The following is a 72,089-nucleotide window of genomic DNA, read 5'->3' as shown; positions in this document are numbered from 1 at the left end:
TGACTGTGAGGAGAATCAACCAAACTGTACGAGAAACATTTTGAAGAACCAAAGATTTAAGCCTAGAAGAAGAAAGACGTATTGGAACATGTTATGGCTACTTTGCCATATTTAAAGACTCTTGTGCAGAAGAAGGCATGGATTTTATTCTGGATTGCTTTTGAGACTGGAACTGACACAAAGATAGAAGTTATAGGAAGCACTTGTCAGAGTAATTTCTAATAAGTAGTAAATGGTAAAATTCCATGTCTCACAAATTACTTACTGACCTTTCACTGGAATTGTTTAAAGAGCAACCAGCTGATCATTGATTAAGCACTTCGAGAGAAGAGTCCCACAATGAAATCGAGGTTGGAACGATTGCGACTTAAAGTCTGATCTAGGTTTAATATTCTAAGTCCTTAGTTATGCCAATCTTGGTATTCAGTCTTCAACCACTGGATTTTTCAATAAATAAATATTGGTCATCTCCTCTGTATTAGGGAACAAAATAGGCATCGTCCGGTCTCCTGGAATGTTAAATTCAGAGGAGAGGCTAATAATTTAGCAGATCATTTCACACATAATTAACTTTAAATGTAATGAATGTTGTAAAGCATATTATGGCAACCTGTAACACAGGATCTAATCTAGTTTGAAGGAAGAGGGAAAACTTCCTTGAAGAAGTGGTGTTTAAACTGAGACCCAAAACCTAAATTAGCTATCTAGGAAAATACTCCAAATTTAGGGTCAAGATTCCAAAACATTTCTTGTATTAGAAAACTACACACAGTGAAATGAAAAATTCTACCTTCACACTCAACCAAACTTATAAATGTCCCTTAACACCTCCCTTATTTATTGGTATGCTACTGGATGAGTGTTGCTTTTCTGCTTTATGGGACATCCTTTTTGCTCACAGCCTTCCTGTTTTGCTTTGGGTTCATACTTTGGACGCTTTTAGTTTGATTTTTTTTTTTTTTTTTGTCGTTGGCTCTGACTGACACCAGGACCCACTTTTCTATGTTTGTAGGCACTCGAATGAGTAAGATTTTGAATTATAGCCACAGAGGCAAGCGGAATTTCTTTCCTGCCCTGGACTTTAGAGCTCAAACTACTGCTGTTAAAATGCCACCTACAACACAAAGAAGTGCGTAAAGAATGGCTCTAGAGTAAATGAAACCATCCTTTTCCTGAGTGTATTTCAGAGACCTACGGAGTTAAATCTTTTATCTAAATTTAAGATGGGCCCTCACAAAACTTCAAAGTCTGATGATATGAAAGGAGTAGCCAGGGCCTATGGAATGCTGGTGAATAATTACAATCCAAGATTTATTGGTGACCACTCTTGTGTTAGTAAAAGGTTGGCTGACCAGATAAAACCAGGCATTGGCTAGAGGGAGGACTCTTGACCCACTCAATCTTTTGAAATTTCTAAGGAGTTTTCCAAGAGGAAAATTAGCATTCACATGCTATATAAGAACATCTTTACATAGACCTAATGGGTTCAGCTGGCTTCATTTGACAATGACTGATTCAGTGCCTGAGAAATGTCATCATGCTTTAGATCTTCGGCATATCCATCATGCCTGCTAGGAGCTAACCGGAACCTTCCTATGTCTGTGAGGTATTTTATTGAAACTGCATTGTCACCTTCGGATCAATTCAGTAATGAATGTTGTAGAATAGCATTTGATATGAACCTCACCGAGGATTGTGTAATCAAAAAGTCACCTAAAAAATGATTATAAAGACACTCATGAGTGAGTTTTCATAGCATTCAGTAGTTTTCATAGGGTAATGCAAGGTAAGACACTCAGATAGTGGCATTTGTTTAATATCTGGCATGGTGAGGCCTCTAAGGGCTATGAGAGTACAGTAATAGACTGGATCCTTTTAATAACAGAGCTCACAAATGTGATTTCTAGGTAATTTATATGATAGTTTATAAATGAAACAAACTGGCCACTCCAGTTTTTCTTGAAGAAAATTGATAAATAAGGTAAACAGGAGATGTGAAGTAAAAAGTTTGAAGACTCTTTTATCTCAGTCATTCGAAGGTTCTAGATTTGTCTTTGAGCAATTCAAACATAATCTATAGTGTCACAAGACATCCACAATAACAGGTCGCAAGAGTGCAGAATAAAAAACCTTCAAAGTAATAGAAATAAAATTTGATTAAAACAATAAGTTCATTAAAGAATTTATTATATAAATATAACTTATAGACATAGGTATATATATATAAACTGTATAAAGATATTCCTACATTCTGTCATTTTTCTTATATTCTAGACATGTATTTTTCAGTATATATTAAATATATTCTCAATATATTATTGAAAAATAACAATAGCTCACATTTATTGAGAGTTTAGTATGTTCTTGGAAGAGCTAAACTCTTTACATATATCATCTCATTTATATTCACAACAACACTATGAAGTATTATTGCGATTTTCATTACAAACAAAGAAACTGCTTCTTAGAGAGGTCTAAGATAGGGGGCCCCAACCCCCGGAATAGGACCAGTACTTGTCTGTGTCTTGCTAGGAACTGGGCTGCACAGCAGGAGGTGAGCTCCGGTGAGCCAGCGAAGCTTCATCTGTATTTGTAGCCACTCCTCAGTGCTAGCATCTCCAGCTCGGCTCCACCTCAGATCATCAGGCATTAGGAACACCAATTCCTTGTGCCAAAAAGATTGGGGAGCATTGGTCTAAGGTTATACAGCTAGTGAGAGTTAAAGACAGAATTTATAGTAACACATTCTGAGCTGAGAGCCTGGCTCTTAATCACAACCCATGCTGCTGTCTACATCACATCACAACTGATCTGAACACTTGTCTTCTCTGCACACTCTCAAACATTATGCAGAGTCTTATATGTCTCAAAATTGTGTGGAGTCAGATGTGTTAGTATTGCGCCAGGAGGTCACTAGGTACTAAACTTATGGACCTTGGTCTCAGAAAGGATTTTATGAATGAGATCCCAAAAGGAATGGAAGTTAAAGCAAAAATAAATGAACGAGACTATAATCAAACTGAATAGCTTCTGCACAGCAAAAGAAATCGTCAACAAGGTAGATGGTGACTTGTTACTTTCAAATGGCAAATTTAGGAGAAGACAATTATGAACAGACTTTTTTTTAGAAACAATTAGGTAATCAAGGGTAGGGATTTTAGGATGGAGACTTTCTTTTCAATAGTCTCTGCCCTGACACAGGATATTCCTAAGTTCTTACAGCTTCCAAAAATGTGATATAACTTATTTTCAAAGATCTGCTTGTTATTTTTGATGAGTTCAAGAGGCGTAAGGGTGAAGATAATAGCCATGTAGAACCAGACAAGAGAAGATGGCAGGAGAAATTAGTCCCAGCAAAACAAGGTCAAAATTGGGGCAATAATGTAATGTTTGGCCAAATTACATAAATTATTCAAGTTCTTCATTTTTCTGGTTGGCTTCTTTTCATTCCATGCAATGATTTTGCAGTTTTAACTTTTTAATATATTTTTATTCAGGTGGTTTTGATTGGAAGTTTACCTATATAAGTCTAATGTTGTTGAGTATTTGCATTCTTCTGCAGTTTTGAAGTTTGTTCATCTGTTGATTTGATCTTGAGACTTAAATGAACGATTGAAAGAATGAGGCAAAGTTGTTGTTTCTCCTTGACACTCTTTTCATTGTGGTAATACGAAGTATGATGTCCTTGGGCAAGAAAACAATTTGCCTTGATATTTCACCAGAGCAAAATCATTTTTGATTAGATATTACTTTTTTCTCAGTTTCTACAAGGAATTTAAACCTCACTCTTGAGAGAAGTGTTGAATGACAAAAATATTTTAACACTCTTATATGAATGAGCCTCTTGATTCAAAGACTAGGTGCAGGCAAGGGTCATTATTTTATTAATTTTTTTATTAAGATGTCCAAATTGATGGGTGTGTTTCAATATAACGGCATAGGATTCAAAGGCAAAAATAAGAGTTTATAAGCTCAATTCTAGCTACAGCACATGTCACTAGTGCTGTGTCTGCAGTGCAGAAAGACTGAGCAAGTTTCTTAATCAAAATTTCTACAGATCTTTGATGTCTGCTTATTTATTTTCTGCAGAACAGCAGTCTATTCCTGTTTGATCTCCCAGAAGCAAGAGCTTATTTTTGTGAAGTCTGATTATAGAAAGAGAGGTGTCCTCACAGGGAGCCCAGCTGGATGTAGCCTTCTTGCTGCCTTAGCTTCTTTCATGGTAAGAGAGAAAAGAGGCAGAAGAGCACAGTATAGAATTGGTAATTGTTTGTACTACTGGCAGAGTCTCAAATGATATTTATTCTATTACACTCACTTCCAACCAGAAATTCTTTTTTTTTTTTTTGGAGCAGATAGAAGATGGGCAGCATGTAAATGCTTGGATTAAACACATTCTAATGTTTTAAAACCCTGTCCATGGGTCTCTGTTGTATAACAATGTTTGTAGACATATTTTTGCTGCTCGTATATTAGTGCTTATTAGAACAATTAGTAAGAAAAACTAAATGATTTGTTTGGTTGTAGTTCCTTACCAAATATTTAAATAGGAGTCAGGTGACTACTAGGATGGGAAAAGTGCAAAAGTTTAGGATTGGCCTTGTGTCAAGAACTGTTAAGTTTTAACAACTCTGGTAATGTGTTCAGTCTTTTAAAGGTTATGGGACTGATATTTCTCCATTTTTTATGGGAAAAGAATTAGATTAATTGTTAGGATGTCACTGGGGAACTTTTGCTGAAGGGATACTTTTGAGTTTATTCCTGGAAAAGAATGGAACTGGCAGGAGCGAGGTCAGTTTTCTATTATGTCTGATGACTGTTTCCAGGAAAGTTTGGTTAGCCAAACCACATGAATTCTTGGTCTTTATTGTAAATTGCCAAAAGGGATGTCCCCCCATGGAAATTGTTACAACTATTTTTATAATATTGGCATCTGTAAGCTCTTCAGGGTCCAAGGCATAAAATCATGAGAAGGAGGCTGAAAAGATATAAATTCTGAAGTCCAGAAAATGGAAAACGCTTCTTCCACAGTGGAAATGTCTAACTATTCCCATTATATACACTGCATGGTGGGAAAAATCATTACAGAAATGAAAGGAGTTTTGTGTGTTCAAACTTCTCAATGGCCTCTGATAAGAATGGGCTTAATTTTTATTCATATACATTAATTTAAAATATTTTTAATCAATTAGCAATTTCTCATAATCAAACACCTAAGACATTCAAATTAGAATAAGAATGGTATTATTCATTCATTTATTTATTCGTTCAACAAATATTTATTGAGCACCTTGTAAAATATTTGTGAGACATAAGAGATATTTATGAGACAAAGTGAGCAAGAGAACACATTCCTACTTTAATGGAACTTTTACCTTAATGAGGTAATATAAAACAATGAGAAATTTTAACTTTAATGCTATACTTTATATTATAAAAGGGAAAATTTTAGATAATTCTCAGAAGGTCATGCAATCAAGATATTTTTTCCTAGTGGTTGGGATGTGCTCATGTTGATCCATGCACATGCTCTGTTTCTGATTTACTTGTGATAAAATTAAACATTTTTTTAGGCAAGTGACAGCCTTTGTTTAATGTTAGGCCCTACGATAGTGTTAACTTACTTATGAAAGATTTAACTTACAGCAGTGACTTTGTTTTAATAACTAAGCTAACCAGTTGCAATATTAATTTATTTCCTTTCTCGACTTGGTAGAATTTAGAATTCCCTGAATATTCATGATCATACAAAGGAATATCAGTCTGTTTTTATAATTTATTTGGTCCCTTTTCAGGAAATACAATCAGTAATTTTACATTCATTGATTATAGATATTCTTACTAATCAATCTATAACTTATTAGTCATATAGTTAATATAATTAATTTGTTTTAAGTCATAGCTTGTAGAGAATGACAGCCTTATTGCTCATTCCATTTCCAGATGTTAGTACTGTTAAGAGTACATGTGATCATGACCATTGGTATATAACATATTGTCCATTCCAATTTACTTTTATAATGTTTAAAAAACATACAGAGTATGCCTATGTATTCAAAGTGAGGTAAGAACTTTGACAATTATATGGTGCCTGAAATTAATATACATCAGAAATTTTCCATATGTAATATTATGATAGTGAGTCATTGATTAGTTGTTAGTTCTGTTGCAACTAATCATTTTATTAAAATAAAGTATCAAAGGTTGTGAATGATTTAATTTTTAAGATAAATTAGGAAGCATTCAAGGTTATAATAATTCCATTAATTATTATGCATTACATATTATGATATATTTCTTGAGAGGAAGGACAAGAAATGGAATTGCTTATAAACCTGAGTGTGCCTATAGGAAGGGGTTGCATATGTGACTTGCCCTGTGCATATGGTGGAAGTGTGTGTGATAGACTTGGTCCAGGCAGGGCTAGGACACCAGTATAAGGAGATCTGCTTCTCTGACTGTCCTGTAGCCCTTATTATCTCCACCAATATGCTCTCATTTCATATTGTTCTGACAAATTTATTTAAATAGATTTCATAAAATATTCACTATTCAGACTTAGAGGGGAAAATGACTGAGAGAAAAATTTCTATTGCAAACCAAAATTAATTTATAAATTTCTAAACTTCTCTCTTCTACCTCCTGATTTAGATAGATTTCATTTTTCATTTGTTTGTTTGTTTGTTTTTGGATCTGATGGTTCTGTGCCTTTATTGTAAGATGCCTGAAGTCATTTTTAGGAATCAGTTACTTTTTGTTTGTAAGTCAGGGTCTAGTCAGGAAAACAGAAATTACTCTAAGTATTTCAAATAGAGGGCATTTGCTACAGATAATTAATAACATAGGTGACACAAGAGCTAAAAAGCCAAACAGGGAAAAGGGAAAACCCTCAAATTAATAGCAGCATGAAACAGCTAACATGAATACATTTAAAGGACAAGATGAATAGAGGAGGTGGTCTACCAAGGTCATCTGGTATACCTGTCTGACAGGAGCTGCAGCAGTGCACGTCACCAGAATTACTACTTAGGAAGAGAGGAGTGGAAAGGTCCTATTTCTCTTTTTTCTTGAGCATCCTTTCTGTCCTAGTCTGCTATCAGTACCTCTTTTTGAATAAACCCTGCCAGAAGTCAACATACACAATCTTGGGAAACACAGTCTTTACGGGTGAGTCTCCCTGTAACACAGAACAGAAGAAGGGTAAAGAATGGATTTGTAAGCAAACAGACCAAAGAAGATTATATGGATCAATGCAAATAATCTTTTAATCGTATTCACATTTTTCTCCAGAGAAAACAAATTGACAACTGCTAATAAAAAAAAAAATTAGCACTGTATCTCTTGATTAGTTTGTAACAATTTTTAAGTCTCAAATTACTAGGAGGTAAACTTAGAAAGCTTTATTCATAGACTCTTTAACATAGTGTTTTGTTAGCTGAAAGTAAAACCCAGAGAATAAATTACTGGAAGAACCCATGTAAACTTTTTTTCCCCCTGAAAATGTTTAAAGAAAAGTTAGAAAGATATCTGGTTAAGTTAGTCTAAATTTTTTTAGAATCTGGTAGTTCTGTACAGATAGTTATTTCAGCACTATAAAATTATATATATATTTTTTTACTAAATTCATAATTCTGTGATTACTAGATACTTATTTTCAGATAGAAATTAATTAGTTATACTTAAAAAACTTAGAAGTTACTCTGGAAAATAGAAAAGTATGTATAAAATCTGTTTGGATTTGCAAGATTTTTAATATGATATAACAGAGCAATAAGTAGGTATACATGTATAGAGATTTCCAGAATTAAAAGCAAGAGGTTAAAATAATTTTCAGAGCTTATTTATGGGGAGAAAAAACTTCTTATTACACAAACACAAAAAGACACATCCTACAATATACTCAAGATATGCAGACTTTTGGTAAAATTTGAATGATTACCCTGTGTGTATGTTATGAAATTCAATGCAAAGCTTTGGAAACCCATACAACAGTTCTCTCTTTAGATGATTATCTTGCTTAGAATTTGGTCCTATATAGACAGAATCCCCAGAACTTTTTTACTTACTGCCTTTAAAAATGGAATAGAGTGTGAATACGTTCTCTGAGAAGAGGGATCTTGTTTGTTAGAATTAAGCCATTTTACTGGAATTATATTAAAGCAAAATTCAACTATAGTCAATATATAATTTTACTTTTTCCTTCTTACCTCTTTTTTATTTTCCTTTGTGCAACCTATATACACTTGAGAAAAAAATCATTATTATGTCTAATTTCAAGGTAGTGAACAGCAACTTTGTTATTTCTCTATAGGTTTTTTTTTTTTGCAAAAAAAATTATTCTGGGCATTTATAATTTTCTATCAAATACTAATCCCATGGAAGAGCATTCACTAGAATATAGGAATGCTTCCACGTTAGTCAGCTTATATTTTGAAGTAGAATGATATTAGTGAGTATCTCATAGTGTTGCCATGACAGTTAATATTTGTAAAGAACTTAGACTAACGCTTGGCACATGGGAAATGTCAAAGAAGTTCTTGGTAGATAAATAAGTGCACAAATAAATAATTCTCTGTTCTATCTATGCCATATTAATTCCCATCTCAATTCCAGAACTTATGATGTTCTTTCTGCTTGTATGCCCACTTCCTCTATATTTATCCAAATCCTGTGATTCTTAAGAACTTGTTCAGACTTCAACTCTTAAGACTTTGACAACCTGAGCCCCTACTGATCTCATCTTTCTCCTACCCTGTATTACACTTATACACAGACACAATGTGTGTTTTATTGTCCTTACTATTGGTTTTTAACAAGGAGAGGGCATTGGAATTCCCTGAAGAGCTTTTCTAAAATATATATTTCTAGTGGGCCCAACCACTAGAGGTTTTAGATTCAGTGAGTCTTGACTGGCACCAAAATCAGTAGCGTTTCAATTAAAGCTGATGTAAGATCCTAGCTAAGATGCACTGAAAAATTATCTCTTGTGGGTATGTGAATTTTCTTTCATGATGAGATTATAAATTTCTTGAAGACATGGACCATGCTTTGTTTTTTTGTGTGTATCTCCCCATAGTGCTGGAAACATGGCTACTGTTGAATAACACTTTTCTTTCTTGTTTTACTGCAAATAGTGGAGCAGGATATTCATTGTGAAGGAATCTAGAAGGTCAAAGAAATCCACATGTGGATCATTCGACTATTGCCACAATTATGCAATGTAATGAACGTACATAAAACTTTAGTAACAAACAATAAGAATTTGTTGTTTATGTTTCTGGAGTCAGCAGGAATAAGCTAAGCATCTCTGTTGTCTTGCTCATGTATTTGGAGGGTCGGCTGGCAACTAGCTGGGTCCACTTAATTGCCTGTAGTTCAATAACTCACTCCTACATCTGTGAACTGGCTCTATTCCACATGACTTTGATGCTTCTTCTGGGATGATCAGGCCAGTCAATGTAAGTTTCTTATGGAAATAACAGAGGACAAGAGAACAAGCTCAGATTCACAAGCCTGTTTATGATACATTGGCTAAAGCAAGCTAAGTGGTAAAATCCATTCATAGAAGGAGTGTATTGCACAATTAGTTGGATAAAACTGTAGATATAGGAGGTGAGAACCGGTGTCATTTTTCCAAGCTATCACAATGGGACTTTTATTAATGTCTCTTCTGCATATAGCCTACTCTAGCCTTACCGGAGGTCAGTTTTTATTGTATACAATCCTGATCGGGATGTTTTTAAAACAACCTTATGACCCCTGAATAAGTAAGCAAGTAATCTTATTCAGAGAAAAAATGTTGCAAATACATAGTCCCATTAATGCCTCTTCATTTGCCATTAAATACAAAAATATCACCTGTATTTCACAGACTTGATATTACCCAGATAGGGTAATGTTTTAGTTTAAACTAAAACTTCAAATGCAGAAAACAAAATATCTATTATTCAATAAAATAATCTACTTCTTAAACAAGATTTGGGGAATTGTCAACATGATGTATATGAATCCAAAATATTAAACCAAGAACTGTGACTAGAAAAATGTTAAAAACACCACAGATTTGCTTTGAAATGATATAGTATTGTGTTGTCACTTGTGATTTGACCACTGGTTTCATCTTTATTACATGGGGTGCTGCTTAATGAACTTCTGCAAAGCATTCCATTCAATTATAGAAGTTCACTTTAATGTTACCAGAGAATCGTCTTGGGGCTGAAAGAGACTTTGTACTAAGTTCTAAGACTTCTAGCAAGGCTATGCCGTCTCTTTATCTAAGGGAACTTATCTCTTCAAGACCAGAAAATTATAACATTGCATAAACAATTGTATGTTATGCTTTTATACATATATGTAGTCTTCATCATCAAAATAATAGCTAAATTACTATGACCACATTTCTAAATTAATGTGCTAATTTTCTGTATTTATTTCTTTACTCGCTCCCAAGGTAGATACTTCATTAACTCCCAGTAAGCAAATTTGATCAACAAAACAAATATTACATATATTGTAGTATGGGAAATTGCTTTCCAGTCTTGCTTTCTCCTTATTTTGTCATGGGATTTTAGGCAAACCACTTAACTAATCAATATACTTATCTATAAAAGCAGACAGTTTGGATAAATGAATAGCAAGGGTATTTGCCTATCTAGCCAAATAATAGATAATGAGTATGAAGTAAACCCTGAGAAAGTCAGATTCATATCTTCGATCATATAGAAGTCTGTGTAGAATCACCCTGTATAGGTAGGATTAACTTTTATTAAAGATGTTATACTAAGTTTTGCTTGGTTTTCCTTTTTAAGAGGAAGGACATTAATTTATAGGATAAAGAAAATAAAAGGCAGTACAGAAAAATAGACTAAGATGTAAGCTTATGCAATATACTTAGCATAGTTCAATTTTGTGACCTTGCATCTATGCAGAGATTTTCAAGTCACAACAGAAATAAATGAGGCAAATGGGACTTTTATATAACCTGAAAGTTCATTGTGAGACTTTCTCATTGTCAGAAGAGAGCAAAACTGAGGGAAGCAAAAAAACTCTTTGACGAGTGGAGACATTTCAGAATTTTATATGGCTGTGATTACAACGGAGCCAGAGAACAGGACCATTTTCCTGAAAAGTCAAGACAGCGTTCCACAGCATTAAGAACCTTCTCCCTCTTGCTCACATACAAACATATATGCCCAATTCGACTCTAGGCAACACAGCACCAAAGAGAGCAGGCAGGTCACAAAGTTAGGTTCTCAGGAGAGTGGAGGTTAAAGGTTCAATTTCACTTCCTCATGTGAAAAATTCTGTGGGACTAACATTGTAGTTTCTCCTTTAGTCAAAGAAGGGATAATTGTTTTGGAATTTGGGGAAAAGCTTTAGTTTCCCTCTGTACTTTTTGATAGAGCTTTGTACCTTGTGCCCCTTGTGGCAAAAAAAATATTTAGCAAGCACTTGGGCAAGCTAAACTCGGCCTAGGACATCATATAATTAAGAGAAGTTGGCAGGCTGGTCCTACAGGAGGATGAGAGGAACATCAGCTTGCCCTGCACTTGGGACCAGCCCATATTAACCTTGGGGAAAGTGAAGGTTATAATAAGAATAAAGCCAGTGGCAGAAAATTAATTATTTCAAAATCTTTATTTTCAACAGAGTTTGAATCTCAGTGCCTTGTATGCAGATAAATAGTCGATGCTCAGAAAAGCAGTTCTGTGAATGTTTAATAGCCAAATGATATCTTGATATCAAAGCCCCTCACATGTACATGCAGTTTTAACTTGATTTGGCTGTTGCAGTGGGACAAGCTGAAATTGAAGCACAGTTATTTTCATGACTTAGAAGGTGAAAAATTACAGTTGCATGGTATTAATTTAGGATGAATAAATGAAAACAAAGTCATTCCTGTAATGGAAAAAAAGGAGAAAGCATAGAAAAATAGATAATGCCTATATTGATAATTTAGTGCTTTCATATTGCAAAGATCATCAAGTTATTCAACAAGAAAAGAGAATAACATTTTTTTTAGGAGGCACCCTTATGTGAGGAAAAATATTCTATTTAATTTGCATATAGAAAAATTTGGGTCCTTGTTTCCATCCAAATAAAAATTGTGACTGCATATAGGAGAAATGGTGATGCTAGGGAGAACATTCAATTGTGTGACTCATGCTTTGAAACACCATTCCCTATCACAAAACAGTCTGAGACCTTCCTATTGCTGAGAATGTGTTGAATTAGATGACAGCTTTTAATTAGAAAGGACGATTCAGCCTGCTTATTATCCATCTTTATCTCTTTATGAGCCAGTTATCCATCAGAAGAATGCGATAGACATAATTATTTTATTTATTCTAAAGAGAATGTTTTAAAGTACAATAGTTAGCTGTCAAAAAGAGAAGGTTAATGTCCAGTTATGAGAGCATTTCCAAGTGGAAATCTTCCTTTCATTCTAGGTAGACATATTTGTATCTTCTTCTAGCTTTATTGGGCTCATTTTTCTCCTTGGAGAGCTAAGTTCTTTCCTAACTTTTCAGATTAAAAAATTTCTCAATTCTAGAAATTTTTCTAGCTGTTTTAGCTAGTCTAAGTGTACATTATCTAAATAAGTACCTAAAAACGTGGCACTTATAGTAAAAATGCCCAGCAGAAGTATAATGGAACCAAATACATTGGAAAAATTGTCTCTAATTGAGGATTTTTATAGATGTAAAGTACAAAAAAATTCAATGGTCAAATATTTGGTCAATTATGGGCTCAATGAACAGACTTTTTATACTTTAAGATTTATCACATTGTTTACTCTTCTGACAAGCATAAGACCATTGCTTTCAGACTTCCAGATCCGTCTACTTTCATGGTGTCTTCCTGGGAAGAGGAAGCATCGGGGAGAGAGTTTTTGCATTTGGGTAACTAATATCACATTTTTATTTTGTTTTCCTTGAAACCAGCACATGACAATATCCTTCCTCTGTTAAAAAGTTTTAAAATGCCACTGTGGCTCCCACTGTAAAAGAGAAAGAAGACCTAATTAAATATGACACACAGCATACAGTGGGCCTCAGTTACTTGTCAAAATAAGCTGGGTACATGGGGATGCGCAATCTCTATGTTTTGGCCCCTCAGCCTTTATCTTTAGATAGGGTAGCCATACATCAATGGGCTAAGAGATTTCATTGGCCAAAGTCAGTCATATTATCACACCCAACTTTTAAAATGTGAAGAAATGTAACCCTCTAGTGTTCCTGAAAGAAGAGGAGAACCAGAAGTATGGAGAGCATTGTCAAGAGTGACCAAAGCTCTCTGAATAAGACCCCTTGTCACATCATATTTTCTCCCTAGCACTCCATAATACCACGTTATATTATACGTTTTGTATTATAAAGAAATCTCATATGCTAGATGCTCTGTTTATTATTTGTCTCTCTACTCCTACTGCCACCAAACTGAATATCATGGGAACGGAGACTTTATCTATTTTACTCACTTTTTATTCTCAGAATACAGACTATATCAATGCTCAATACATATTTGGTGAATGAATTAGTGAATGTATTTGTTGGGAACTCAGAAAAATGAGCTCTTGTTTGAACCGCTTATGTCAGCCAAATGTGGCTCAAAAATTGCCTTTTCGATAGGGATGAGGCTGCATTAGCCTTGTGCAGAGTCTTTGTCAGACTAATGTGGTGCATAATTTGCTATCAGACAGCAGAGATTATGAAAAAGCCTCAAAAGTTCCCAGGAATGTGGTGATATTTTAAGGCAAGGGTATACACAGCCTGAGGGAAAATGAGTCCGAAAATGAGCTTAAGTTTTTAAACAATGCAGGTGAAAGGTGTCAATAACATGAAAAATAGGTACATTCTCAATGTAAGAACCTTCCCATCTCAAGTTTATGTTTATAATCAAGGACATACAGCTCTCATTTCTCACAGAAAAGCAAAACATGAAATGTAGATGCAGTGCTTGGAACATTCTCCTTCTCCAGAAACAGACCTACCAGATCCTGGAGTGGTTGAAATGTGTGTTTCCTACTGGTTCAGGCACACCTCTTCGTGCTTTTTTAGGCTCATTTTGCTTAATTAATGCATTCAGGCATGTAATGAAGAACATCACCATTATACAAACAGTTTGTTGAATTCCAAAGATATGGTGATTTTTTTCAAATATATTATTTAGTAGAGTAAATTCGGAATTTGTTGAAAAATACATAGTTTGAGTGGCATCCGGAACACTGTTATCTTGACACTCATAATATTAGCAGCCATGCTAGAAAACAAAATCTTAAATTAATGACATTTGTTACAGTAGATGTAAGCTTTTGTCTCTCTACTTGCCATGGGAAATAGATGAGAGTAATGCTGTTGTGGTTTGCAGGTCCCTCTGGTGTGAAACTCATCCTAAGTAAGCTTAAAAGGTTTGATGACCAAAAACTTGGGTTCTCATAGCAAATGATTTTCATTTTCACCTTCACTAGTTTTGACTAATGGGATGAACACAGGACTGGAAGGCAGGTGAACCCCACCAGTTATCCAAGAGTTATTGATCTAAGCAAATCACTTTCCTTTTTGCGTTTTCTTCTTTTTATAAAATATGTTATAGAGTTTTTAGAGCATGTTTATATATATATCTCATTTGATTTTACAAGAAACATCCCAGTGAAATTAGCTGGTTAAGGGTTCTCACTTCTATTTCAAGATAAGGGACACTGTTGCTTGGAGAGCCGAGTAAGAGGAAGGTTGGGGATTTTGACTCTAAGCTTAATGCTTTTTTTTTATTATTATACAACAGTGATGCTCTGGGCCTCAGTTTACTCAGTTTACTAAGGATAAATATACTTAGTTTGCCTACTTAAGTTGTTGGGATGATGAGAAATAGTTGAATTTTAAATATTGTGATTAGTCGTCTTATACGATTATAAAATAATCCTCTTGCTTTTGAAATGTACAAAGGCTCTGTTCTTAGGCCATAAAGCCTTCTTTTACAGAAAATGTTCAACACTGATGCATGTGAAGAGCCCTGAAATTCTCCATATGAAACATTTAGGAATGAGCTTTCTTAAAGAAAAGTGGAGAGTTATTAAAAAGCAACCAGTGGTAACTTTGAGTTGGCCCTCTCTAAAGATAGATCAAATTTAAAAAAATAATGATGACGTCTTGGTTTGTTTCAGTGTTCTGTTTTTTAACTCATTGATAAAGGTGGTCCTCTTAATGTTGACCAGGCTCTGCCACATGTTCTTCAAAGACAGAAGTACAAAAATAAATAACTTTTTATATTCTGAAATATGTATGGCTGATCTTTTTTTCAAGTACATGGAATAGGATTTGGTAAACTTTTTCTGTAAAGGACAAGCATTTGCAGGACATATGGTCTCTGTCGCAAATACTCAACTGTACTGTTGTAAAGTGCAAAAATAGCCATAGACAATATGTAAGTGGATAAGCATGTTCCAATTAAACTTTTATGAACACTGAAATGTTATTTTCTCATAATTTTTTCATATCATGAAATATTCTTCTTCTGATTTTTTTCTAACCATTTAGAAATTTTTTTAAAAAGCAGTTTTAGCCCATTGTCATACAAAAACAGATAATGGGCAGGATTTGGTCTGTGAGCCATTCCAAACACTAACTTAGAGCACAGAAGAAATGTTCATTGCTACTTTCCACTCTACTTCATTCAAATGGTTCTTTGAATTGGAAAAATCTTTCTAGGAAGTCTATTCTCATGACATAAACTTTCAACACTGTCAGCAAAGGCAATATCTAATAGCAGGGGTATAGAAGGTGTAGAAGATAGATGGTCATCCTTGCATAGGAAAAGTAAAAGTACTTCCACATTAGGAAATGTGAGACTTCTGTTTTATATTCAAAGGAGGGAAATTAAGTAGCAGAAATCTAAATAAATCAATGTGTCTAAGGAGGGCATGGCGCTTGCAAGATCTTGGGGCAAATTATACTCTCATAGGGCTAAGTAAGTACCTTACCATTCTCAATTTGGGTGCTCAATAAGTCTCTGTGGAATTAATTAAAATTCTCACAAAGTTCCTAAGTTCTTGCTTATTATGTAGAATGAAGTGAACATGGACTATAATTGTCTACTTAGAAGACAAGGGGTTAATGAAATGAATCTTTTAGCAGCACTCTTTACTGCTATTTGGAGATTAAGAAAGACTTAAATGGCAGTAAGATTTTACAAAAGGCCTCTGCAGTAGGGCAAGGTGTGCACAATATCTAAATGATTAGCTATTATGAGCTTGATAATACCCATGACTAAGCTAATCTATGGCTATAAATTGGATATGTATGGAACCTGCTAAATTCTTTCAGCTCTCAAGTGTGTCATTTAATCATAATGAAGCAGCTAATTACTTCTGTGTCCTATTATCTTGGAAGTTCACACATATTCTAAACTCCTTTGCCTCATATTTGCCAAGATGTTTGTCCCTAACCTTTAGTTTTTCATGTGTGCTACTTGTACTTGTTCAACTAAATTGTAAGTTTCTTTGGGGTAAAATTGTATAACATAAGTAAGAGTAGCATAAAAGTTAAGAATGAAACTGTGGATTTGAACTGCTGGGGTTCAATTCTGCTTTGACATTTGCTGACAATGCAACTTGGGACACATTACATAGTCTCTGCTTTCAGTTTATTCATTTGTAAATTATAATAATCAAAGTGTTTTCCTGATTGGATTGGATTGCTGTGAGAGCTAAATAAATCGCTGTCTAAGGAAGGCCCTGAGAATAGTTGCTGGCACACAGTAAGCCTTTAATAAATGCCAGCTAGAAATACACCTTTGGGTACTAGTCTGCTGCTATAAAGTACTATTTATAAACTAATGACCTCTCCAGTCTTGATCTCTCCATTGAACCCTAAATAAGTTATTCACTTAGACTACTTAACATATTTCTACTTTGAAATAGGACATTTGTTTCAAAATTATCAGCCCACAAAAATGCTTGACTTCTTTCCCACCTCAAATTTATTCTCCCTTTGCCTTACCCATCCAATATAAAGGAAAATTTTATTATTGCAGTTTTTCAGGCTGAAAAAAACAAATACAATCTGCAAGTCACCTTTGACTTCTTTTTCATTCCAGATTCTATCCATTAGCATATTCTGTGAGTTCTAATAAACCATATCTAAGTCCAACTAACCTAATACCTTACCTATCACCCTAGTTCATGTCACAATTACCTTTTGCTTAGGTTATTATTGCAAGAACTTCCTAACTGATTTTTCTTTTGTCCATGGTCCCCTACCATTTAGTCTCCATGTACCAGCCAGGGTGCTGTAGTCATAGCACCTACACAGTTTCAGTCATATGGTCAATATTCAATAAATAAACTAAATAAATGAATGTTTGAAATATTTAAAAGCTAATTGACTCATAACTTTATGATAGGCACTGAAATAATTTTATTCAAAGTAATGTAAAATTCTAAATGGTCTTGCCTTTAAAATTGTCACAATAAATAATTCCTTTAGAAGTGAGCATAGAATGAGAAAGTAGGACTGCATAATTTTGAAGTGTCCATCAGAGTAAAATTCTATGAAGCTATAACTTGGTAAAAGGCATAAGGCCAAGAATAAGACAGGCACATCAATCTAGATGAACCCTTTAGAATATTCTTGAAAAGTATAACCAGATTTAGAAGGTTTAGTTTTGTGAGCCCTGAATTTGTACCAGAAAGGTTGACTTTTGAGTCATACATTTGTACCAGATATGTATATTTTATATTTGCACTCAGTCAGGACCTACTATTATATGAAGAAAATAAATCACCCCCTTAATTAGATTTTTAGAAAGTTAGTTAGAGTAGAAAAAACTTTTGTCAGGTTATAAATCTCTAAATATTTTTGCTTCTTTGGAAGTACTTACTAGTCTATGAATTTTTTATTTAGGGATCTTGAACCAAGTTAATGTGTCCAGTGTAATTTCTTCAAACTGCAAAGTTGTTATTTAAGGTTATATTTAACTGTTGGGAGACTTAGGCCCAGGGTGCTTTTAACATTAAGCCCTGGTTCCTCTCACTTATGTGTAATGGTTATGCCCATACCAAGGGATGCTGCAAAGGACAATTGCCAGGAACGATATTCTTCATTCTTTTGGTAGAGAACAAGGGGTTTGGTGGGCTACGGTATGCTGCTGAAATCTGGCAGGTCTGTAACTCTTTCAGGCATATTTTCAATCTGTAGAACCTTTCTTATCTGTCACCATTTTTTCTTGAATAAATGAGAGATGTACATTATTTTTGTGTCCAGAAAATTCAGACTCTTTTTTCTTGACAATAAGCAAGAAGACTGTGAATAAACATGTGGAGGGGAGGATAAAAAGAAGGAAAATAGAGAAAGAGAATTGCAGCCATAAGAAAAAAAGGGGGAAAAAGGAAAGACGAATAAAAAGAAAATGAAGAGAGTAGCTTAACTTTCAATTTTTGAATGATGTAGAAGACACTAATTTTGTGTGTATGTGTGTGTGTATACATACCTCTGCTGAGAAGACTTAAAGCAAAGCTGTTACCAAAGCAAAGAACATACCTAATGCCCAGATGATCTTAATATCTAATCACCATTCTTCCCTAAAAGGAGCTATGATCAGAGCTTTTTGGGGAAAATGGGTTATTCTAGAACTGGAGCAGGAAAGAAGGTGAGCCTGGAACATCTGTGGCAGGAAGTAAGAAAGCACCAAAAGGATGACGAGCACGTGAAAATGACATAGGAGCCAGGTCGAATGGGCTTCCGCTGGGCAGATGTGGGAATGATTTGAGCATCGAAATATAATAACAATAACAAGAATAAAAATTAAAATCCATTATGTAAAATAGGAATTCATAAGTCAATTCTTATTAAATTAAAAAAGAGAAAAAAAAAAAACAGACAAAGAGAAGGGAAAGCTGCTCTTTACCGTGAATGACAACCAATAAATGTACAAGGGATGATGGAGGTAGGAAATCATCATTGGATGTTTAAACTGAAGGGGTAAATTTTGATTAACCAGGATATTTACAGAGGCTTCGAGTATCTCTAAACATATTTATTAATTGTAGAAGATAAATAACAACTTTTCAGATGAGAAACCTGGTAGATACCAAAGTAAACATCATCAATATTGATATTAACTAACTCCAGATACGATGCAAAGACTATCCATCACTTCCATGGTGGCCCTGCTAAAGCAAATAATATATTCTAATGATGGCAAAGCAAAATATCTGAATTTAATAGTGAGGAACCATCAGACAAACTCACATCAAATGACCTTGTATGAACTAATTGACCTGTACTCTTCAAAAATGTCAAGGTCATGAAAGTTAAAGGAAGTCAGAGAAAAGGTGTTTAAAGCGACATGATAAATATAATGTATAATCCTAGGTTGGATCCTGAACTGAGGAAAAGGAAACAGCTAATTATTGAAACAACTGACAAAATTTTAACAGAGACTGTGGATTAGCGTTTTAGTCTGATTAGGTTGTCATTACAAAATACCATAGAATGGGTGGCTTAAACAATAGAAATTTATTTTCTCACAGTTCTGGAAGCTGGAAGTTCAAGGCCGGGGAGCTAGCATGGTCAGTTTCAGGCGAGAGCTCTCCCCTTAGGTCTTCTGCCTGTCAGAGGAGAAATAAAATTCTGAGAGTCATCAGATGAACAAGAGAAAAAATTTCTCAGCATTTGTAACATAGGGTTAATGAGTAATGTGACATTTTCATAAAAGACAATATAATAGGGAAAATATAAAGTCCTGCATTTAAATTTTAAAAATTAATTGTTTGGAATAAAATGAAAGAAACTTCATTTAACAATTGCTCACATGAAAATGAGTGCAGTGTAAATCTAAAATTTCTGGCTTTTGTATTAAAGAATGTAACCCATTTTCTTTATGGCAATTATTTAACTTTAATTTATGATATCATTCACTAATAATCTATTCTTCATTGAAAATATAACTCTTAATAAAGCACTTTTCCAAGATATGATAAACTTTTTTTCTCTTTCTGCAGAAAGCAATAATGTAAAAACAGAAACTTACATTCGTCTTTTTTTTTTTTCAAAATCATAATAACTTTTTTAAATCAGGGTTTATTTTCTGTGATTTTCAAAATCCATGGACTTCATTCTCATTCTCATTTTCCATTGAAGAGAAATATGTTGTCTTAAAAACTTAAAATACATATAACAAACAAAAATATTTTATTTATATGCGCTACAGATATCACTTTTATGCCCACATATGGTAGACTACTTGAAAAGTCTTTTTCCTACCTAGGAGGAGGCAGAAGCAGCTACGGTTCTAGATTTTTCCTTTATGTCTATATTTTCCAAGTAGAGTTGTCCCATACATTGTCCTAAGGTCCTGGACACTATGTGCTTGATGCAGGCTTAGCTATTTGAGCCAGTTTGGTACACAGTGTGCCATTTTTTGAATTGAGTGATAAAAATGATCACAGCTACTCCAAAGATGGGCCAATGATTGCGTTGTTCTCCTTACCAGCTTGTAAAGTGGAGAGTTGTATTCCATGGGGTTGAGACCTTCGAGTTGAATGTGGAAGGATAGTAAAGATTAAAAGTTTGGGAGGCTATCCTAGAATGTCATGATGGGTGGATCTGACAATGGTGCGAGGCGTGTGGAGGACAGGAGGGCAACAGGTGTCTCAGTTTACCTAGGCTGGCAAGAGGATGCTGGATGCACAATTTGTGCAGGGCCTGCCCTAGTGAAGGGTTTATAGAACAGAAAGAAGCCTCACATCCAGCTCCCTTTATGCTTTAAGAAATCACTTGGTCAGATGCTACAACCGATGGTTCATTGGCACCTCATCATTGTAAATTTATTGCCTACTTTGCCCAATTCTTTACTATAATACCACGTACCTCACAGAGTAATATTTTATGTTTCAAATGCCTCTCATGGGAACTTTGTTTCTCTCCCGAAGCTTCCTTTCACTTTATGAACCATTTTGCTTCACTTTTTGCAGAGTCCTCTCCCCTAGACCTGTGTAAAGCTGAGCTTTGCACCTTCTCCCTGACACTATGCGAGGTTTGTCTCATGCCTGTGGATACCCTAGGTGCTCTGCTTTCCATTCTGAGCGCCCAGGGTAGACTGCAAGTCATTGGTGTGCCAGCTTGTTCACAAGCCTGCTATCTGTATTCCCTACAGTACATAGACGAAGTTTTCTTCAGATAGCCAACTAGTGGCATATACAAAAAGCACATGGATCTAGAGTCTTTTTTTTTTTTTGAAAAACCTTATACCTCAGACCACCTGACATTTCCTTTCATGCTGCTCTCTCTGCCTGCTTCCTCATGCAACACTGTTGGACATTACTACATCTGCGCTTCTTCCTGATGGCAGACTTAAGCAACTCCTTCTTGCATTTTCGGATTAGTGGGCAGAAAGTTCTTCTCAGAAGCATTGTATACAATCTGGCAAGGGACAGTTATATAGGGAGGGTGACATTTTATTGTACTTGGGTTTCTATGGTCACAGGGAGTCAAGGCCAGAGAGAAATGTAAAGAAACAAGTTCATGTCAACACAGCTGTGTACAGAGTATGACCTAAAGGCCTGAGGTGATCCAGGAAAAGCTTTGGGATGTTTCCTTTTCTCCCTTCATTGACAATAAAATCTCCTATTTTCTCTTGAGATTTTTGGTAAAGAGATGGCAGGTGAGGAGGTTAGGGCAAAGAAGTGTGAATACTGCAACCGTTAACTCCAAAGCACTCTTGTTTCACCACCATTGGTCTAAAACTAAAATAGGAATAAATGTAGCTAAAGATAGGCTACATACTAGTTTTCCTCTTTTATTACGGTCTTTGGCCACCCATGATCCATTTGCCTTTCCCTTAGGGAATAGGAAATACAGAGAGGGATAAGAATCAGTATAACATTTAAACAACAGGGCTATCATGCCTGTGATAGCCATCTCCACGTGATGTCATAAGTAGCTGCTGTTGCCTTGGAAACACTACAATGGTAAACAAAGATGGTGGATGGTGAGAGAAAATGTAGCTTTTATGCTGCCTCATGCCTTGCTGCCCCCAACTCTCTACCGTGGATAGAAAAGATTTTCTTTTCTTTCCCTATGAATTTTCCCCCTTGACATAGAATAAGTGAGGTGAGCCACTTATTTTCTTCTTCTGTTTATTTTTATGTTCCACATTTTACAATGCTGGAAATTTTTTCTGAAATAACCACTCAGAGAATATGATATTGCATATTGAATTCTGTAGTCCCCCGTTGTGTGGCATTGCTAAGAACACACAAGGGGAAATTCTGTTATGTGAAATCTCAGGCTATGACAAGTTTGACAAGATGAGCTTGAATGACCTTACCTTGTGTGGTCACACAGCCAAGTATACTATCAAGGTTCTCAAAAAACAGATAAGGCAGAAGAGGAATGGCTCTCTTGAGACAAACACGAGCTGCTGTAACCTGAGTACAAAAAATAAATCTAGTACAATCTAAAATATTGTTTAACAAGCAAAATAATGGGATGTGAAGAATGATGAAGGACAGGCAAGTATGGGTTTTTATAATTTCTCTGTAAGCTCCACATAAAAATTACAAGTCATTATTATTTCATAAAAGCAAATAATTTAAAATTCAACTGGGAAAGGAGAATGAAATGAAATATAATGTACAAAAAAAAGGAGCATTTATTAAAGTGTTTATGGGTAAACTGTGGCTGTTTTTCATGAGACAGTGACATTCTGATATACAGAGACACAAAGAAAATCCTCAAAGGCAATGTTCCTTGAGACCTTTGTAGTATGTCTCATTAAGGAGGACTAATAATAATAAGACATAAATAAGACATAAATGTATTTTCTTATCAGTCGTATTAGCATCATAGCTTTCTTATTTCCTATTTCCTAAGAGGAAATCAGATGCTTGGTGGGATGCAGGGGCAAATGGGGTACATTCTGATTAAGGTTAAGATGGGAAAACAGTGGTTAGGATGTAGGATTTGGGTGGTGACAAGCTCGATTGATCCTCAGCTAACAAGCCTAGGTCAAAGCCTGTGACAGGAGAGAAAACGTCCAAGAACTGGGGACCAGCATTGTTACAGAAACACTCTTGTCCAGTATAAAGTTAATTTCTATGCTTGCTGAACCGTAGGTTAAAAAAGAAACATTCAGGATTTTCAAGCTCTGTTTCTCAGTCAATTTACTGAGAGCAAGTTCCGTGTTATTAAAGAGAGGAAGAGAGAAAGAGATTCACTTCAGGCACCTGAAAACACATGTCGCTCACTAACTCAACTGTGACTGTCTGCCAGATAGCAGAACTCTCTGTCTATGGAGACTGAGATTGTAGGAAAAATAATATAGTGATGGGCAGCAATGATGGCAGAAGTGAGAGAGCGGGGTCTGTGAGGATGAGAAATGAAAAGAGAAAAGAGAAACAAGAAATTAATGGTTTCACAGTGTCTTGTTTGTCTCTTCCTTACTGTCTCCTCTCCTCTCCACCTATCCTTTCATGATCTCCATAGGTGTATAGAGTACCTTAATTTGTGAGCATCTGTTCATCTGATTTGAATTCCAAATCTCTGGGGGAAGTTCTGTGATGCCATAAACATAAAACGAGTTGCAATGCTTGAGAGGGGGGCTCTTACCTGAGGTGCTGCTTTGAAAATGTCTTGTCGTACTCCTGGCTTTCTTAATTAAATGTTATCAGTCTTGCAGATGTTAAAATTATGTATATATTTTGTTGAAATCCCTCAGCAAGAAAGCTTTTGATGGATGAGTACAATAAGAATGACATTCTTTTTTGAAAAAAAGGAGAGGGTCCCACTGGAATCTGTAAACTTAAACCAAAGTAATTAACACCTGAAAATTATTTTTAAAAGGCTATATGAATCTTTGACTTATGCTGAAAGCTTGAGAATCACAAAAAGAGACATGGTTTTAGGGAGATTTAAAAGTAGGAAAAGTTTTCTAGTCCAACTCTAAACTCCCACTCTTCTCCAGAATCAGTGAATTTAGCAAAAGCCAGTCATGTACACAATTCCTAAAAATTTTCAGTAAAAAATACTCATACTACAGTTATAATTTATCACCCAAAATGGGACAATTTTAAAATTGCAAGGCATTTAAAAAAATAATTCAATTAAGACAACCTAGAACTGTCTTAAGCAAACTAGACAACTTGAAGTTTTCCAATCTACCTATAATGTCAATAATGTCATCCTATAGAAGTGCACAATTAGTTCTGGAATCATCGCTACAAATCTTTCTACAAATTGGAGGAGATGTCACCATGTCATCACTCATCGTTTAATTGTGTCTTCACATTTTTAGTCAGAAAGTTGAGGCCCAAGAAAGTTAAGCAATTTCCCATGATCTTGTAGCAAACTATGCATCGTTTTTATCTTCTCTCTCAGAAATATTCTTTTTATAGTTCCCAGACTCCCCAGGAATATTTCTTACTGCCTCCCTGAGACTAATTAGAATCACAGATGTAACACCCCAGGGACACGGCTTCAAGAGTGTGGTTGCTTTCCCCTAGCACCCTGTGCTTATAAATTATACTAATTTTTCCGGCTTCAAAGACTGTCCAGAGTGCTGTCATATACAAAGTTATCATCAACCATGAAATTACAATACTTATTTTCTTGAAAATAGGAGATAAACTATATGTACTTTTCAATAAACCCATGAAGATAAAATATTTGAACAAGCCAAAGTTAAGGGATTGTGGTTATCAACTCACCATTGTTTCTGGATGGTGTCTTCTTTTTCCACTTTCTCTTCTTCTTCAGTGGAATTTAATTTTGTTAGTGTAGAGAGAGAAAAAGAAATGTCTAACATTTAAGTCTCTTTGCACTTCTAAACTTTCTCCCCTTAGAAGCAAATACCAGGAATGAATTCTAGAGGGCAGAAGAGCAAACTAGCAGTAGAAGCACAAGGGTAAATGTTTAAGCTGAGTCTTGAGGGACAGATTTATATCAACCAGTCTTTATATACAGAAGTTCTAAAGCATTCAGGAAATTATTGACAATCAAGAGTTTTTACAGGATAGGTGAAGTGTTTGCAAAAAATGGTACTGAAGGACCCAGTATAATGTGCTAAGAAGCTAGACTTTATTCTATGTCCAGCGGGAACGAACTGAAGGATTTCAAGTAGGAGATGTATAGTTATGCACTTTTTAAGAATAAACTCAGATGGCTTTGAAAAAGCTAGATTGTAGGACGGCGCAACACAATACAACATAATGCCTGAAGACTAGCGAGGTTGCTCTTGCAAAGGCTTGAATTAGGGAGGAGAAGTCTGAGCCAAAGACTGATAAAAATGGATGATTCAGTAAGAGAGTCAGGTATTAAGCTGGTAGAACTAGGTTTTCACAAAATAAAAATATGTAGTGAAACTATATTGAAACCACTTAAGGAAGGACTGCATTTTGAAAAATGGAAGAGGAGAGGATGCCGAACCAATTTCTAGCTTTAGAAACGGTGGTTGGTGGCAACCAATTGAAGTAAGGATTACTGGAGAAAGGGAGTGTTAGCTGGGCATCGGTAGAGATAATGAGTTACAGCTCAATACATCAATTTTATGTGTTCATGGGCCATCAAACATAAATATCTAGAAACAGTATTATCAAATCCAACTTCCCCCTTTTTTAATATATGAAGATGCTAAGATTCAGAGGAATGAAGTTAATTTAGGAAGATTGCCCAGAGTCTTATAGAGGTGGAATTAAAACATCAAGCTCCAGAGATTCAGTCCAGAGTTTTGCTGAGTTTCTTTCTCTGAGCCCAAACTTACCATATCTTGCTGTTGTTTATTTGGTTAGTTAAAAGGAACGTTGGTTCACATCAACATTTTAATTCCTGAAAGGACTTTGCCTTAGTGTTGCTTTTTTCTTGTTATTGCCTTGCATGCTAGCTGTCTTTTAGCATTAATTGTCTGCTTTAAGAAATTGCATAAATTCTGCTTTTGGAGCAAAGTTCTAGAAGGAAGATGACACATCTCTGTAATGTCACAGGTTCCTGAGAGGATTTTTTTAAAGGCTTTTTGCTGAAGGCACTCATATTCAGTCTGGGTGTCCCCATTTCCTCTTTTTTGTTTTATGCTGTACAGCTGTGTTGGAAGCAAGCAGAGGAAGTAACCCAAAGTGGATCTGGATTAGAATGATTCTTGAACTTCCCTTTCCAGCATCTGTCTTGCTATGGGGCAATTAAACAGGAGACAACCTCACAAATAGCCCTTTGTCTGAGCTAAGAGCTGTTTTTCTTGTGAGGAATGTCCATTTGCCTAAAGTGGGTTTTGAAAGCTGTTGGTCATTAAAAGTGGAAGTGTTTAACCCTCATTGAAGTGTGCTAGTGGTAGTAATGTTACCAGTTCCTCAAAGTAAAGGCAGATGTGTACAGGAGGAGGTCAACAGTGAGAGAAAGTTTTTTAGAATTACATAAAAATATTATTAATAAAAGATTGATTTTAAAAAAAAGAAACAAAGCCTCTATCCTATTTTTCAGGTTTCAATGAGAATTGTGTATAGGATATTTTTCACAGGCCTTTCCATCTCCATTATTCCAACATGATGTTTATTTAATGTTACAGTGACTTAAAGAAATTTCTTTGGTCATTTTGCTGTTTGAAGGTTATTAGAAGATGACAATGTCTTGGGGTATTAGGTTGAATTTTAGTCAATGGTCTACAGTTTTGCAATCCCATTTTTGTAAATATCACAGCATTTTCAAGAAATGTAAATTGTTGTCTTATAGTGTTTATGTTCGGTTTGGATTAGTCAGACATGACTCTCTTATTTTAAGATTGTGACTTTTAACTTGTAAGTCTTATCGCCTCTAGCTTCTCACTCTGAATTACTGCTTAGCCAAGAAAAATTGTATTGCTGGTGTTTTTGTTGCTCTTGTTCTTATCTGGTTTTGCTTTGTTTTATTGCTATAGTTAAGGCAAAACTACATGTTTATGTTTATTTAACCCATGGCCTTGTTGTCTGCTGTCTTTGGACAAATTTTACCAGTGAACCACTCCCCACCAAATATACATACACACACACACACCTACCCTGAGGCATGTGTCTCCTTCAGGGCATACTATCTTAAGATATGCCAACTACTGTAACTTGAGACATTACTCCACATTATTAACCCTGCGATCACTTTAGTCAATGATGTTTCCCATGATCTGTTTCAGAGCCTGTCGGTTGGGATTGTAGCCCTGTATTATCTCCCCCCGTGGGTGACATACTTGCTGAAATGTGCACCAGTGGCTTTGACCTCCTGGATCACATGAAGGAAGGGAAAGAGAGAGACAGGGGTGGGAACTGGGGGGAGAAGCTCTGTAACTATCTAATTCCCATAGATGTTTTGCTTATTTTGCTACTGGCGAGCTATAAGGCAAATGCTACTCACTTCTTTTAAGAAATCCCAGCTGCAGAGGGAGTTGCTGACCACAACAGAGGCTGTTGCCAAAACACTCTTGGAGTGATGCTATGGCCCAGAAATAGTTGCAAATAAGCAAAAGTTCTCAGAGCAAAAAAAAAAAAAAAAAAAAAAAAAAAGGAAAATTAAAGCTTATGGTAACATTTTAAGATAAAAGGAGTTTTATCTATGGTTATGCCTACATAAACACAGTTTGTAGGTCTGGACAAAGTCCACACTATTGTTCATATTGTTCAGGCTCTTTTGTTCTAGCCAGGTTAAGGAAACATTTCTCTTGGCTTAGATAACATCAGGCTTCAGTTAGTGGCTCTGTAACATTTTATTTTAAAAATGCATATGGTAAAAATGTATACTAAAGTTAATAAGCTGGCGACTTTGCTTAGAGAAGGTAAACTTTGATATTATACCTGTGGACAGGATGTACAGGTTGTTCAGTTGCTTTTGTTCCCTTCTATGATACTATGTCTCTGTGTCTTTGGAAAATTCCTTCATATCTACTGTTTTCAGTTTACTGTGACTCTAAACATTAATCCCAGGCTGTGAATGGAATATGGCAATGGGGAGGAAAAAGCACATGGCTGGATGTATCAGTGTATTGCTTCAAGATGCAGGCATGACCTTGGGGTGATGACACTGATAAAGATTAGAATGAAGAGTGTTCACCACAGAAGGAGTTATAAGAAGACGTTTTTGGTTAATGGCAGTTTGGAAGCTTTTAAGGAATTGATAAATGACACTCCTTTATTTATTTGTTTGTTTGTTTGTTTGTTTGTTTTTGTTCTCTCTATCCTTTGGGCTTGGAAACTATTGAAAAATAAGACAGAAACCAAACAAAGAGAGACCAAAATAGGTTTCATTATGCAAAAAAGCTGCATCAAAGAATACAATTTAATATGTGCCCAAATGAACATTTAATATCTTCTTTACTCTCCATAATGGACTTAATCTAGAACTCAAAACTGTAGGCATTCATCTTTCAGGGATGGGAATGGCCCACATGGTTGGGAGGAGAACACAGTGCCTGATCTGTGTACAGGCAGCTAGCTCTAGAAGGGAGCATAGTCCACAAGAGGTTTTCCCCAAACTCACATCACACTGACTCACTCATCCTTCCTAAAGGAAGTGTGGGAAAAGAAAGAGGAAAGAAGCCAAGGGAAAAAGTAAGAGGTCCCACATAGAAATATGTGGCAAGAGAATTTGAGATCCCCCTTTATCTGTAAGCAGCATAAAGAAAGAAGAGAGTGTGAATCGCTAATCTAAGGTCAATACATTAGAAGTTCTAGGAGTAAAATAAACAACAAGCCTACTAGCTAAGGGGGTTAAAAGTAAGAGAGAACAAGAGCGTATGGAGAACAGAGACCAGTGTTTATTGCCACTTTTACTGGTTCAGATGGACAAGTGAGGAGCTGAACAGCATGTCTGATAGGTTTAAAGGGCTAAGAATACAAAGAGTCCAAGTTATGTTGAGAATAAAATCCTGGTGGATTGTGTTTTCTTGGGATTTGGGAATCCAAAAGACTGTATTTTAGAAGAAAGGGTGAATTAAAAGTAAACAGGTTCTCACAGGAATTGCTGCTCATTTTAGGATCCTCTTAATTCCTATAATTAAATCGAGGAGATCTCAGATTGTAGGTGTTCACAAACTCCTGATAGAAATAAACACAAAAACTTCCTGATGGAAGATGATACTATCCTGGTCTTCAACTTATTTATACAAAAACTATTATAAATGAAATGTCTAGCACATAATAAAAAACATCCTTACACATGAATAGTCAAGATAACATGAATAGAAATAAATGGAAACACCAGACAACAGAAATAGATCTCCAGGGTTCCAAATACTGATGTCATCAGATATAGACCTTTAAAATAACTATATTTTCTATTTTTCAAGGAAAGAAGAGACAGATTTGAGGATTCTGACAGAAGAAAAAATTTAAAAAACGGAAACTTTAAAAACTAACTATATCAAATTTCTAAATTTAAAAATACAATAATCCAAATTAAGAATTCAATGGATGGGCTTAGTTGCAGATTAGATATAACTAAAGGAAGAATTGGTGAAATGCATCAGAAGAAAATATGCAGAGTTAAGCATGGAGAGACTGCAGGAAAGGGATATACAGAAAAGCATAAGCAAGGACATAATGAGAAAAGTGAAATCCCAAAAGAATGTAATTGGTATCCCAAAAGAAAAGGGAAAAACAGGGCAAAAGCAATCTTTGCAAAAACAAGGGCTGAGAACTTCAGAAAACTAGCGAAAGACATATCAACCCTGATATTCCTATGCGGCATAATTTTTTTTAAAGGTGTATGTAGATACATCATGGTAAATTTGTTGAATAAAAAGGCAAAGAAAAACTTTTAAATCATCTGAGGACTGGGTGTTTTTGTTGGATTTTTTTTTTTTTTTGTAAAGACAGAAACAATTTCAGCCAAGAGGAATGATATCTTCAAAATCATGATATCTGATTAAAACAAACAAACAAAACTACCAACTGATCAATCATCTGGGAAAAAATGCTTAGAGAGTGAAAGAGATGTAAAAACATTTTCAGTGAAAAATCAAGTTGCTTCTTTACCAGTAGATCTACAGTAAAAGCAATATTTGTGAGTGTTCTTTAGGCAGAAGAACAAGCTTCCATGTGGAAGCTTGGAGATGCTTCCAAGAGAAACAAAAATGGAAAAATGGTAAATATATCATTCATTAAGTTAGTGTTGTTTGTATAAAATAGTTATAAAATTTTAATATTTAAAATAGAGAATATTAAAATAAATTATAACAGTGGCATATAAGCTGGGAGAATGAAATAAATTATTTTAAGATGTTTACATTGCTTAGCAGAGAGTGAAATATCAATTAATTTAATTTGTTATAAGTCTCTAGGGCAAGCACCAGAAAAAGAGTAAAGAAGCATATAAATTCCAAGCTTATGGGGGGGGGGAGGTATTAAAGTAATTGCAAATAATCCAAAAAGAAGAAAAGAAACAGGCAAATCAATAAGTTAACATAACAAAACAAAGACATAGAATAGGTGGGATAAATAGTAAGAAATAAATAATATAGCAAACTTAAATTTTACATGGAAAGGTAAAGTTAAATAGCTAAAACAATTTTGAAAAAGAATAATGTGGAAGGAATCATCCCATTCGGTTTAAAGTCTTATTAAATAGCTATGGTAATCAAAATTGTGATATATATTGATAGAGGGATGTCTAGATCGAAGGAACAGAATAGAGAACCCAGAAATAGCTCCACACAACTACGGCAACTGATTTTTTAGAAAAATGCAAAGCAATTCAATGAATAAAGTCTAATCTTTTTAACAAATGGTGCTAGACCAATTGGATATTCATAACCTGATTTACATTTTCCACCTAATAAAAAAAGAACTCAAACCTCATGCAAAAATTAACTCAAAGTAAATCATAGATTTTAATGTAAAATGCAAATCTGTAAAGCTGTTAGGAGATAACACAGGATAAAGTCTTCAAGATAGGGAGCTTAGGGGAGAGTTCTTAGATATGACAAAGAGAAATTCATAAAAGGAAAATATTAATAAAATGTACTTCATCATGATTAAAAACATTTGCTGTGCAAAAGACTAAGAGAAGAAAATGAAAAGAAAAGCTGCAGACTGGGAGTAAATATTTGCAAACCATATATCTTAACTCATATCTAGAATATAGAACTCTGAAATGCAACAGTAAAATAATTCAATCATAAATAGGCAAAAGATATAGAGATATTTCATTAAAGAGAATATACCAATGGTGAATAAACACATGAAAAGATGTTCAACATGACTAGCCATTAGGGAATGCAAATTAAGACGAAGATGAGATATCAGCACATACAAATTAGAATTGCTAAAATAAAAAAGTAACAATACCAAATGCCGGCAAGTATGTAAAGAAATGGACTCTCTCATATATGGGAGTATAACAGTATAGCCACTCTGGAAAATACTGTGGCAGTTTAAAAACAAACAAACAAACAAACAAACAAACAAACAAACAAACATATATACATACATATACTTACCATAGCTGTTACCAAATGCATTGCTGGGTATTTATGCCAAAGAAATAAAGATGTAATTCCACACGAAAATCTACACACAATTATTCTTAGCAGTTTGGCTTGTAAGGGCCCCAAACTGGAAATGAGCAAAGTATCTTTCAATAGATGGTTAAACATACAGTGGTACATCCAACTGTGGAATACTAAAATAGAAAAGGAAGAAACTATTGAGACATACAACAACTTTATGGATCAAAGACTTTATGCTTATTGACAAAAATCTCAGAAGGTTACATACTGTATGATTCCACTTATATAACACTCTCAAATTGACAAAATTATAAAGCCAAAAAACAGATTTATGGTCACCATGGGTTAAGCCTGGTGGACTGAGGGGGTGACTAGGACTATAAAGGGATAGCATGAGGGAAATTTTGTGGTGATAGAATGGTTCTGTGTTTTGATTGTAGCTGTGGTTACACAAACCTACACATGTGATAAAATTACATACTACGTACACACATTGTACCAATGTCAAATTCCTTGTTTGCATATCAATACTATAAGTATATAAGATATAAACTGAATAAAGGGTATGGGTGCTCTTTCTGTACTATCTTTTCAGCTTCCTATAAATCTATAATTACTTCAAAATGTGAAGTTGAAAAAACCACACCAATTTATTAGTAATTACATAAAATGTAAAAGGATTAAATGCTCCAATTATACAACAAAGATTATCTAACTAAATTTTTGTTCTTTTTTTTTTAAAGACAAATGCTGTTTACAGGGAATTTTTTTAAACACTAAGATACAGAAAGTTTCACTATAAAAGGATGAAATTGCTAATTTAAGGTATAACTATATTAATATCAAAACAAGTAAATCGAAGCAAATATGGCTTATGAACAATCACAAGGTTTAGGTTTGTTCTTTTGAGTACCTGTCTGGTGGTGCAGAATTATCCAGACCATAATAGCACTATGAGATAAAAAAATAATTCACGACTCACTAGTGATGGAATAGTACCATCTTATGCACACACATGCATACGTACACGCACAGCACGTTGTGATTATCTACTTTAACATTAACTTAATTTTTAAGTAACTTAAAAAATTGGTAGTTCATTGTTGTGGTTCAGCCCATGACTATTTCAGAACACTCTAATCAAGTTGTTCTATACACATGGTTTTGTTTTCTTTTATTGTCTGGTTCTGTTTCTACCTACTCTATGGACTGAGTGTGCAAAGACCTTTTGGGAATAGTATATATTCCATTGTTTTAAATTTGCGTGTTTTTTTTCTCCTATTTAATTAGTAACCATGTCTGGATTCAATAAATATCTTTATTGTTCTTGTACTTCACTCTCCTGCTATCATAAAACTGTTCAGAAAACAGCAGCGTTATTAAAATGCAGAAAGTAAATGGATCTCTCTGGGAAGAGGAATATACAGTGAGCATCTAGAGAAGGAACTAAGCAGAGTTTTTATAACCATACATAAAAATAGCCATTTTGCATGTTAAAAATCAGCTTATTCCATTTCAGTCTCTCCCGTGGATAATCTTTTTTTTCTGAGAAACTCTTCAATAATGATCCATCATGAAGAAATGCTATTTGAAAATAAAAGCAAAGAAAGTTTCTTTGAGATTTAGATGCCATTTAGATTTATCTTTATGCTCATACTGTTTGAATACTAATAGCTACTTGCCCAACTCTGAGGCAAGGTATTTACTATTATTATTAATTGTAAAATAATGATAATCACACCATTTTATATTCATAGAAAGTTTTATATTTCATAAGGCAATACTTATAAGCATTTTTATATTTGACCTTTGTAATTGTGCCATGAGTTATTTATGACAATAGTTATCATTCCCATTTGCAAAAAAGGAAACTGAGGCTCAAATTGGTTACATGCCTTACCCTAAACCACAAAACTATCCAATAGTGGAGCTTGGTCTTTTTATAACTTCCAGCCCACTGTTATTTTTACCTTGTCATACTGCCTTTCTCCCTTTATTGATGGACGTCTGGTGGATCTTGCTCTTCTAAAAGGGTTATCTCATTAAAAGTATACATACCTTCCTGGGATTGTGCCTCTGTCTTCCCTTTTCCTGGGGCCTAACTAGTGCATGGAGACCAGGCTGCTATAATCTGCCTGCTGGGAATTTGTCTTTCTCAGCAAATTTATATGGTTGTTTCTGCAACAGCACGTGGTCCCACAGCAAATTCATGGCAGGCTGATTGCTGGTTTTCTTTGCTTCCCAGTGTCAGTTGAAGCCAAAGTGATTAAATAAAATCCAAATTGTGTAGAGGTCAGTGCCAAGTACAATCCTCATGAAGAGCCCTAACTTGAAAATAAGATTGTCAGTGTTATCAGTATTGGATATTCCAATAAATTTCACTGTTGAAATGCAGTTAAAGGTTGCCGAAGAACAAAAATGAAAACAAAGTGTTGGTTTTATTTTCAATAAAGAAAAAGACAACTGTATTTGGATTCACATCATAGCCTAATTATTGATTTCATCACCACAAATGAAAAACAGAAGAATTATAACGAAGTTCAGAGCCAACAAAAACATAGCAAAAAAGTACAAGGAATGCAAAGAAGTCGTATACAAAGGGTATAAAAAACAACCACCTTCAGAAGAGTTTTTTTTTAACTAGGAAAGATAGTGTCTGCATTCACTTGCATTTCAAAAGTATCTGTGTATTCAAATCCTAGTGCCTGTTTTGAAATGAACTTGAGAGTTTTATAATGACTGAGATGTAGCTAAGCTATTTCTAGATGATGGGATTCATCTGGTATGGCAGGGTGGCCTTGTGCACACAAAAACATTAAAAATCATTTTTTCTCTGACTAATTTATACATTAAAAATAAACTGCCTTAGAAGGCTTTGCTTCTTTTGATGACTTTTGGAGTGCCTGCTGTTGTAACCATGCCACAGCAGAATCTGCTGTGATACAAAATCAGCTTTTGTTATACTTAGAACTTAGACAAAGTCAATCTGAGAACTCCAAAGAAGATAATCAGGAAATAGATTTAAGAAAGTAGGAAATAAGCTTTAATCAAAGATGAGATGTTTTTGAAGGGAAATTTGGAAAGAAGGAAGATTTCGTCATGGGAGTGTGACGAAGAGTGGTTTAGATTAACCACTGAATTGACCACTGCCTGGATTCCTTGCTTGGGCTGTGTTTCCCAAAGTTCAGTCCTTTTTAAAACACATTCTTGATTTTTTCCATATCAATCTTCAACTGTTCAATTTTTAAATTTAATCTTTTAATTAAAATGTGTTTGATTTAATATTTTAATTAAAATGTGTTTAATTAAAATGCTCTACATAGAAATAAGTGTAAAAGGAAATATAATGCAATTTATTTCTAAATTCTAGTAACATACTATTGTTTGTCCTAGGTTCTAAGCTTGAAAACTTCTTACCTTTCTGTTATTGTTAGAAAGGGAGATTAACAAGTACTAGAAGAGCTTTAAAGTTATGTCTTCGTTATACTGAATTTTGTCTTGGATATGGTCTGTCAGTTTAAGGGAAAAATGTAAATCAAATAATAATATTCTTATTTTATGAATAGGTATATTTCTACTATTTGGGCTTTGTTTTGTGTTTGTTTTGGTTGCAAGCAATAAAAATCAAAAATACTAGGAAGGCATGAAGTAAATGGCATAAAATGATCAGCGTAAGGTCATTTCCAAATGTCATTACTTGGGTGAATCAGCTTCATTCTCCGTCCCTCCCGTCATACAGTTGGCATCTCTCTGGTCAATATTCAGAGGTTCAGAGCAGGAAACCTAATTGGCCTAAAGCATGTCTCCATTCCTTGAATAGTGAAGACAGGGGCCTTGAGTAACAGGTCCACAGAATGTATACAATGGGGATGTGATAGTTAATTTTATGTGTCAACTTTACTTGGCCATGGGATATCCAGATATGTTTAAGTGGTTAAATATGATTTATGGCTATGTCTGTGAGGGTGCTTCTAGAAGAGATTAACATTTGAATTTGTGGACTATGTAAAGCAGATGGCCCTCCTCAATATGAGAGGGCATCATCCAATCTGGTAACGGCCCAAGTAGAACAAAACAACAGAGGAAGGTTGAATTCGCTCCCTTCTTGACTGTAGAAATACACCACTCGCTTTCCTGGGACCTCCACTTGCAGAGGGCAAATTGTGGGACATCTCAAACTCCGTAATCATCTGACTCATAGTGACTTTAGCAAAGTTGACGTGAAAAAGTCAATATATAAAAATGAATTGTTTCTGTATATCAGCAAGAAGCTCTAAGGAAAAAAAAATACATTTACCAAAGACCAAAAATACCAACTGCCTAGTAATTATAAGTGTAACTAAAAATGTGAAACACCCCCTGCACACACAGACACACACATACACACACACACGCACGCTGGCACTTTTCTGGTATGTATATGTATATCGAGAGAAATTCAAGAACAAATAAACTAATGGAAAGTTACATCATATCTGTAGATTAGTAGACTCAATACTGAGTCCTAAAAGAGAACAATATGTACATGGATACTTGATTTATGATAAAAGTGACATATAGGCCAATGTGGAAGGATGACTTTTAAAAATGCCACTAGTTTAACTAATTATTTTCGCCAAAATACTAAACAAATAAATAGAAAGGAAAAAAAAAAGTCAATCCCTATCTCACACCAAACACAAAAATCAATTCCAAGTTCATTGCAGATCTAAATTTAAAACACAAACTAATACAGCTTGTATATGGTAATAAAGGAACACCATGTTCTTGGGATAGGAAAAGATTTTTAATCAGGATGTAAAATGCACCAACCAAAAGGGAAATAATGAATATATTTGGCTACAATAAAAATGATCATTTCTGTTTTGTTAATCAAAAGATACCATTAAGAAATGGAAAAGCAATACACACAGTGAGAGGAGGTACTTGCAACAAAAAGATTATATTTAAGATATGTAAAGAATGCCTTTGAATGACTAAAGAAGTTTGACAGAAAATTGGGCAAGAATCTTGGACAGATAGAAAATAGATAAATGGCCAATAAGCAATCCCATTGATAATAAAGAAAATGCAAATTAAAAATACAGTGAATAATGTTCAACAACTAGTCAATAGATAAGCAGATTACAGTACATTTTTAAAATGAAATACAACTTAGCAATAAAAGGGAACAAACTACCAACACACACAACAACATGGATGAATTTCAAAAGTATTATGCTGGGTAAAATAAGACAGACACAAAAGACTACATACTATATGATTCTATTTATGTAAAATTCTGGAAAAGGCAAAATTGTAGTGAAAGCAGATTAATGGTTGTCCAGGTCTGTGGGTGGAGGGGATTGGCTGCAAAAGGACATAGGAAAACTTTCTGGGATGTTGGAAGTGTTCTAAGCCTTGTGTATGACTGTTTATTTTTGTTAAAACTCATTAAGCTTAATCATACCATGAGAAATGATAAACAATGAAAATAAGTGAATTACTACACCAGCACGAATGAATTTTAAAAACATAATCTTAAAGAGATAATAGTAGCAAAAGCAGGTAAATCTAAACCCCAGTGTTCTAAGTGAAGATAGTAGTCAACTTTAGGCAGAGGGAAGGAGGAGGCAATGATTTGGGAGAGGGTATGAATTGGTTTGGGGTCTCTTGGCAATGTTTAATTCTTCACTCAGTTTCATGAGTGTTCACTTTGTGATGAGTTACTACATTGTGTATTTATGTTTTGGGCACTTTTCTGATGATAATGATGAGTGTCTGGCTGGTAGAAAGGTGAGAAGTAGAGACATGATTAAATGTGTGATTTTGGTTTTTGTTTGTTTCTTTTTTGTTCTTTTGAGATGGAAGATACTTGAGAAATATTACTTTTTAATGAGACATTCATTAGAGAGAAAAATGGAAGGGAAGTGGTTCGAAGGGGTAATTAATGGCGCAAAATTTCTAAGCAGAGAGGATTTAGAGTCTAGCTAAAAGGACTGGCCCCAGATTAATCTGAGGGAGGAGGAGGAACATGTGCACATGTAGGTTTGTGTGTGGGAAGCAGAAGGAGTACCTGTCTTACGGCTTCTGTTCTCTCTAAATTAGAAATGAGGTGTCTCCTCGAGAGGAAGGAAAGAGCTGAGTAGATTTGCAATTTGAGAAATGTAGAGCAGTTTGAAATATTAATTGCAGAGAGTGGAAGGTCACTGTAGAACTGTTTGTCAGTGGTCTGGGTCCAAAACAGCTTGGTCAATTGAATATGTAATTTAGGCCTTTATGAGAAGAACCTCAGACTATAGTAGTTTGTAGTTTGGCCTCTTTAACAAGTTCACTGTGGCTGAATTCCAGATCTCAAGGGCACATAGTGATTATACATGAAATCACTCCAGCTTTAAATAAGTAACCACAACTGGTTGCGGAAGTAGGTCCTAGAGATGGAGTCACAAATGCGACCTGCACCTGGTACGGGTAAGGAGGAGAAAAGAGGAACATTTGCCAATAATCACAGATATCATGACAATGGGGTATTCTTCGAATACAACGATGTACAAAATTAGAGTAAACATCCTCATACCAGAGTTATTTGTCTAAGTCATAGGTTTTAAAAACAAACAGACATAAAAGAATGTGGGTATTGGAAATATGGATTATATTTTGCAAAATGCAGATTCCTAATCCAAAAGGAAAATTAGTGTAAAAGTGTGAATGAATTAACATGAATTCATTTTACTCTCTGAAAAGTAATTCACAGCAGTTGTCATTGAGAAGATTGGTCAGTAGTACTATTTTTGTATGTGTAATCATGTAATATTGTTTTTAATAACATTAAAACTAATCTTGTATGTTGCAAGGGATATATAGTGCCTTCGAAGGCAATTGTAGTTTGTTTGTTTTTTTAAGTGACACCCAGTTCAAACTATTAAGTATCAATAGAAGAGGTGAAATTTATTATACACTATTAAACATAAATGAGAGCTAGCAATAAATCCTAGCTTTGAAACTTAGTTATTATTTCTATATTTTATTTTATTTTTAATGCATATGTACATTTCTTGGTGTATAGCAAGAAAAACAGGTAAAAGTAAGTAGTCAGGAATGATAGGCAAAAATATAAACATATTTTTATTTTTATTGTTAGGGTTTTTTTTTTTTAAGTTAAGAAATAGAGATACAGGAGAAAAAGCATTGTTAGAGACATTTAAAACAAAAGTTCCTGCAGGCTCAGATGGGGAACAAAGATTGGTAGACCCATTTGAAAGGGTCTTAATACCAACTAAAGATTTAGGGTCAATTATTAAAAAGAAAGGTTATAATCAAAGCTTGTATAATAATAATGATACAGTTAAAGGACCTTAGATATCCAATGGGATCTTTGAGTTTGTTTTGTTAACTGAATTTTTTTTATTTCATGACAGTAATATGTGATTATTTTTTAAAGTTAAACAATAAAAATATAGAAGTAAAAAGTTAATATTCTCAATTCTCTTTGTCCCACATTAAGTTATGTTAACTGTTGGTGTCTTTATTTTCAGATATTCCTGTGTTTATTCAATCATATAGGTGTGTTTGTTTTTCTGTGTGCGTTCATGCTTGTGTGTGTGTGTGTGTGTGTGTGTGTTCAAAAACAAAAATGACAACTAGCTAAACAGATTACTCTGCAATTTGTTTTTATTAGTAACAATATATTATGGCCATCTAGTCCAAAATGTAGATGTAGTATAATTATACTCATTATTATTAATAGCTGCAGAATGTTACATAATATGTATTTACATCATCAATTACTACTACATGCTACTATTGAAACACATTCAAATTATTTCGCTTTTTTGCCACTACAAAAATTACTTCAGTACAGATCCTTCTACCCACCGTCTTACATACTGTTGCTTTTAATTTTGTATGTGGACATAGTATACCTATTTTCCAAGATGTTTATAAGAATCCACACTTCCCACCAGCAAAACACAAGAGTGCTCTCTTCCTCTTGCCATCATCCGCTCTGGATGCTTCCAGTCTTTTCTAATATTATCAATTTAATGGGTGAAAGGAAGTATTTCATTTTTGAAGGATATAGTGAAAAGTATGTTCCATGGGAATACTGGCTTTAAGGTAGAAAAGGCTTTTAGTTCTCTTAGGCTGTCATTTTAAAAAAATTTTTATCTTACTCAATAAGATCAGAACATCTAATAGGAAAGAATAAACATATATAGTATATATATATTTTAACATATTGCCCACATTCAGATATTATGTTACTTAGCCTTCAAACAACCCTGTTATGGTCTTCATTTTATGGAGGAGAAATCAAAGCCCCACAAAGTCATTGATTTAAAAAAAGTCATACAGGTAATAAATGGCTGGGATAAAAATTCAGTTCCACTTTGTCTTTGTTCAAAAAACATATATATATTTTTTCCTAATCACAAATCCTGTCAGAATCCTAATAGGATCAATATTCTGTTTGAGCATCTTGTAATACCATAGCCACAATCCTCCCCCAAACAAACACATGCAAACACATAATTATTATTATTATTATTATTATTATTTTTATTTTTATTTTTTGCAAATTATTGAAGCTACTTCCTGCCCTCCCCACCACAAACCCTTCTATACGCCATTCATAGATCTCAGGTTAAGGATCACTGGTTCAAAGTAAAGGTTAAGACGTATGGAACTGCTGAGAGGCATTCTTCTCCATGACACAGACTTGACATTCAGGTGGGCCAACTCTTTGTTAGTTAATTCCTCAACAATGGGTAGGCCTATCACACCCTCTGCCTATTTGATCACTGAAGAGACTCAAGTAACTGCTCTGGTAAGTCATTTAATGATTCTTTCCTTCCTTTCTTGCCTGATCAGAAAGAAAGGTGAAAGTGAGTCCTCTTGTTTTTGAGTAACTAATACAATGTAAACATATATTTTTCAGTAGTGGCCACATGCCAGAATCAAAATTAAATCATATTGTAACATTACAAAATTTGAAAATCTAACTCTTAGTAAGCAAGACTTGAGGATATTGGTGTAAAATAAGATGAGACAGTCAGCTGTTACAGTCATGATTACAGGTAAAAAAAAAAAATGGCTGCATGCAGCATAATGTGAAAAGAATGGGACTAGAATTTGAGACACCTGCTTTGTAAACATTTGTCATGAAATATTTTATATATAGAAATATTTTCTACATATAGATATATATGGACTAAAATAATATAACTCAAAATAGAGAATAAAGAAGAATATATCAAACATATATAATACATAATATATGTATACTATCTGGCTGTTGCTGTGGTCCCCAGTATACATTACTTCCTGTTCACACCCCCCTCACTCCTCGCTAGAGGTAAATATTATCCTAAATTGTATGTTCACAATTCCCTGGCTTTTCTTTATAATTTTCTAACACATGTGTACATCCTATTTTTTTAAATATACATGTTTTTGAAATTTCTATGTGAAATGTCATACTATGTGTATTAGGGTTCTCCAGGGAAACAGAATCAATAGGATGTGTGTGTGGATATTAAGAGAGATTTGTTTTAAGAAACTGGCTCATATAATTGTTGAGCCTGCCAAGTCTGGAAGCTACAGGATAGGCTGGCTGGCTGGTTGGAGACCCAGGGAAGAGTTGATGCTGCAACTCAAGCAGGAAGACAGTCTGGATGCAGAATTTCTCCTTGGGGGATCGCGAGCTTTTCTTTTAAGGCCTTCAACTGATTGGGTAAACCACTCTCACATTATGGGCTATGCTCAAAGTCTACTGACTTAAATATTAATCACATCTAAGTATTACATCACGGCAACATCTAGACTAATGTTTGAACAAAAACTGTAATATAGTCTTGTCAAGTTACAATTAACACACAATTAACCATAATGCTATGTATATTCCTCTGGGATTTATTTTTTTCATTCAATATATATTTTTTGAGATTCTTTCAGACTATAGTTGTAGCTTATTCAATATTTTTGCCAAATAGTATTCCATTGGATGAATGTATCACAATTTGTTTTTCCATTTGTTTCTGTTGATGAACATTTGAATTATTCCTTTTTATGTGTGTGTTACAGTGTTGCTATGAACATACAGATTATTACTTGTAGTATTCAAGTATAAGAGATTATATACCTAGAAGTAAACTTGCTGGGTCCTAAGATATATACACACATTCAATTTGCATGATAATGCCAAATTTTTGTTCAAAGGGATGTGCCAGTTCATACTCTCATCAATAATTAGTGAGAGCTGTGCCCTCTTGTGCCCCATCTTGTTTTTGGTTTTTTTGTTTTGTTTTGTTTTTCAGGCTTTTTAATGTTTGCCAATGTTTTAGTCAAAAATAGGATTCCTGGATTTTCTCATTAAGTTGTATGACCATTATTTAATCACGAAACTATAAGGCTCTTGCCAGCCCTAAATTCTCCTGGTCTCAAATTTTATCTCAAACTATTCAGATACATAGTGTTAAAAAACAAATCAAATTCTCACCAACTTGTGCTCCAACACTGAAGACATTTAATTGAACTTGGTTCAGGATGTTCACTGGGTTAATGAGCCAGAGTATAAATCAGGCGGTTGGGTGTCAGTTTCTGAGTAAAGAACCCAAGCAATACAGCCATTTTTATACAGGACGGATGAGCGAAAATGAAATTATAGGTTACCTAAGGGTAACTGGATGATTGCAACTGAGTTTTTTGGTGTTAAACATGTTGCAAAGTCACTTGAAATATCATAGTCCACTCTGGGCTTCTTACTATTTAACACATTTGCTATTAGAGAGTTGTGAATTTGTAGGAACTAAGGGCAGTTGGATGGAGCTTGAAAACTTGAGAGTTTTGTTTTCTCAAGTGTTGGTTTAAAAAAACCTTTTCTGAGTTTTTAAAAAACAATTTTCTCAGATCATTATTATTTCGAAGAGGGCTAATTTAACAATCTAATGTTTGAAATTAAAGTTTGTGCTATTCAGGTACACAAAAATATCTACTCTGAGAGCAATGTTTAGTCTAATTTTGGACTGCAAGAAGAATCAACAATTCCATTTCCATCTGTGACTAGTGCCAAATGAAATTTGTATTCCTAGGTTTCCATATGAATAGTAGATGTACATCAAAAACTTGGCACAAAGTTGTGTGAAAGAAGCCTGCTACTCTCTTTAACAAATACTACTTAGAGATATAGTAGGATTGTTACATTTATCTCTAAAGGGTCAGATAGTAAGTATTTTAGGCTCTGTGGGCCGTAAAGTCTGTTGCATTGACTTAGCTCTGCTGTTACAGCATGAAAGCACTCATAGACAACACATAAATAAAAGGGGGCGGCTATGTTCCAATAAAACTTTACTAAAAACACAGGTGATGTGCTGAACTTAGCTTGCCAATCCAATTTAGACCAATAAGTAAATGATATCAATTATTGAGCATAACATACACAAGGTTTGTTCTAGTATTTTCTCCTCTTGTCCCTCTAGTATCCCTCTTATGAAATAATCCCTGCCATCTCTCCTTATTATCATTTATTCAAAAGGTAATTACATTGGGCTTTGTGTTGAGCTATTGGTACTGCATATAGAAAGGTTACTGCATTATTTCTAAAGACATTGTGCATTTTGTGAGACTTTTATAGGAAAGTTGTGATTGATTAAATCTGTTTATCGATTGATCGAACAGTCTTTCCAACAGGTGGGAGAATGGGCTGCTCAGCTAGGCTAGTTAAGGTTACAAACTTGGCAGGTATTTAAACTTTTAAGCCAAAGGCCCGTGGGGAGTGGGCGAGCCTTGTGCTTTGCACCTGTGGCCTGCTGACAGTCAACATTTTTCCTAGTGCTTACTATGTGCCAGCTCGAGGAAGCAAAGTGCATATGTTGTGACATATCACAAGCTGTTCTCCTGCCTCATACAAAATCAACTGAGCACAGCATGGAACATAAGATATGAACCTGAATCATCAAGTTCTACTTATAGCTAATAATCATGAACTTCCATGGGTATCATACAGCAGCCATTGACTACACTTAGACCATGGTATGTATGCCTGGGATGTGGTCTGGAAGGAGGGTGATGTTCCCTTTTATTTCTCATGAGCCTATCATTTTCTTTCATCTCCATATCGCTACTCTAGTATAGATTACTATCTTCTCTCTTAGACTTCCAAAATTTTTTCCTGATGGTTTCTCTGAGTCTTCTTACCTCATAGTAATCTGTATGCATGCAGGGTGACTTTTTTAAAATGCAGTTCTCATCACGCTGATGCATGACATTATTGATCTATCTATCTATCTATTTATTTATTTATGGCTTAGGAAAAAGCCAAAATCAATATCATGACTGTCTCTCAAGACTATGGATGCACTGGCCCCAGTTCACCTCTTCGCCCTCATCTAACTCCTCTCTCTCTCCCATGCTTCGTATTTCAGTCACACTTGCATTGCTTAGTTTCTTGAACTAACTCTCCAATACTGGCTCTCACCTAGGAACCTTTATGTCTTTACATATCCTATTATATTCTTGATCTTCTGTGTATAGTTTTGATTTCTTAAATTGAAAAGAGTTATCTTTTGTTATAATCTGTTCTATGACAAGTCATATTTTATAGGGTCTCAACTTGCTCTAACATTTCCTGCAAGTCTGCTAAGTTACTCATTAAATTTTAGTAATTGTTGTTTTTGGCAGTTGTCTAGAAATGTGAAGAAGAAATTTAATTATTTTAATCAACAAGATACATATACCTAGTCTTATGAAATACTAGCTAAAGAGTCCTTGAAACAAATATTGCCAATGGCAATGACTTCTAAAATTTGGCAAATCTGGAAATTTCCATGATGAATTGGCTTGGGGAAAAGGAACTACTTTCATGTAAAATATATAAAAACTGAGTCAAATGTAGATTCATGTTCATTATTTGCCTTGTACTTGGCTTAATTTCCTTATCCAAGAAGCAAATACGTCACCCAAGCTCCCCAATCCCTAAGTCCCTAAATGTAGTGTGCAGGTTGTCCTGTAGCTGCTTTTTAGTTTCTCCACGAGGTTTTATGAAAGCATACAGATTTCAGCCAACATAATTTCCTGGACTTCTTTTTTGTAGTTGCAGTTATCTAATGTGATTTAGAAATAATGATACTCCCTCCACACAGACACACACACCCATGGGTATTGTAAGATTCCTGGGATAACAGTGAAGAATGAATTGGGCCCTCAGTCACTTATACTGAAGGGAGAGATTATCAAGAGAGATTCCTGTGTACCACTTGATAATATTCATTTAGTGTCTGGTGGGTGCAGTTTATTCAATTAGAAAAAAACAAGATAAAAATGAATAAATAAATAAAACATCTTAAACATAATAGAACTTCTTTGTTAGCTGTTTTGACCCTAAAATGTATGTGGTAATAAAATAATGGATTTATAAAATTCAAAAATTAACATTCTTTTAAAAAATATATAATGATACCATCTCCCAAAGTTACTAAGACTACAAAGAGAGAAGGGAGATGCCAAAGTTTGGAACAAATGGTAATGCCCCATTTGTTCACTCATTCGACAATTGTTTTTTAAAGCACCAAAATGCCACTATTATCAATGCAGAATTTTTAGTCTCAAAAACTTGAGAGAATTTCTTACCTCATATTATTTTGGTTTACAATCTTCCTAGGATTATGAATGTAACATTGGTTGAATAAGAAGAGTTGTGGCTTTGTCGGAAGGCTTAATTTCAGCTCACAACTTTTACACTTCTTGCTATCTTCTAAAAACTCAATTAACTCCTTCAAGATTCATTTTTTTTCTGTCAGTAGAATTGGAGAATTTATGCCAACCTCAAAGAGTGATTTATGAATTAAGAAAGATAATGCACAAAAGTTCCTAATTATAAAATACAACAAATTGCCACCTCAAAATGAACAGAAATGCTAGCTTCTTCTTTCTTTCTTTCTTTCTTTCTTTCTTTCTTTCTTTCTTTCTTTCTTTCTTTCTTTCTTTCTTCAAGAACTCATCAGAGTTGAAAATGTCAAAATACTAGCCTGAGAAAGTTTAGTTGATAATAGAAGAGTAATAACTCATTTGCTAACATCTATAAAATCTTCCAATATCATGGAATCATTTTCTAAACTAATCAACTCTTAATATCCACACTGTTTGAGCAACCACTAAACATTATTATGATTTTGAATCACAAACTTTATTATTCTAGAAATCTATTCTGTTAAAATAGAAAGAACCAAGAAAAATGATGTTACTATAACCTCTAACCTCTTTGCCCAATGAGTGAGTCTGTGTATAGTATATCAAATATTAGATAGTACTATTTACCTTCATTTTCATACTTAGAAGACTAGTTTTACACGAATACATTGAGATATGATGTTCACTACTGTTTTGTAATTTACTTGTTCATACTTAATACATAATATTTATAACTCTTTTAATAATCCAACAGTATTTTTTTTAAAAAATGTGTTCTTTGACAATAATTTGAAGAGAAAAGAAAGATGAAAGAAAAATGAAAGAAGTCAATGTTTATGGTATGATGCTCCCAATGGTAAATGAAGACAACTACACAACTTTTCAAAATATTCTTCTAGAGTAAAGGAAGAAGCTCAGCAGGTAGATATATTCTAGAGGCAGGTATAAATAACTTTATGCTAGAAGTTAGAAACTAGATTTTATTATTTTTTTCATCTACTGTCATTGTCATAGTCTATGATTTATATATATATATATAAATCATAGTCTATGATATATATATATATATATATATATATATATATATATATATATATCTGGTGCTTAATAAGTATCTTTTAATTAACAACCAAGCTTAAATCTCATCATCCATCACAACAAATCCAGCTGGAACCAATATCCAAAATCTTATAAAATTTAAAAACACATGGCTCATCAGTTTATTAAATACATATTTAGAGAGTGCCGGATATATTCCCAGAAGTATATTAGACACTTAGGGTAGAGTAGAAAAAAGAGACAAAAATCATGGTCTTTAAGGAGATTTTATTCTAGTGAAGAGAGATAACAATCAAATAAATAAGATATCGAGTATGTTAATGAGTGAAAAATACTATGAAAAAAATTAAATGAAGCAATAATACTATATGGAGTGCTTGTGTGCAAGGACAGTTTACATCATAAAGAGGTCAGGGTAAGTCTTTCTGAGAAAATATTAAGAGGAAATGAGGAAATGTTCCCAGTAGAGAAAATAGCAAGTACAAATGACCTATGACAGGAGGATTTCTTGCTTGCCCAAGACACAGTAGAGGAGTCCATCAGCATAGGTAGTGAGCACAGGAGAGACTAGTAGGAGAAGAGAAGCAGTGAGAACCCAGACCCAATTAGACTCTGTGGGTTACTCTAACAACTTTGGCTTTTACTCTGAGTGTGATGGAGAGTATGGCAAGTTTTGAGCAGTGAGTGACATGACCTCATTTATGTTTTTACAAGGTCACTCTGTCAGTTCGGGTGTACATTGGCTGAAAGGCAGTCACACAAGGAAGCAAGAAACCAGTTGGAGGCTTTTGCAATAATCTCAGTGAGAAATAACAGTAACTCAATAGAAGTGATTAAAAGGGGGAATGTTTTAGAGTTATTTTCAAGGTAGAACCAGTGGAATTTTAAAAACTAAATTAAATGTGGGCTATAAGGAATGGAAGAGTCATGGATGACTCCAGGGTTTTAGGCCAGAGCAACTCTAGTTTCCATTAAATGAAGTAAGAGATATTACTTTATAGATAGTCTGGTTGTACATGCAGAAAGTCCAAAAGAATCTACAGATAAATTATGAGAATTAATACTTAAGTTTAACATATTGTCAGGTACAAGTCAATATACAAAAATCAATTGAATTTTTACACACTAAAAACAAAATAAAAATTCAAGACTACCATAATAATTACACAAATAGCTGGGATTAAATTTAGAGTGAATTCAGCAAGATGGTTAGATAAGACATATCCTGCTCTTATCCTCCTCAATAACAATAATTTGGCATCCATTCACACACAAAAGTACCCTTGTGGGAGCTCGGGATCCAGATAGGATATTGTGAAATCCTGGTGCAGTCCAACACTGCACCATTTTAAGAATGCAGGCTTACATCCAGGCAGCTGACTCACCAAGAGTAGATCCAGCTACAGACTTGGAAACAGCTCTGCACCCCGAGGATTTGTCTACAGCCCCCTTTGACTTTGGTTCTGTCACTGGCACTGTATACTTAGGGACCTAGGAGAAGTCATGCCCACTGTGCATCATGAAATAGGCATATAGACTTAATTCCCAGCTGTGGACTCTAAAGTGACCCATGAACTTCCTCCAGTCCCTGTCAACTGCAGTCCAGTTGTCCCTGGAAGTAAGCCCACCAATTTCAGTCGAACTATAGATTCAGAAAAGGCCTGTAACTTGGCTTCAGTCTCTCTTAGCCATAGTCTGCCAGCAATTCTACTGGCTCAGGAACCTGACAGATGACACTCCCGTTTGTGTCTCCCAGCAATCCAGAAAGAGCCCTATCCTCAGCTTCGATCCCCTCACAACCACGATCTGCCAGCAGTCTGAGGATCCAGGGTCCCAGTGGGAGACATGTCCATCTGCATTCCTGGAGATCTTGAAAGGGTCCTCTTCTCAGCTCCAGCCTCTCCAGTGGCAGTTAGTGGCAGTCTAGCCCATTGAGGGATCTGAAGGGAGACATACCTATCTGTGCCTCCAGAGCCAAGTATGCAGACCTCAGTCTTCGTTGCGGAACCTGAAACAGTTATGAAGCTTAGTTTCAGCCACTCTCAGCCATCATCCAAGGACACTCTTGCCTACCCAAGGTCCCTTTCCCTTACCATAGATCTGGCCAGAAGCACACCTATCTGCATGCACACTTGGCAATAGGCCCACTGTCTGAGGACCCAAAGCAGACCCTTGTCTCAGCACTACCCTACTGCATAAAGTACTAGAGGTAGTCCTAGCCACTCAGGGATCAGACAGGTTCCATTCCCACCCAAACCCCTGGTAACAAGCCCACCATTGGAAGACTCCCCACGCAGACCTAGATGCTGCCCCATAACTGGCCCTAACCCAGTATGACTGCAATTCCAGAGGTAATTCCGTCACCCTGAGGCACTGACGGGAGAAATACTTTACCTGCTGAAACCCATCTAAAAAGATTGGAAGAAATGTTTGCTTCTTCAAATTCACATACACCAATGCAAGGTTACATGGTTCAAAAAGAATACAGCAAATATGATACTACTAAAGAAAACTGACAAAGTTCTTGTAGCTAACCCCATAAGAAATGGAGATCTACAATTTGCCTGACAAAGATTTGAAGAAATAATCATCTTAAAGAAACTTGAAGAAATGCAAGGAAATATGAATAGACAATGAAATGAAATCAGGAAAATAATGCATGAACAAAACTGGAAGTTTAAGAAATAAATAGAAATCATAGAAAAAGAACCAAATAGAAATCCTAGAGCTGAATAATACAATAACAGAACTGAAAAAATTCAACAGAGAGCTTCAACAATAAACTTGATCATGCAGAAGGAAAAAGACAAACTCAAAAGACAGATCATTTGAAATTAGCCAATTAGAAGAATAAAAAGGAAAAAAAATTATAAAAATGAGTAAAGAAAGTCTGTATGAACTTTGGGATGCCATCAAGTAAATGAACATTTACGTCGTGAAGATCAAAGAAGAAGAGTAGAGAGAGAAAGAGTCAGAAAGCTTATTTAAAGAAATAATAGCTGAAAGCTTTCTAAATCTGAGGAGAAATATAGACATCCAGGTACGGGAACCTCAAAGGACCCCAAGCAAGATCAACTTGAAGGTTACACAGAGACACATTGTAATTAAAATGTTAAAGATCAAAAACAAATATAATTTTCAAAGCAGCAATGAAAAAACTCCCTTATCACCAATAAAGGAAGCCCCATAAGCCTATCAGTAGATTTCTCTACAGAAAACTTGCAGGCCAGGAAGGAATAGCATGATATATTCAAAGTTAAATAAGCTGGATGACTTAGAACTGAGTAAATTGCTAAAAACATACAACCTACCAGGACTGCATTATAAAGACACAGAAAATCTAAACAGACCATTAATGATTAAGGAGGTGGAAGCAGTAATCCAAAACCTCCCAATAAAGAAAAGGGCAGGACCAAATGGTTTCACTGATGGATTCTACCAAACGCTTAAAGAAAAATTAATGCTAACTTTCCTCAAACTCTTCCAAAAAAATTGAACAGGAGGAAATAACCCCAAATTTATTTTATGGAGTCAGCATTACTCTAATACTAAAGCCAAGTTAAGACACTATAAGAAAGCAAAAATACAGACTAATATTTCTAGTGAACATAGATGCAGAAATTCTTAACAAAATACTAGCAGATTGAATTCAACAGCAGAGCAATGAAAAAAGGATTTTTAATAAATATAATTTAGATATTCATATAGAAAAAAGTAAAGTTTTATCATTACAAGGAAAATTAGTTCTACTCATATTATAGATCTCTCTGGCAAAGGTCAAAATGATAATATAACTTAGGATGATATCTTTGTATTGTTGGGGTAAAAAACAAAATTAATAATCATCAAGGAAAAGATTGCTATTTTGTCAACTTATTAAAATTAAAAAACTTCATTTATCAAAAGACACTATTAAATGAGTGAAAAGGTAAGTCAAAGAAAGGGAGAGAGTATTTGCAACATGAATAATCTATAAAAGGCTTCTTTTTTATAATATATAAATAATTTTTTCAAATCAATAAGTTAAACAACCAATTTTATAATGGGCAAGAAACTTGACAGTCTTAAAGAGGATATTCAAATGGTCAATAAGTGTATGTAAAATACCCAACATTGTCAGTCAGCAAGAACGCACAAATTTAAACCCCTATAGTTTTGTAACTACAACCCACCAGAATGTCTAAAAATTAAACAGTCTGATCTTACCGAGTGTTGGTGAGGGAGTGGAGCAATGAGAACTCTCATTTATTCCTGGTGTTTAGAGTGTGAGTTGGTCACCTACTTGGGAAAATTATTTGTCATTATTTATTAATGTTAAATATGCTAATACCCCATGACCAACACCTCTCCCTTGGAATGTCTTCTACACAGAAATGCAAGCATCTATGCTTCAGAATATCCGTAGCAAAATTATTTGTGTAATATCTCCAAACTGTAAACAATCTAAATGCTCATCAATAGTAAAGTGATTCCTATTTTGGATATTTTTTAAGTCGATTACTTTTCGGCAATGAAAACGAACTACAAATGTACATGAAATGAATACTTTTCATAAGCTATACTGTTGAACAATAGAAGTCAAGCACAGTGGCATATAAACTGTATGATTCAGTTTATATAAAGTTCACAGAGTGACAAGACTAATCCGTTAGAAACAAGTCAGTTATCTTTGAAGAAGGAGGAGGTATTACTGAATTGGAGGGGACATATAGGAGTCTTCTGGGGGCTGACAATGTTCTATTTCTCATGTATCCATTTTGTATGCTCACTTTGTGATAATTCTTCAAGATGCACACTTATAATGTGTCCTTTTTAATATTTATATAAATTAAAATAAAAAGTGAAATCAGTATCTGAACCTTGGGTTTTCATATTTTCTATATGGGCATCTAAATTGTGTACTAAGTAGATAAAAGTAATTGACTGACTGGATACTCAGCAAAATGATGGCACACTTCCTGACATTTATGTTTGAAGGTTAAATTTGAATTGAGATCTGCATCACAAGCTCAAAAGACTGAGTATGTGCAGGTTTGCAATGTTTTTCTATTATTTATGCCATTCCACTCCTTTTCTATTTCTTTTAATCAATAATTTTATGAAATGATTGACACAAGAACCTAGAAAATCTTCATGTAAACAGAATTGATGATTCTTTTCTTGCAGTAATAGAGGACATCATTCTTCTTTTATAATGCTAAATGCCAGTCAAAGACAGGAATATTTATACGTTTGAGCACAGCAGTCATTGCTGTTACAGGTTCAGATTATTCCTCTCATCTCTCAAAGGTTATGGTCCGGACATGGGGCTCTTTTTCGAGGCATACATCATAGTTGACTGACTGAAGCAATTGCTAAATCAAATAATCATTTTCCAGCAAATGCTTCGAAGCTTTAAAGAAAAGCATTCCCCTTACTGTTAAGATAGTTATAATTTTAATTACAAATCTGGACATGAATTAAAAAAAAAAAAACCCTATGCATCTGAATTTTTTCAGGAAAAAATTATCCTTTATAATAATTTAATTCTAGTGAAGTATGTTGTCTGGATTGGACTGTTTCTTCTGTTACAATGCATCTTTGTCAAATTATAATAGCTAATAAGTATCATGTACCCCATGAACAACTAATAAAATGTTGACTGACTGACTGACCACTGACATATTAGAGCGTATTTTCTGCATTATCTCAATATCTCTGGCAGTTTTCAAATCTTTCAAAAATAAATATACTTTATAATTTCTTTATATATGGTAATAGAAAGTATTTGGGGCTTGTCAACATGGGAAAGGTGTAAAGACAAGAGGCCACGGCCATTTAGTGTGATTTTAAAAGTGTTAGGATAAGTTCTCTTACTCAAATAAACCAAAAGCATTAACAAGTTCTTACTACCTTAAGTTAAAACGGTGCCCACAAAAGAGGTAACCATTAAAATATTTTATTTCTTAGGAAGTAAAATATTGATTTGTTTTCTTTTACAGATTATAATAAGGTTGAAATCAGGCCAAGGTGAGGACACTTGTTCTGCTCTTGCACTGGACACCCACTTTGTCATTCTGTCATGATTTTTTGAACTCACACCTTCCACCTCAGGAGATGCTCCTGTCCGTGGTGGCTGAGGGATCCATGGGTGCCTTACTTACTCTCTGCTTCTTTGTACTTGTTGGAATTTTGACCAGTAACATTTAAGCAGGGAACATCACAATATGGAGAATGAGTCTGAATAATACAGTATCTCATGGCTTTAACCTAGATGACTTTGGTGTTGGACATTTTAGCACATTTGATTAAATGTCTTTGCCACTGTCTCAGTCAGTACTTATCTACCCCCATCCTAAATAATTATGATAGTAGCTGACATTTATTGCATATTTTTTGACATATCAAGCACAAGGCTAAGCTTTTTTTGGGTCCCATTTAATTCTTAAAAAAAAATGTTGGGAGCATTGTTCCTATTTAACAGATTAGAGAATTGAGAATCTAAACAGTTAAGGAACTTCCAAAGGTTCTATAACAAAAAATGGTGGAGCAGGAATTGAAATTCAGGTTGGCCTCATCCAGAACCCCAGTCCCTAATCCTCTAATCCTCACATACTGCTGCATCTCCTATTTTTTCCTAATACATCTTTGTCTTAACCAGACTGAACTCCTTGAATGAAGGCTCTGTGCTTCCTTTATTTATATATATATATATATGTTGTGTGTGTGTGTGTGTGTGTGTGTGTGTATGTATGTATATATATATATATATATACACACCTTGCGCCTGGCTCAGTGGCTGAAGCAGTTCGGCAAGTAATTGATGAAATAAAATCCTACAGAGAGATCATAGCTCTCTGTGAGAAACTGCTTGGTTATGGTTTATCAGTCATACTCTGTGTTGCTGAGGCTTCACTAATATAGGAAACACTCAGCTTATGAAATCTCCCATTGGCCAAGGCTTGGCAACTGGCTTACAAACATCAACCAAATACTGTCCCATTTCTCACTGCAGTAGCAAGGGGTGGCATGAAGGTCTCCAGGTGGGCAGGGATCCAGAGGTCTTTCTTCTTCATGTACTTAGAATGAGAGCAGAAAGGAGAAGTGAAGTAGTGAAATGGATGGTCAAACTTGGAATTCTAGGGCTCCTTGCTCTTCAGGCTGTGGATAAAGGGTAATTTTTCATCAGTACAAAGCACAGCTGTCTCTGGGAAAGAGTTGTATTGGCAGCGCTGAATAGCAGCTATTTAAAAGGCCAGTAGTTCATAGCGATCTGGTTACAACCCACTGATGGCTTTTCTACTTGCTTACTTTCTCAAGCAGTGGTTCTCAGAAAAGAGAATTCAAGAGTAATTATATGTTAGAAATACCTGGCTTCGCAGTTGGTTGTGATCATACCTGTGAACTGCACCTTAATCCATTTAACTTCCTTTTTCTCTCGGTTGCGTGAAACCATGCTCACTGGAAGAGTCTTTTAAGTCATTCCCTTTTATCCCCTCACCTTACTATCCTCAAACTCTAGTAATCCCCCTTTCAGTCTCCTTCCTCTTTGAACTGTGACTCTCACTACCTCGAAAGCAAATATTTACTCCACACTCAACCTTTCAGAATAACTCTTGGACAAATACAAGTTTAGACTCTCCATAGGCACGCTATTATGGGATATTAATGAGAAAGGTTTAATGGAATCCAGGAGAGAAAACCACTGAAATGCCCACTGGAGATATTCTAACCTGTGTGATGTAACTCTGTCTTTGAATCTCTCCCTTATGTACAAAATACAGCTAACATCCAACTTTAATAAACTGAGTGGTAATTTGTTATTGAGTACAACTACTGGGCTTATTGTTTTAAGTGTAACTAAAAAAAGAAAAACCTTGTTGGCTGTTTCTTAGAAAAGGAAATAAGCAAGAACATTCATGCCTGTAGAAGCCTGAATGTAAACTTTAACTCCTGGGGTAACTCTAGCCCCAGGACACAAAAAGTCTTACAGAAAAATGTGATGGTAGGGAAAAGGCATCATAATCTGGATGATAATGGCCATGATTGAAACAAAGGTGGGAGGTTCCCTCCCTTTCCCTGTTAAACTCAATCTGTTCCATAGGTATTTTCTCGGTTTCCCAGTTTGGTACTGTAATCCCCCAAAGTGAGTGCATGCCTGTTTTTCTTAGTTTCCTGAGAACACTTGAGGATGGAGATAGGCAAGCAGAAACAGTACTGGAGAATGCTCACCACAGTAGCACCTTGGGGAAGGGAGGGCGCTAGGAATAGGCAGGGGAGTAGTCACGTGATACGGTTCTTCAAGGCTTCAGGCTCATCCCACAGGGAGCAGCGGGATGAGATGGTCCTTCAGAGCTGTCCTGTAATGTTGGAAGCTGTCCCTAGGGAGGGGCATGAGCCTGGGCAAGGACGCTCTCTTTCATTTTTGGAGAGAGATTCAGCTGTCAGCCCTCAGGTGGCAGTACCGCTTTAAAAGCCATGGGACTGAGTTCCCACGGCCTGGGTATTGGTTGCACCTTGGCCTCCTCCACAGTCCTTCCCTGTACTGCTGGGGTCCACTTGCCTTTTATAATCATTTCTCCCCATCTGGGAACAGTTCCTCCATGATTCCATATTAGAAGTTTAGTGGGACAAAATACAGTGCCTGTCACAGTAGTTTGTCTTGGGGCCACCACTGATACTCAACATTACTGACCATTTTAGATTTCTTAGATGCTTTTTAGATAGCACCTCTGCTGTCCAGGTGGCTTATTGGGTAAAATATCCCAGGTTGTCTTCTGTGAGGGGCTTGAACCCCTGACCAACATGCCCTCGTGCTGCAGTTGCCACATTTGTTTATTTACTTTCAAAGTAGGGCAGAGAAGAAGCAAGAAATGTCCATACATTTCTCAGGCCAGTTCTCTTTCCAAACTAAGTAAATGGTCAGGTGCATCACCCAATGCTATATCAATGAAATGACTTTCCCTTCCTGCTGTCATTCAGGACTACCCCTAAGCAGTCCTTTCTCAACTTTTATCCATATACTGAGGCAACACATTTATTAACCAAGCTATCAGTCATAAAGGATCTTTCATGTAGTCACAGGTGTGAGCTGAGAAAGGGACCAGCAGTAAATGACATAGGAGTCCGAGTACCTGTTCCTATAGCTCACTTGTATCCTCTTGCCATGTTTATGTCAATCGCTTGCATCTTATGATGACTTATTACTGAGCTTATCTAACTTTGTGATTTAGTGGGTTTCATGGAGCCAAGTTCATGATGGTCACTTAACTATTAGGTCTGATACGGTGTATAATTATTGCTGCAGATGGCATGGGTTTGTTTTATTCTTAGAACCCTAGGGAAATACCTATGACTCTCTAACTGGGGCTCATCATAAAAACCCCATTGGTTTTTTCTTTTTTTTCCACCACAGATGATCCTAATATCTTTGGCTATGCTGGATTGTATGGTCAGGAATTGCCTGCACTGTAGCTTGGACATTGCAGGGCCCTTTCCTGTTCTGTGTCTCATTAAAAGCTTGCAGTCTTCCACACCACTTAGTAAACAGGTAGAGAATTTCCAATATGCTACCTTCAGAATTTAAAGTGGCCTAGCAGCTATTGTGCTTTCTTCTTAGAAATGGAAGGAATGAGAGAAAATACTTAATCTTTGATATTAGATTGGATATACTACCATGACCCAGACCACTAGACTCTAAAAAACTTCTCTAATGTGTTAGGTCCCTAAATCCTCATAAGATTTATTTTCTTTTTGTAGTACATATGTCTAACCAAGGTATCCAATATACTTACCACTTCTTGTTCATCCAGTACAATTAACATGATGGCATTGATATAGTGAACCAATGTGACAGTCTGTGGAATGTCCAGATGATTTAAGTCATTTCGGATGATATTATGATGGAGATTAGGAGAATTTACATAGCCCTCGGATATGACTGCAAATCTTGTAAATGCAAATTGCTTTGATCTTTGTTCTTGATAGGCATGGGAAAGAGTGCATTCCCAGATCAATGTCCATATATCGTGCATCTGAGATTATGATGATCTGCTTTAAAAAAGATACCACATGTAGCACAACAGCTGTAATTGAAAATTATACTTAAATGAATTTATGGCAGGCCTCCGATACCACTAATTTTTTTCTTTAGGGGCTATACTGCTGAGATAAATTTGGATATGCTAAGGATCTAAAGGACCTTGCTTTGGGTCCTTTAGGATGTCACTAAATTCTGGTCTGTAAGGATGTCACTAAATTCTACTATCATGTGACTTTTTTGGTTTTTGGGGGGTGTGAGGAAGGAAGTTTCCAAGGTTTCCACTTGACACTTTATAACAATAGATTTTAATCTTGCAGATCAAAAGGAACAATATGAGGATAACACCACTTGTCAAGTCGATCTCAATTATGCATGCATTCAAGGACCCAAAAAATGACCATTGAGGATGGAAGGTGGGGTAGATGGACCCAGTATACTGTTGTGAGTTGGACTTAATTCAGGACTTCTCTTATTATTTATTTCCTGTATACCTCCACTTAAATAGGAAGGTTACCATGATACTTTTAGTCTCTAGGTTTCAAAGTCAGCTAAGAATATCTGCCCAACAGTCCTTAAAGTGTCTGAATAGTCTCTTGCTCCCAGTGAATGTTTATTCAAACACATAACCATAGGTACCTTGAGGAAAGGTTGAGGATACCATGGTGATTCAAGACCCTTCTACTTAAGAACATAGCTTCTCTTTCAGTCAGCGTGTTCTTGGCCTGAAAACTGGCTCAGATTCAGAAACTAGGTAAAGAATCATGGCTTGTTGGGCTGCCCTCTGTTTCTTGCTCATCAATACTTAATTTCTTTTCATTGTTACCCTTGTTGACTGCCATGCATCTTGCCCCTAACAGTGCCTTATTCTACTAACCATGTTAATAGCCCTCTCTGGTTCAGATCCCCTTAGATACTACTCTAACCTTGCTTCTCATTATAATTGCACTCACCTTGGTTCTAACGATGGTCATGCACTGGTACTTGACCTTTGTTATTTAATTAATATTTTATAATCCAATGGTTCCCAAACTCTGCTACATATTAGAATCACCTAGTAAGCTTTTGAAAATGCTGATGTCCAGTGGCAACCTATCCCAATTAAATCATACTATTTAGGGTAAAGGCTAGGCATTGATAGTTTTGAAAGATCTCTAGGGACAGCAATGGAAAACTCTTGTTATAATCCACATTGCTATTATAAAGCCCAGGGTTCTGTAATAGTATCTCCTGCAACTAGTCAGCCGCAAACTTCTCTATGATGCTTCTTACAAAAACCTTTCTTATCCCTTTGATAAATGGGATTCCTCCAGGACCTCAGATGGAATATGGAAAGCTGATTGGTTTTCAGGCCTTACACAAAATATCCACTGACTATTCCCATTTCTCTGAGACATTCACTCCATTTGTTCTACCATCCGCAACAGCAGCTCTGTAGTTCCTACTTTACTTAGTGTGGGCTTTCACTTTCTCCAAGCTTCTGAGAACTATTCTAGTAGTATGTTATCCTGATTTTCTGTGGTCCTTGCTAAGATGTTAAAACCCACAGTACAGGAAAGTGTTCCCTTGATGATAAAGTCTCCCTTACACAACTGCATTCTGCACTCCTCCCCTCACATTAACCCCAAACTTTCAGGATCCACTCCCATACAGACTCGTCTAGTTCCTACTAGCACATATTTACTAGGTCCAGCAGCCCCTTCAACAAATTGTTCATTTTCTCCCTTAATGGGTCCAGCATGTTCCCAGCTTGGCTATATTTTCACATGACTCAAGTTATCAGACAAGAAGAGGAGGAGTGGGTAAATCCTTATTTGGGGGAAAGGTAGGATGTGTTATCTTGCTGGGCAGAAGCCTTTGTATTGTCTTCAGCCCAAGGGGACAGTACTAGCTTTGAAAAGGGGGAAGTGAGCCACTTCTGTAGACCCAGTGGGTTCAGGAGAGTCTGGAATTTTGAGTTTCTTAAGTGCATGGATCCAGGTATTTTATTTGATAAAAATATTACCTGAGATCCAAAGCACCAATTTATAGACATTTATCAGAGGCATCGACAGAGGAATGACTTGCAGAATCTTATTCTTTAATTGAATTACATGCCAGGGTCTTCATCATCCTCCCAGATTGATATCGTAATGCAAGGTGACAGAATCTTTTTTCTTTTAGCTTCATTTGCATAATGGTCTATAAACAGCTGAGGATAGTAAAAATATTAATTTGTTAAATAAATTTTAATTAAAAAAGTTATTCTTATAATTTGAATACTATCTTTTCAAAACTGATTATTTTTAGAAATGGCTATATTTTAAGGCAGTTACTTCAGAAAGATGGACTTTTTAGGAAGGGAACTAACTTTTGATTGGGAAGATTTCTTGGTTGTTGTAAGATAAGTACTCTTCCCACCACCATGCCTAACATGTTCTGCTAGAGACAGCATGAAACAAGAAAAGAGCACCAACTTTCTTCTGAGTACAGGAACTTGGGCATTAAATGTTGGCCACTAGGGAATGGGGTACCAGGAAAAGAAGAAGAGATAGGAGAAGGGCCTCTGTAGAGACAAAAAGACCTATACTTTGGCAGAAGTCAGAACCTAAGGAGACAGATGGCCCAAGAGAAATTCTAAGCTGTCATAGCTGTGGAATAGTAATTAGGATCATGATGTCTAAAATAAATTTTGAGCTTCCTTTCTTTCCCCTCCCTTACTTATACTTGGCCTTCAGTAAAGGATGATTATGCATAGTAAGTAGGCTTGTCTACGGGTTCTTTGAGAAAGGTTAAGGGAAGGGCAAGAGACACAGTGGAACAAGGACAGCAGTTATAGCACTCGAGTCAGGAGGAGAAATTTGGAACAAGTGGTAATTAGAAGAATACAGAGCTTCGGAAATCGTTAAGAAATATTGAGGCCCTGGCTTCTCATAGCATATGAGATAAGGGCCTGAACCATTTTATTTGGGGGCATGAAAGGAAACTGTACCCCCAGAAGGCTAAAAGACTCGGAAAGACAAGTTACACTTGTAAATTTATTTTCATATGTTGAATTTTCAGCAATAAAAAGTTGCATTTTGAATATAAATCTCATACTTCTCCATTAATTTTCTTTGTCACCTCCTTTCTTGAAGAAGCTTTCTAAATTCTACAGTTTCTAAATTCCAGCCTGATGGACTATTTCTCTGCAATCAGTACAGAGGCCTGTGTGGCATTCGTATGTCTCCCCCAACCATATAGTGAGGTCTTACATGTCTATGTATTTAATTCTACATCCTGAAGTGCATGCTGTGCAGGTACAGTGTATTGGGAGGCAGCCAAGACTGGTGGTAAATAGCATAGGCTCTGAAACCAGATAACCTGTTTTCCACTTAAAACTGTGCAATCTTGGTCAAGTTACTTAACCTCTCTGTGACTCAAAATGTTCCCATCTTTAAAAGAAGGATCATAATAGTACCTACATCTTAGAGTTGTTGTGAAGATTAGATGAGTAATAAACATAAAGCACTTAGTAGAATAACATACAGGAAATATTAACAGTATCACCACAAAATAGAAGCTTTATGGAAATATTTGTTGAATGGATAAGAACAGGAGCAATTGCTGAGTTCTAAGAGGTATCTTTGGTCTCTATGAAAACTAAGGGAGATATACAAATGTGTGAATTGGATTGAGAAATCCCTGAAATTGAGAATTACTGCGCGATGATCAAAGTACCTTGATTTCAGCCAATTTAGTTTTGATCTCATGGAATATGCAGAAAAATTACATTATTTATCATGATCTAGAACTCCAGAAATGCATGGAGGACATGGTTTCAAATATTATTTCTGTATTTGTGAGAAACATGTACTAAATAATCAAATTCAAGACAATCAAAGAAATATAGTGTAAAGGCATAGACAATGAAAAAAATATCTGAATTCAAATTACTATTCTGCTATTTACCAATTTTTGTGCATATCTATTCATTTATCACTTCATGCAGAAATAATTTAGAAGCAGCTTACAAAATAGTATTTAAAAGAATAAGCCAAGGTTAAAGACAGAGAACAAACTGAAAAATAGTTGCAATGTATATGAAACACAAGAAGCTAATATCATTAAAAAATAGCACCCTGACAAATTAATAGGAATAAACAAACCTGAAGGCAAAAAATAGGCAAAGGAAATGAATAATCAATAAAAGAAGAAACAACATATGAAACGATAGTCAATCTCAACAATAACTGAAAAATGCAAATCAAAGCAAAATCAAAATTTGAATTTCCTTATTAAATTTACACTGATTAAAAGTAATAAGAAAAACTAATGCTAGCTAATGAGAGGAGACAGAAAAATAAGCATTCTTATAAACCGCTGGTGGCATAAAAATTGATGCAACTTTTCTGAAAAACAATTTGGCAATATTTATCGATAGTCTTGAAAATGTGCATACCATTTGACTCAGGAATTCCACTCCTAAAAATTTCTTCTAAAGAAATAATGGAACTGATATGTAAAACATGTTCATCATGGCATTGTTTAGTTAAAAATTAGAAATAATAAATGCATATCACTGGGAGATTGAGTTACATAAATTATAATGTATTTTATATAAATTAAATATATTTAATATAGAAATAAAACCATATTATATTACTAAGTTTAATAAAAAATTATGTATAGCCCTGTACTATTTTTTCTAAACATATATGCAGTCCCATTCTATTTTTAAGCATGTGTGTGCATGCACAAAAAATGAAAAAAAAAAATATATAATGCTTCTGTTATCAATGCTTATTTTTTGGTAATGAGATTATAGGACGTTTTATTTATTTATTTACTTATTTTGGTTTCTTGTTTAAACTGAATTTTTTTATAGGAAGTATGGATTACTTTAATAATCAGAAAAAAATAAAACTATTTCTATTTCGATTTAAAAGAAAAAGCCGCTCCGCCAAAACCCAAACAAGTAATAACTCAACGTTAGTTAATAAAACTGCACACTACTAATTTATTAAAACCCACAGCAACATCACAACAGCCACAGTAGATTCACTCTTTTGAATACCTCACCCTGGTCAGGATATTCCAACCTAAAAGGAAGATAACCACTTTTCCTTTGAGGTCAACTCTGAACTCCCTGATGAAGAAATTGCTACTCAATGATGCTGAAATACTTTCTTTGCTTCTCGGTGTTAACAGCATTATTATCCTTCCCTTCTGTCATATTTTTTCTCTGCACTTCCTAAGGCAGAGAATCATCTTCCAAAAGACAGTTTTATGTGTGTGATGGGCTCCTGTGTCAACCAGCTCATTCAAATGAAACAGGGTATAGGAGGGAGAATCTCTAAAACGAAATGAAACAACCTTCTCCCCGCTGGAATTTTAATCCTCTCAGCAGGACCATTACTACACAGACTTGTTAGAGTCTAAAGACATTTGACCTAATTTGTTAGGCATCCAAAGCTCAGGGACCCTGGATACTGAAAAATTCTGCAACAGGCCTTAGCGTCTTATTTATAGAGTCTACAAATGGGAAAGCAGGGTGCTCGAAATATAGATTCAAAACTGTATATTGGGAAATTTTAAAGACTTAGACAAGGTGGTTATCATTTTATTTATTTGAGAAAGTAAGAAAGACTCTTATTATTTTACAACTCAAAAGTCCTCAACACACTGGGTTTACAGCTGAGTTTACAGAGAAGGAAAAGCTGACACTAAAGGGGAAAAAAATGAGTAGTTTTCAGGAAAACTAATGCCGACAGTATTATTGATGATTTAATTTTTCGAGGTGATGACTTAACTGTGCCATAAAATAATTTAATAAAGGGAAGCCTTAAAATAGCTCAGCTTTCAAAAATGTAGTTTCAATTTTACTCGTTTCTAGGATATTGATTATTAACTATGCACTAAAAGAAATTTCCTTCTGCTTCATGAAGAAATAAATTTAGAATGCAACACATCTTACTGACCTTATGTAAAAGTGTTCTGTAGCTTAGACTCGATATATCTATGAGAACTTATATTATTTAGGTACAAACAGTTAAAAACTTAGCTTAATTCCAATTATTTTTAATCCAGCCATGCTTACCTAATGTATAGATTTCTTTAAAAAAAATTAAGCATTTTTATGAAATCCTACAAGAAAGAAAACATTTGCCAATCTAAAAGTAAATAAGTGCATCCGTAGTAATTTGGAATGCATGAAAGATGCTGAAAAATATTTCCAGGAAAATCCAGGATAGAACTACTACTCAGACACAAAACTATTTTTTAACTAAATTCTATGCCAGTTGGTGCAGCAGATTAGGGATGCAAAATTTGCTTGCATCTAACTTAAAAATTGTGTTTGAGACAAATTTGTGGTTTCCATCTTAAAATCAATATTTATTCTTAACTAGTTTTTTTTTTTCAAATTTGTTAAGATAGGTCATTAGATGAAAATTTCTCTAGTAAATTCTGTAAGCTTTTAAAACTTTGTCTTTTGTTACACATCATGAATTGATTGTGTCTACCAGGAAAGCTCATTGGAGACTCGGTACTCAAGATTTTCACTAGGGATTGGTCAAGTAGGCACTGTCTGCCTAGCACATACCAAAATTCCAGACTTCCAGAAGGAAATCAGGTGTTCGGCATAACGATACTGTCCACATAGTTTAGGCATGGTGAATCACTCTTATGAATTAGAAATTGTGGGAACATTCTTGAAATCTAAATTCCTAGGTGCCCGCCAAGGGCCAGCCTTGCAAGCAGGTTTTTCTAAAGGCTAGCAGTGTCAGACTTGCTGTATCATCCCCTTTCTGCACAGAAGTGTGATAAAACAACAACAAAAAGCAAACAAACAAGAAACAAAACAGTCTAAGCATTAAATAAAAGATAAATGCGAGATAATATTAGCATAAAGAGGCATATATATCAATGTAATAAAATGACAAGTCCAGAAATAGAGAAAAAATATGTAGTCAGTGATGTGGAACAGAAATTCCAGGTAATTCAATTGGTAAAAGAATAATATTCTTTCCAAAAAACGGCCTTGGAATAATAATACATTTATATACAAAATAATCAATCCCTCCTCTTCCTAATACCATACATAAAAATAAACTAAAATGTATCATAGACTTAAATATAAGATCTAAAACTAGAGAACTTTCTGAAGAAAACAGAGGAGAAAATCTTTCTGACCTTGGGTTAGGCAAACATCTCTTAGCAACAAAAGCATGAACTACTAGAGGAAAAATATAAATTGGACTTTATTAAAATTAAAATTTCTGCTCTTTGAAAGTCATTGTAAAGAAAGTTGGAAAGGCAAGTCACCAGATGGGGAGAAAATATTTGCAAAGACATATTTAATAATATTTTTAAAATGCAGGACTCAATAATATGAAGGTGATGTAATTAAAATGTGTGAAAGATTTGGCTTCACAGAAGAAGGTATAATAATATCAATAACCTCATGAAGAGTTCTCAAATTATTATTCATTAAGGAAATACAAAATAAAACTAAAATGAGTTGCTATTCCACACACTCTAGATTGCCTAAAATTAAGCAGATTGGAACTGCCAAGTGCTGTCAAGGATGTAGAGTAACTGGAATACTCATACATGGCTGGTGAAATTATAAAATGTACAACCACTTGGAAAACAGTTTGGCAGTTTCTGATAAAGTTAAATATATATATACCATGTAGTTTAGGAATCCCACTTATAGGTATTTACCTCAAGGAAAGGAAAACATATTACACAAAGACCAGTATGTCAATGCTCATAGCAGCTTTATTAGTAGTTTGAAAAACCTCAGAAGAACTCAGATAGTTATCAATTAGTGGATGGATTAAAAAATTATGGTTCATTTACATTATGAAAAATTACTCAGTAATGCAAAGGGATTAAAGATAGATAAAATAACATAGATAAATCTCAAAAGTATTAGGATGAATCAAAGAAGTCAGACACAAAGGACTTCATAATATACGATTCCATTTATGTGAAAAAGACAGAATTTTAAAATTAGACATAAGATTAATTGTTGTTTGTGGCTAGGAGTGAAGAGAGATTGATTTCAAGGAGGCATAAGAGAACTTTTTGAAAATATTCTATATTTATTATGGTGGTGGTTGCATGAATATATATACATATATATCTCAAATATAAATATAAAAACTTATCAAACTACTTTATATTATACAAATTTATATTATACAAATATTTATTACATTTAAATTCTCATCTATGAGATAGGTAGTAAAAAAAAGAGGCATGGGTCATCACACCGCAGCATATTGTTAATTTACAAATGAGTCATGTGAGCCCTTGGCGTTTAAGGGGTTCAGAGCAGGGAAAGACCACTGTGGACCCTGTAGCAGAGGAGACTTCTGTTCAGAAAATGAACTTGACTTCTACTCTGAGGAATGTGAAAGACTCAGAAAGTCAAAGCAGGAGAGAGAGGTCATTTAGCTTCATCTTCCTCCAACTTTTCTCTGTACTCCTAGAGAGAATCGTCTGTTGCTGATAATCATACAGACTCAGGCCTATCACTGCTTAGGTGACAAATCTCCAGCTATTCCCCATCATCTGAGGGTCCAAGCTCTTCAGTCTGACACACACAGTACTGATGGGCTGGCTCCTATCCATCTGGGTTCCCATTTCCTGCAGTGCTTCCTTTGCTTCCTGAATCATCGATAAGTGAATGCTCCCAACCAACATCTCTGCCCGGACCCTTGTCAGGACAGCAGTGTGCCAGCCTTCAGGCTGTGGGAAGGCAGACAGGCAAAAAATGCCAAGTCAGAATTCTTGCTGGGAAGTGAAACATATTTACTGGGCAAAAATTCAGAAGGGCAGTCAAAAGAAACAATGAATCCTACTTCTTGGGCCTCTAGAGGGGATTCTGGGTCAGAGGCTTTTGGCAGGAACCTCTCTAATAAAATGAGGATACTGGAGGAAGGTGGAGATGTGAGCTCAGAGGCGACTGCTGAGACTTCTAGTCCAGGTTAGCAGAGCAGAGATGTTCAGATCCATAGGCGACATAGCGCAGTAGCTAAAAGCACAGTCCCCAAGTCTCTGAACTCCTTAATGGCTATGCTACTTTGGGCAAGTAACCAACTCTCAAAGCCTCAGTTTTCCTATCTATATGTAGATTAAATGTGGTAGTGCATATACAAATAATAGCACAGTGGCTGGCACATAGCAAGGCCTGAGTAAATGGACTCTGTAAGTGTTAAGAAAAGGAAGTGTCGCAACTCAAGTCCTTCACTGCAGCAGGAGCATTTCAAAGGTGGGGAGTCCTTAAATCTGCCTGTGAAGAGTAGGAGAATGTGGCATTCAGATGAATTAAAGGTTACATCCAGACCTCATAAAGCTAGAAACAATGGACAAGGAACAATGGCAACAAAATTTTGATGAATCGCTTTACCTCTTTGGACCTCAGTTTTTTTACCCTTCAATCTGGATTTGCTGATATTTTACAAACCTTCCAGCTCTAACATGTTATGACTCTATAAAATGGGATGGATTGTTGAATTATGGCAAAAGTCCTCTTTGATTTTATGTGACCTTAGGAAAGAATGATGCTCTCAGATGATCTGACATTTTCTAGTTCTAACTTGCCTCATTAATTCAGGATTGAAGCAATAACAGATGGGATTGACAGTGAAATTGAAATTGAAATTAGCACATAAATTATATAGAAAACTATTAATTTGATATAGCTAACCCATTGTTGTTCACAAAGTTTGAGATAATAGTTTTGTTGGGGAAAGTTTCTTCATTGGTTAAAAGTACTTGAATCAGTTTGGCTTAAACAATTTTCCTTTAATGAAATTCAAATTAACCGAGGAGAAGATTTCTGTGATTAAAGACTTTATTCAAGTCTAACACATAGAGAAGAAACTCAGTAAATATGAGTCTCTGAAGTTTCCTTTTCTTTCTTTTTTTTATTCTATCTTTTCTCGTTCCATAATAGCTCCCAGCCTAGTGGCTTTGGAGTCTACAGAACACATAATTTTACACAATTTGCTACTTTGCTGAGCTCTTCTGTAAAATAAAGAGAAGTCTCAGAAATTTACTGAAGTCCATTCCCAAGATTCAGCTGAATCTGCAAACCATCATAATTCCCCAGTAGGGGTTGTGAACTAAAGTATGGTCAAATTCAGCTTCCCTAAATTTTGCAAGGGATGGTCTGTTGAGACCTCAAATTCAGAGTTACATTTTTCTGCTTAAGGAATCAGTCACTTGCCTTTAGATTCTTTTCACAGAAATGAGATACCAATGTAGTTCTCTAACAGCCAAGGGAATTCACTGAGAGCATGATATATAGAAAAGGAAACTTGATATGAAGAAATTTCAAAATCCATGATTCTGTTTCAGGCGTATCTGTTGCAATTACACTCAAAATCAGAAAAAAAAATTCTCGACCTTCCTCTAGGCTGAAGATTTTTGTCACTGTGTTCACAGAAAGTTGGCATAGGAAAGTCTTTTATGGGTACGTGGTTATGAGTACCAAGACAGTATTGGATATAACATAATTACATAGTAACATCATTGTGCTATTAATTAGCTAGTGGGCATAATGATGCTTACTAAAAATATATAGTGACACAGAATAAGCTTGACTTGAAGAAAAAAAAGGGGGGAGGATGATTCCAAACAGCCCTTCCATCAATAGCACAGAGGAGAGAGAACCCGGCTAGTGGAGACAAGTAAAAATATCTGCTAAATCAAGTAGAATGACCAAAAATTTCCCAAAGATCAACAAAAATACCCAGAAAGTCCATATTTTGTATAAGTATAATGGAAAAAAATGACGTCTTCCAGAAGAGAGCACTTAAAGTGAGTTTTGAGCATTTGCAGATGCAAAGATTAAGGATTATATAAATATTATCACTTGTGGATCCAAAATGTGGAAACACAAATTGAAAAACAGCAGATCTTACAGAAGAGAATCAGCAACCAGGGAAACAAGGTAACATAGAACATGGATGTTCTCACACAATCCCTTCCCTTTATTCACGGAGGATTGCATGCTCGTTAGCGCCGGTGCACTGAACGGAATTTAGGCGTGTTAACTGTGATTGCCTTAGTGAGTAATAAAGTGGAGAGCTGGTCAGAGATCTCACGAGATAAGATCAGGTACTTGTATTTGAGTAAAATTTCTAGAAATGTAACTCACTCTAGAGAAACTTCTGTAATTGGTGGCAGTAATTCTTGAATAACGCTCTCAGAGCTTTTGTGTGTAGGTGAGACACACCTACGAGCATGCTTGAGTAATAATAAATGCTCGAAGAGTGCTCTCTAGTTTTGCAAATGAGATATAAAAATTTAGAGCCAAAGATAAATGTGCGGATAACAAAGAAGTTGCCACCAGTGATTTTCCTTCCCTACTCTGCCTTTAGGCTTTGACTTTAAATAAATATTGAACAAATATTTTTAAAATATATGTTTGAAATAGAACCAAAGTATTACTGTCTGAGATGCCAATGTATCTCTGTCTAGCTCACATAAAACACAAACAGCTCTTAGTTCATAACTTGACTTGAGCTCCTTTCAACAAATACTTCATCATGTTCTTGAAGATCTCTATGTTAAAAATTCACTAGAGGTGCTGTTTTATAGAACCCTTCCAGTCTGGCCAGGGTGCAGTCTTCCCAATTAGTAGAGTCAAAGTTCTAGCACCACCGAAAAGACAAGTCAGACAAAAAGCACTCTTACAGAGTATTTCCTTCTGGGTAAAGTACAGTTTCCATTTGTCTTTCACTGACTCTTTTCTATTTATTTTGCCCTCAAAACATTAAACATGCTACAACGGGTCTCATCTACCAGACTCTCTTTAAAAAAATGGTTTATAACTATATTAATAATACTTTACCTAGAAGAGCCAGATATCTGGTGGTCAACCTATCCCATCTGTTTTCAATGTCTCATTGAAAAAAGAAGTCAGTAATCATTTGTTCCTGCAAATATGAGGTTTTAGTAAATACATTGCTATAAACTTAAATGATGATACGGTATGTGTATGTGTATACTAGATGTGTAGCATTACACATCATAAGAGAACATGAACTTGTATATAGAATTACACGTCACAGAACCATATCCTAAACAACTGAAAACAATTACTAATTTTATTATATTTAACTTGATAGTTTTCTTCCAAATTACTTCATAGGCCATGCCTTTGTGTAAAGCCAACAGCATACTTGTTCACTCTCAGATGTGCTTAGCAACTCACTGTGAGAAGGTGTCTTGCTCTCTAGGTGACATCCAAGATGACTCAAAAATGACCATCTTTATGATCATCTTGTTTAGGTAAGTTAGAAGGTTTCTACTGGGCATATGTATGAGACTGTCCCAAAACTCGAAAGGAAGAGGAAGAGAAGAGTAAATCTAGGCAAGAATGTGACCGACATGAATACTGAGATGCTCCAAGGAGTTAAGATTAGGGAAAATAGAAATCAAGTGACTAGTGGGAGACTTGATCCTTTCTCTGATCTCATGTTTATGATCAACAAATGCAATCTTAGTAAAACATTTGCTTTCCCTACCCCTAGCCCACCTTGTCTGCATGTCAAGTCATATCTAAGTTACTCCCCTTGATGAAACACATGTTGTTCAATTTCACCCACTTGATAGATTCTGAAAATGAGGAAAATAATTCCAGTCTCTGTTAATATAATAAAAGAAGTTCATTAAGTTAGATATCTGCCAAAAAAGAAAAAGAAGTTCATACCCATGTGACATGAGGAATCAAGAAAGTAGTTGAGTTCTGTTCTTTTATGCTTTGCTCAGCTCTGCTGCACTAGGCCTCAGATGAGTATTTCTTTTAAGCGAGTTTCAACTCTTAGGTTGGATTTGGAAATTTGTATCCCATGAGAGGAAGCAGACTAGAGTGGTTTAAGAGAACACTCTGATATTAGACTAACCAGTATTGAATCCAAGCCCTGCCACTCCTAGTTATCTGACCTCGAACATTCATTTAACCTCAATTTTCTCCCATCTAAAATTTGAATAATTTCAGTATCTGCCTCTTAGAGTTAATATGAGGGATAAATATAATAGTCCATATAAGATGTTTAACACAGTAGTGATCACATAGGAAAAACTCAGTATGTGTTAGTTGCTATCATTATTTTCGTGTTGGCAATGGGTTTTCGTTTTAATGTTCTGATTCCAACTGGTGATTAAAAAATCTCACTATCTCCCCTTCCAAGTCTTTCTCCTTAATTTCGAATATGGAAAGTCAGTCATGGAATGGTCTTACAGAGAATGGTGCAATGGGGACTAGGAGTTTGAGCTCCAATGAGGTGCAGAAGAAAAAGAAGCCAAGGATTAGAAATAAGAGCACCTTTCCACTGGTCAGAATCAGACCTCAGAGCCCAAGACTGTCCTGTGAAGCCGTTTGTTCCTTTGATTCCTCTATCTCGTTTCACTTCATCAAAGGCGCCTATCTCATCTTCAAAAAGGAAAGCCAAATGTCAGTATGTCTGTGAATTTTCAGATTATTAGGTGCTGGTTTTGTAGAAAGTAATGGAAAGAAGCACACACTGTCTTTGGAAAATGACATTTTGTTATAAATAAGGAAATAGGACATCAGATAAGTCTAGCTTCTCTTGCAGATTGCCAATGAAATGATAATGTATATAGGGATGAGGAAATACAGTAAATTCTTGTTATTAGTGTTAGTTATGTTCTATAAATCCCTGTGAACACTGAATTAGCAAATATTGAACCATTTTTCCTGGGGGAAATATAGGGTTAGGTTTCCACGAGACCGTGGTCATAACATTTTCATCAACTAGTCAATATGTAACCTTATTTTACATGTGTTTCTGTTTAAAGACACTTTATTTAATATATACTGTTGATTCATTAATATTGAACTCATGGCCAACAGCACTATAACTCATGTCTGAAGCAAGCTTAGCTAACACATGTTTTTTCCGTGAGGCCCATCACAGCCTTTTTGCACTTAGGAACACTAGGCAGCGCTTCAACACTATTTGGGGGGGCCATGTTAAACAACAAAATCACCCAAAGTGAGGCACAAAATTGTGAAAAACATGGTATTAAGTATACTGCAAAAAGGACACTTGCTTGTGATGAGAGAGTTGAAACAAGAAGACAGAGTGTCACCTTATTCTCTCTCAGCTGAGAATGCATGTACATTGGGCAATGTAAGTTTTTTACTGTTCTGTGTATGTCCACAAATGACTGCAAAAGTACCACTAATATTGATTTGGTGTTACGAATATATTTTAGTGAATAGGCAAATTCTCTAATACAGAATCGGTGAGTAAGGATAATTGACTAAATTAAATTGTGACGATATACCTTTCTTCCAGCAGAGTATGTAAGTTCTTTTGTTCCATGTACTCACAGAGTCCTAGGCTGCTGAATAACAATAAGCCCTTAAAATGGCAATGAGCAAATTCCACTTAACAAGCAATGTCCCTTAAATACATAGGAAAAACTTAGCAAGAAAAAATAAGACGTATATGTAAAAAACTGTTAAACCCTAATGAAATGTATAAAACAAGATTAGAAAAAATGAGAATGTATGTCTTACTTTTAGAAAAGAAACTGAAATAGTATAACAGAGTAAATATAAAATCAATATACCAATTTGATGTCAGAATTTTAATACTGTTTTAATTGAATATAATATTCTTAAAGTTCAAATGGAAAGACAACTGCCTGAAATAATTAAGAAATTGTGGAAAGAGTAGGTGAATTTGATTAGTGTGGAATCGAAATATAAAATTACAGTAATACAATACTGTTTGTGCATGATATAGATTATTTATTAGGAATAACATGACATCCCGGTATATATTAGAAGTAGCATTTAACAAAAAATATCTTTCAATAAGAGAAAGTAAGGGTGTGTATGTTTATTTTTAAATAAAGGATTCTCTTTTTTTTTTGAAAGAGATATTTTAAAACTATTTAAAATATTCAAGAAAATATAGGCGACAAATTAGGATTTAGGGAAAACTTCTTAACCAAGTTAGGGCGTTGGGAAGCTATAACAATATCAATATTCATTTTAACTATATAGTAATCTAAAAATCTTGTGAGAAATAGATCGCCATAAATGAAGACAATAGAAAAATAGTAAGTTTATCCAAAAAAAATTGTGGCACAGATAGCAAATTTAAAATTTATATAAATAAATAATATGTAAAAACTTTAAAAAATTAACTGGAAAATGTTGTGCAAGCTAATAAAAAATGGGCAAATAATATGACTAGGCATTTAGCATAATTGCTACGTATGCTATTGGGATAGCCAGAATGTAAGCAGTAGAATGTAAACTTGATAAGAGCAAAGATAAATTTTTTGCCTGTTTTATTCACTCATGTATTACTGTTGTAGAACAGTACATAAAGATATAGTAGGCGCTCAATATATATTTCTTAAATAAATGAAAGAACATATACAAGATTGTCCAATATGGTATGTTTTGGACAATGCAAATTAAAACAACTAGCTATAGTTGTGCATCTATTATACTGGTAACAATTTTTAAAAGTTAAGATGTCTATTGTTACCAAAGATGTTACGAGAAGGTGTTTTTAACAGTTGATTATGAAAATGTGGATTGTTAAACAGGTTGGAGGGTCCCTGGCTCCATCCATCAAAATAAAATACACATATACTTTAATCTAGCAGCCCAGTCCTGAGAATCCGTTAGTCAGAAAGACAGGAACCATCTATAAGAACATATATTCTTATAGATACATACATGTGTATGTTTTTTTTCTGCGAACGTGAAGAATGTGCCTTCATGTATCATATGCAAAAAAGAACTACTTGTGCCAAAAAAGTATAACTTAAATCATCTTTATAAAACAAACCATAAAGAGAACTAGGGAGCAAATTAGAAAGAAAAAAAAACAATTAAAATTTTAACGAAGTAAAAATAATTAATTAAAAA

This window comes from Rousettus aegyptiacus, unplaced genomic scaffold, assembly GCF_014176215.1.
Source record: "Rousettus aegyptiacus isolate mRouAeg1 unplaced genomic scaffold, mRouAeg1.p scaffold_m13_p_2, whole genome shotgun sequence".
In the NCBI taxonomy this organism is placed as follows: Eukaryota; Metazoa; Chordata; class Mammalia; order Chiroptera; family Pteropodidae; genus Rousettus; species Rousettus aegyptiacus.
Note: the sequence above shows the minus strand (reverse complement) of the source record.